Below are 72,089 nucleotides of genomic sequence, written 5' to 3' on the forward strand. Positions count from 1 at the left end.
TACTTGACAGAGGAGTGGCTGATTAGGGAAAGGTTGAAAGGGAATGGCACTGAACATGGAGCCCAGGCACTGGATGCTATACCAGTGAGGGAGAGGGAGCACACACCAGTGAGTGTGGTTGCATAGGCTCATGGCCCTGCTTATGGTTCCTGGACCACTGGTTGTGGTCATGCAGAAAAGCAGAGTCTTTGGTTTGGGTTTCAGAGCAGGGGGGTGAACTGACAGTTGCAGTTGTGGGAGAACAGAGGCCAGCAGTATGTTTCAAGATAGAGGAATAAGAACATTTGCAGCGGCAGCAGTGGTGGTGGAGGGTGGCTTTGGTTGTAGCTCAGAGATGGAGAGGAGCACTTGAGATCTCTCATTATTCAATGCATAAATTGGAGGAGCACAATGATCGATTGATTATATCTGGATTATAATACATTAGATGGATTATAGCACATTAGAAGAACCAAAAAAATCAAAGATGCCCAAAAAAATCAAAGTGCTCTGAAAATACCATCACAAAAAACCTGAAGCTTGTTATCCTTCAGACCCCAGGAGTAGAGCCTACCCTAATGTAAAATTAACAGCCAAGAAATTGACCATTAAAAATGAGTAAACAACCAAAAAAATGAACCTAACCATAGATAGTTATTATGGTAATAGAGAAGATCAGGGTTCAGACATGGAAAATAAGTCGAAACAACAACATGTAAAGTTTAAAAGAAAAATACATAATGGTCACAGGGTCAAAAAGATTGGAAGAGCTTAAAGTGAACTTTAAAAATCAAATAAGTGAGGTAGTAGAAAAACCAGGAAAAGAAAATAGCAATGAAAGAAAATCAAGAAAATTATGAAAAGAAAATCAATTGGAAAAAGAGATCCAAAAATTTACTGAAGAAAATAGCTTCTTAAAAATTAGAAGGAGTAAGGGAAAGCTAATGACTTCATTAGACATCAAGAAATGACAAAACAGGGAGCAGCTGGGTGGCTCAGTGGATTGAGAGCTAGGACTAGAGATGGGAAATCCTAGGTTCAAATCTTGCCTCAGACACTTCCTAGCTGTGTGACCCTGAGCAAAGTCACTTAACCTCCATTGCCTAGCCCTTACCACTCTTCTACCTTGGAGTCAATACACAATACCTTGGAGTATTGACTCTAAGATGAAAGGTAAGGGATTAAAAAAAGAGTTTTAAAAAAAATAAATGATAAAACAGGGGGCAGCTAAGTGTCTCAGTGGATTGAGAGCAAGACCTAGAGATGAGATGTCCTGGATTCAAATCTGGCTTCTGACACTTCCTGGGCATATCACTTAACCTCCATGTCTATTTTTTCTTCTTTTTTTTTTAATTTTATTTTTTAGATTACTTTTTTTTGGTTACATGATTCATGCTCTCTCCCTTCTTCCCCCCCTCCCCCCCCAAGCTGACAAGCAATTCACTGGGTTATATATGTATTATTGCAAAAACCTATTTCTATAGTATTCATATTTGTAATAGAGTGATATTTTAAAACCAGAACTGTCAATCATATTCCCATATAACCAAGTGATAAGTCATATGTTTTTCTTCTGCATTTCTACTCACACAGTTCTTTCTCTGGATGTTTAATCTTCATTTCTTAGCACTTATTACTCTTCTACCTTACAACCAATACTCACTACTGATTCTAAGACAGAAGGAATATGTTTAGAAAAAAAGAAAGAAAAATAAAACAAAATTAAAAGAATGAAAAAGAAGAGAATCTGAAATATCTCACTGGAAAACAGCTTGAGAAGAGATAATTTAAGAATTGTTGGACTACATGAAAATCTTATATGAGTTCTGAAAGAAGAAGTTAGATAGTCAACTGCTAGGGATGCTATAGTGAGGATTCCTGTTGCAATGGAAACCTTTGTGGTCTCTTCTAGCTTTGAAATTCTGAGACTTGGCTCTACAGAAGCTAGAGAGTTGTTCTGTTTCCTATACCCATTCCCATCAAAACCTTTTCTAATTTTATACCTTGTCTCTATTTAGTTACTTACATGTTGTTTCCTTCATTGGAATATATGTTAAGCTTGAGGGAAGGGACTGGATTTTTTTTGTATCCTTAGCATTTAACACATAGGTAAGGGTTTGATAAATGTTTATTGACTACTTGGAATGGTCAGCATCACCTCTTGGGTCTTTCCATCACATTAGCCTTTGCAGAGACTTCCTTCCTTTACTCTTGTTTGTCTTAGATCTTTCCCAGCAAAGGATTGAGCCCCTACTCTTATGTTAGGCTGCAGGCTGTGGCCAGGCTAATAGACATGTTGGTAACTCAGTGCCCTAAGTCAAGGAGGTCACAATGTCCACTCTATGACTGGGTCACAGATATACTTTTTAGCACTAGGGATGCCTGTAAGTCAATCTTTCCCACTCAGAAAAATTACAGAAACTACCAAGTTTCACTCTCTCTTCAATCTCCACTTCAGCTTTGAGCAGAATTCTTTCCTTCTTTTAGGAAATGGGTGGCTAATTCTAGAGTTCTGTGGAGCCTGTAGCTCCCTTCCTTCCTTGGATCTTTGGGGCCTGGTGTCCTGATCCTTGGCAAGGGTTGGAAGTGGGGCAGGAAGGGGGTTAGGGACTAGTTGTAGGGTCTTAGATTCTTCTTATTCCAGTTCCAAATCTATGCTGGACCTATATTATTCAGGAGGCGAGCAACTGCGAGGGGATGAGGAAATGGTACCAGGTCTTAGGGCTGGGGGTAGCATCAGTGTTTTCCCTATGGTTAATACCCTTGAAATTCCAGGATTATCCCCTAGGCTCTTCTAAAGTCTGCAATCTCCCCAGAAGTTCCGAAAGATGCTTGCAGTGTACCCGTCGGTTGAGTACCCCCCCTTAATTTGATCAGCGCTTCGAATTGACCTGGGATCCCCTTCTGGAGCCAGACAGCAAGCTCCCCACTGATATACTGGTATGGTGGATGGTTAGTGATGATCCTAGCCCTTGGGAGCTCCTCAATTTCCATACCCACTTCCTCTGCTAGGCTCATTTATGAATGGAATGACTGTTTTTTCTTGGTACCCAGGGAAGGAATATCATTCTATGGACTGAGATCCTGATTAGTGGGAGGGAGGTTACAGCTGTCTCCATTTCCTTCCCTATCTCCTCTCTTCTGAATGTAGAGGCATAAGAATTTCACCAAGTTCCATCTGGCCAGGGAGGAACTGTTTAGTGTGATCTCCAATCCCCAGCGAGACCAGAGAAGACCTGTGCTATGGTAGGAAACTTGGGAAACCTGAGGGGCTCTAGCTATGGCCACATCATTAATCATTACCACACTATTTTCAGGTTGGGGTTAAAGTTGGGGTTGGGGTGGTGCAAGCCTGAGGTAAGAAGGCAAGTCTTTTTATTCTTCCCTTCTTTGAAAGTATGAATCAGGCCCCTGGCCAGCATTTTGAGAAGAATACAGGGACTGGATCTCAGTACATCAGACGTGCCCAGGACGTGCTCAAGACCTGTTCCCAGAGACCCATTTGCTACTGGTGTCATTTGAAACAGTGGATATGGCGTGGGTTGCCACATCAGTGGTGGAGGGATCCCCTCACACCCAATGGTATGACACATGGGAGTACTCCAGTGCTACTGGCTGATACTTGGGGCTATTTTGGTGGGAGAGGGGTTTGCCTCTAGTCTAGAGGATAGCCAGTCCAGATTACCTAGGAGCAGAGATGCCGACTTAACCATGCCTAAGACCCAATTCTTTGCCCCCAAGATCCACTGGAAGGTTCCCACTCAGCAAAGCAGATAAGGTAAAAACACAGATGGGGACGATAAACTGATGACAGATCCCTTCACTTTGGGCTATTCTCCATTCACTCAAAGAGCCTTTGATCAGGTTTCCCCTCACCTTCTAGAGTTTTATGGCTGACATCCTCCTTTCCTCAGGCTCTGAGGTTAATTCTCTCCTTTTTGCTACAGGTCTTGGTGGACAGCCCCAGGTTCCTCAACTACATTCAGGAGAACTGGCAAAAATAGTATGGCCATTTCTGTTCCAATGAACACATTGCCATCTTCTATGCTTTGTATACATGAGATCAGGTGAGGGGCTACAAGAAATAAGGGGGGACTCTGGCCTTATCCTTCCGGATGGGGAAAGACCTTGACCTGCATGACTCCTCCCACCCCTCCAACACTTTGTCCCTCTCTGGTTCAGGTCTCCTTCTCTGGATTCGGGGCAGGCATCAACAAGTACTGGCACCATTACTGGAAAGAGAAAAGGTTCATCCTCCAGAGAGAAAAGATGCTCATCAAAGGGTTTGGGGCTAAAATTATCCGCCCACTTGAACTCGAAGGGAGAGCTAGAAACCGTAGTAACTTGGCCATCACACCTTGACAAGTCATCTGCAAAAAACTATGTACTAAAAGGGACTGTGTGGAAGAGGCCCTGACAAGAGCCAATAGCTCTGAGGCCTGTAGCAGGGGGCTATACATACCATGAGATATGGGGATAGAAAATACCTAGGGAGAACTCAATAGCAGGGTCAATATTTCGAAGTCATTTGAATAAACATCCCACTAGGACAAATGTACCTTTGATTCTTGAGGAATTACCACTATCTTTTGAGTCACTTGAGGTTTGTAGCTATGGAGGCATCTCGAATCTCTCATTGCTCACTCTCTCTTACATCTCATATTCAATCAGTTGCTAAACCTTGGTGACTCTTACCAGCACCAACATCTTTTACATCCCTCCCCTTCTCTCTCTATTCAGAGGGCCACCACCTGAGTACAGGCCCTCATCACCTCTGCCTTGAACTATGGCAATGGCTTTTTTTCTGATGGTTTTTCTGCTTCAAGTTTCTCCTCTTCACAGCTACCAAAGGGACTTTGCTAAAACAGTTCTGACCATGTCATTCACCCATTCAATCACTTTCAGTGGCTATTACCTGTAGGATCAAATAGAAACTCCTTTGTTTAGCATTTAAAGTCTTTCACAGTCAGCCTCCAATCTACCTTTCCAGATTTATAGTTTCCTTCAAGAAATCAGCTCAAGCAACAACTCTATGCAGCCTTTTCTGATCCCCCCACATCCCAGCTGCTAGTGCTTTCCTCCTCAAATCACTTTTCTATATACCCATATACATGTATATGTCTTTCATCTTAGAAAGTTTATGTTCCACTATAAATATGTATTGTGGTGGTAAAGAACTGGAAATTGAGGGGATGACCATCAAGTGTGGGGCATATGATTATAATGGAATACTATTACATCACAAAAATTGATGAACAGGTTAATATACAAAACAAAACTTAGAAAGACTTTACATGAGATTATGAAAAGTGAAACAAGTAGAACCAAGAGAACATTATATACAGCTACAGAATTAAGTTTGAAAAATAACTTGCGAATGTCCACCTCCAGAGAAAGAATTGATAAACAGAAACCTGAAAGACATAGTTTATATATACATAAATATTTTTGGTGAAGCAATGCTTTTTCTAGTGTGTGGAGAGGGGAGAGAGGGAGGAAGATAAATAACTAAAATTTTAATGTAACCAACAAACAAATAACTTTTTTTTTTTTAAAGAAGTTGTAAAGTTCCTTGAGGGCAGGGAATGTTTTTGCTTTTGCCTGACCTACTGTAGGTACTTAATAAATGTCTTTTGATCTAGCTCTCCTCCTCCCCCTTCCCTCTCCCAATAATGTTGCTTTTCCTCTTAGGCTTCACACTTCATACTTAGTTCTGTAAGGGGGAAAAAGGGTTTTTTGGTCGAATATATTAAAAGATGGTCACCAGAGGACTGAACAATTATCAATCCTCAATTAAGAATAATCTCAAGTCAAAATTGACTTTTATGGAAGTTTATTTACAATTGAGAAGAGAGAGGAAATAAGGAGATAAGAATCTAACACAGTGGATAAATTACTATGATCCTCTAATTAATCCAGGTAGATCTAATTAACCCTTAGCCAAGAGTCAGAGGGCCAGAGGCCCGGAGGTGAATGAAGGAAAGCTTCATTCACAGAGTCTTTTAAAGGGAAGTTCTCCTTAAGAGGAGAAGTTCAGGAAGATTTAGTCTTTAAACTCACCACATGGACTTCTAAAGAAGATATTGAAAGCAGTCTCACCAAGGTCTTAGCGTTCCAGCCAGCACTCCTCCACAAACCAGAAGAGCTCCTTCACTAGCCGCCCTCTTCACCAGACACCACTCAGCTGACTGAGGACCTTCTCCTTTTAAAGGGGTCACTTATGTGTCACTGCTTGTGCCTCCCTCCTAATTTTCATGTCCAACCACAATAGATGCTTCTCATAGGACGGCCTAAGGGGCAGTCAGTTGATTCTGATTCATCACCTACTCTAGCACACGTGGGTTACAGACCTTCCAATATTGGAGGTGCTCTCACCTTTGGTGATTAAAATTAAATAATTAGACTTAATCTAATTATCACAGCCCATACCACTTTTGTGTATCATGCACCATTTTGAATGTAATTATTTGTCTTGCTCTGACGTCTCATTGTGGCATTGATGTGACCCTGGGTTTTCAAAAGCTATGCCATTGGGGTGAAAGTGTCTACAGATTCGGTTATGGGAGAAACACACTCAAGTTTGTAAGAGGGTCTCACCCCAAGAATGGGAGACTCAAACTCTGTTCAATTCAGAAGAAAAGAATTTTGTTTGAAGTGGTTTATGGTGGTATAATAGCCTAATAGCTGGTGGAATAGTCTGGGGGCTAATCAGGTAACCTTAGAACTGATGGACAAGCCTCTATGGAACTGATAGTATGCAATAACTGTAAAGTGACAGCTTCTAAACCCTGTAGATCAGGGTTGATATATTTACTGGGGTCTGGAAACTTGTCCTCTCCCTTTCCAAATTCAGGTGAAGGTATGTTTTGGGGTTTGTTGACATAGGGAATAAGGAGCATACACAACTTTGGGGGATTCTTCTGGAATGCCAGAGACCCCAGGGCGCAGGTTCCACATTCCGTCATTGTCCACCTTGTCATTTGTCAATGTGGGAGAGGTCTCGATGTCCTTCTAAGAATGAGAATAGGATGGGATGTGGTACATTGGAAAACCTTTATAGGTAGTTAATGATGTCTTTCAGTTCTAAGAACAATGAGTAATTAAAACAGATTAGTACGAAGTTGGTGTCCAGTATAGAATATTATGGATCTGGTACACAGAATGGGTAATTGATCAATCTGCAATTCATACTTGAGTAATCTGAAACTACAGGCGTTGCTGTTGATGTTTAACCAGTGCTAGCTAGTGAGAAATGTAAGATTTCAGAGTATGAGGGTCCTTTAGTCTATTACTACCCCCTCACTGCCCACTGTCAGCCCACATCATATGGAAAAGCTCTTGGGTACAGATCTTGCAACTGACTTGATGTGCTGACAAGCTGCTGAGCTAAGTCTGGAGAGGCTTAATAGGTTTGCTATTTAGTAATGGATTCTTTGGCCATCCTCACCATGGAATACAAATACAACATGATCCTCACTCCTGACTTTCTGCTTTTGTAGTGAGGGTGATAAAAGTGATAGGAAAGGGTATATAGGGTGTTAAGACTCAGTTTTTAGATGGTCTTTCCATTAAACATAGCTGTCCAATGTGCGAGATTCTTCTTGTCAAGTGACCAAAGATGGAATACTGAAGGAAGTGAATTTTAATTATAATGATATTTTCATTATAAATGAAATCAGAAAACGAAAGAAAATTGCAGCTATACAGAAGGATGGCTCACTGGGTCTTTTTGGAGTGAAAGTTGATAGAGCTGATACATCCAAAGGCAAAAAGAAACATCATTTCATAGGACATTTGGTCCTCTCATATTACAGTGCTTGTGATCAAAAGATTACCAACAATAAGACAGGCTAGTGCACCAACATCTACTTCAGAGAATGAGAAGGAAGGAAAATCCTGCAGAGCACTAACTCAATAAGAACCTCTGGATTAAATCAACATATTCTCTGACTGTAGGTGATTTCATTGTAAAGGTAGGCTTGGGAAGTCTGGCAAAAAATGTTACCGAATGTTTCAGGAGTAAGAAATGAGGCCAAAGCCTTGTGGACTATGTAGAGGCCTTAAACCTAGGTGAATACTTAGAGAAAAGAATACAAATGTATTGGGGATGGTGAGCACCAAATTTACGTGATCAAAAAAATTAACTGTATTTGTCAGACCACTGATTTGTTAGAGCAAAATCAAACTCGATACCCAACTAGAATTAAAAATAAGAATATAAGGGAACAGCGAGGTGGCTCAGTTGAATTAAGAGCCAGGCCTAGAGACAGGAAGATCCTAGGCTCAAATCTGACCTCAGACACTTCCTAGCTGTGACCTTGAGCAAGATAATTTTACCTCTATTGCCTAGGCCTTACTGTTCTTCAGCCATAGAAAGTGAGGGTTTTAAAAAATAAATAGGTAAAAAATAAAAATGAGGTAAAACATGCAGTTAAAACAATTCTAACCTGATCTATTTAAATAAGCTGTCAATGCTGAAAATTCAGTATTGAACAGAACAACAGCCATAATGAGGAAACAAAAAGAGGCTAGCAACTACCTTAGCCAAAAAATATTTTGATCCTCTTGCTAATCAGATTAATTCATTAAAAAACATTTATTAAGCCCTTGCTATGTTCCAGGCACTGTGCTAAGCACTGGGGATACCAAAAGAACTTTGTCCTCAAGGAGTTTATAAACTAATGGAGGAGTCAACATGCAAACAAATATATACAAAGTAAGGTACATATAGCATAAATAGAAAGTAATTAACAGAGGGAAGGTAGTAGTATTAAGAGAGATTAGGGCATAACATATCAAATAGCTATCTGTCCCAGGGAGTGGAGAGAGGCAGGAAGAAATGTGGAATTCAAAATTTCAAAAACCAAATGTTTAATTTTTTTTATATGTAATTTGGGAACAATATTAAGAAACAGATTGGAGAAATCTTTCAATTAAAGAAGGAATTTTAGTTGGGATTTAAAGGAAGTTGGTAGTCAGAGCAGAGGGAGAGCATTTTAGGTATGGGGGACAGCCAGAGAAAATATCCAGTAGGCCACTATCACTGCAACTGAGTGTGTGGTTGAGGAGTGGGAAATAAAGCTGGAAATATTGGAGGCTAGGTTATGAAGGGCTTTGAATGCCAAACAAACAGAGCAATTTGTATTTGATCCTGAAAGCAAGAGGGAGTCACTAGAGTACATTGAGTTCATTATGACAGTTGGGGGAGGTGGGGATGTGGACGTGACCTGGTTAGTCCTACACTTTAGGAAAATCACTTTAGTGGATAAATACAGGATGGATTCGAGTTGGGGGAGACTTAAGACAGGCAATCAGCAGAGTATGATAATAGTCCTGGCATGAATTGATGAGAGCCTTTATCAGGGTGGTTTCACTGTCAGAAAACAAAGTGTATTCGAGAGAACGAAAAGATGAAATCAACAGGCCTTGGCAATAGATTGGATATGGGAGTGAAAGAGAGTAGTTGCTGACTCCTAGGCTGCAAGTCAGAGGATTTAGGAGGATGAGGTCCTCTCTGGTAACGGGGAAGGGTTTGGAAGAAAAGATAATGAGTTTTTGGATGTGTTGAATTTAAGATGCTAACTAGAGACATCTAGTTCAAGATGTCTGAAAGGCAGTTGTTCGAGATGGGAAACTAGAAGTATGTAGAGAGACTGGAGCAAGTTAGTTTTGAGAATCATCAGTATGGAGATGTGGTAATTAAATTCATGGGACCTGACGAGATTGCCACATGAAGTCGTATAGAAGGAGAAAAGGGTCTTGGACAGTACCCTGAGGAGCAGCTGAGCATGGTCAGAGGGCATGATCTGCAGGGGGATCCAGCAAAGGTGATAGGAGTAGTCAGAAAAGTAGGAGAACCAGGAGAGAGTGACCTCTCCAAATAATTGAGAGATGAGAGTATCAAGGAGAGGGTGCCCGGCAGTGTCAAAGGTTCCAGAGAGATCAAGAATGAGACCTGAGAGAAGGTCTTTGGATTTGGCAACTAAGAGATGGCTGGTAACTTTGGAGAGAGCAGTTTCAGTGGAATGCTAAGGACAGAAGCAGGTTGTTAAGAAGATGGCCTTTTTGAGAAGTTTAGCTACAAAGGGCAGAAGAGATACAGGCCAGCAGCATGGAGGGAAGGCTCAGGTGAGGGTTTTTTCAGGATGGTGAAGACATGGGCCTTATTTAGGCAGTAAGAAATGAGCCAGTAGATGGGGAGAGATTGAAAATAAGTGAAAGAATGGGGATGGTGTAGGAAGCCAATAAGAGAATAGATAAAAATCTGAGACCCCTCTTTTGACCCCTTTTATGATCCATACCATTTCTTATTGGAAAAACATTTATAGACTTATTGAAAAGCTTTAAGTTCCTAGCAAACCTGAAGATACAGAGTTAATAATTTCTCTCCTTGATAATTAAGAAGCCTGAACTCTAAAAAATATATTACTTAGACAATCAAGGCTGGAAAAAGACAAAGCTAGACAAGACTCTGACCAGGTGCAATCCTGTAAATCAAGAGTACAGGACTCAATTTGTTTAGGATCTCTATGAAATATGTTTCTGCTCCCAGAATTAACCTCCTACTAATTAATTGGTGCTTGAAATTTGGCCTTTGACCCTGGACCTATCTTTCTACTTTTTAGACTTTAATGGTGGATTTTTGTATAATTTGTAACCCCATTCATAGCTGTGATTCTTTCTCTGTGCTCTTTGTGTGAAACAGTATATATTAAACTCAAGATTCCATGGCAAGTTGGAACAGTTACGAGCTAAGCATTTAGTCTGACTGTTCTCATTCAATCCGATGCCACTAAACACCACTCTGAACCCCCATAAATATAGAGCTGGCTCTCTATAGGATGACAAAGGGAGATAGGTTGGAGATAGGTTGGAATGGAATCATTTGAATAAATTAGAGGGGGTTAACCTTGGTTGGTAAGGAGTAGGGCCACTTCATCATGTGAAACAAGTGAAGGAGGAGATAATGGTAGAAGGCATATCAGTTGGGGCAGCTAGGTAGCTCTGTGGATTTACTCACACCTAGAGACTGAAAGGTTATATAGACTCAAATCTGGCCTCAGGCACTTCCTCGTTCTATGACCCTGGGCAAGTCACTTAACTCCCTCTGCCTTAAAAAAAAAAGCATATGAGAGGTATGTAATGATGAAGAGGGGAGAGGAGTGAGTTCATGGCATATGCCAATGAGATATATAGCAACTAATGGCAATATCAGCTTATAATACAAACTGTTATAAAACCTTAAAGAGGAGGGTAGAAAATAGATGACAGATAAAAAGGGGAAATATTTTCATAACAAACTTTTCATTGTTATTTTCATTGGGTAGTGTGATAATGAGATTAAATTTATCTTGCCCTTGCTTAGATTTAATCACCAAAGATGTAAACACCACCATTTAATTCACAAGTTGGGAGGTCTGTGACCCACATGTGCTAGAGTGAGTGAGGAATGAGAATTGACTGACAGCCCACTAGGCAGTCCTAAGAAAAGCATTTATTGTGATTGGACACATAAACTAAGAGGAAGGCACAAGAAGTGATGAAAGAAATGGCCTGGATAAATTAAGAGAACTTACAGGGCTTGGCCCCTTTTACCTCTTCTTATTTGTGGCTTGGACTTGGAGGAGCTCTGGCTGGGACCTTGGACTTGGTGAGACTGTTCTTAAATCTTTCCTTTAGAATTCCACGTGGTGAGTGTAAAGGCTGAATCTTTCTGAACTTCTCTTCAGGAACTTCCCTTTCAATAGAGACTCTGGGACTGAAGCTTTTGCTTCATTCGCCTCCCAGCCTCGGGCCCTATGACTTTCCTGCCTTGGGCTCAAGACTGAACCTCCCTCAGCTGGAGGGTTAATTAGTTCTGCCTGGGTCAAACTAGGGGATCAGAGAAAATTACCTAGTGTGTTAGATTACTTGTCTTATCCTCTCTCTCATTTCCTTATTTCTTCTTCCTCTCCACATTTGTAAATAAACTTCCATAAAAGTCATTTTGACTTGAGGTTACTCTTTAATTGGGGATTGATAATTATTCAATTCCCTGGCAACCAAACCTTTTAATATTCACCCAAACAAAACCCCTTTTTACCCCTTACAGTAGTCACATCACATCTTACTCTAATACCACTAGGTGCATGAAAAAATGGAAAGGGCACTGAAGAGGACAACTAGGTGGCATAGTGGATAGAGCTCCAGATCTGGAGTTGGGAAGACCTGGGAAGGAAAGGCCTGGAGAGACCCCCGCCCCCACCCAGAGGGGAGCATATATGGGAGAGGCCTGTCTAAAAGTTGCACAGGATGAAGAAACATGGAGAGGCCCTGATCTGGACCTCAGATCCATTGGTGTGCCTCAACCTCTGCCCCTCAGTTCTTTCTGTTTTCTTTGTTTCTGGATAGACTTCCCAAGTCTGATGAACGAATTGAGTGGCTTCATGGCAGATGGGTGGCACTATTACAGCTAGGTAGGAAGTACTGATTTCCTTGCTGTTCCATAGTAACTGGACTAGCTGGCCTTCTGGTAGAAGGTCTTGAAGGCAGTTCATGGGCAAGATATGGATGCTTTGTACTCTTGCTACCTTTGTGCTACTGGGCTCTGACATCACTGACTCTTCTCAGAATCCTTCCAGTACAGGTGAGGATGTTGATGTTAGATTACATTATTATATAGTAATATACATATTATAGAGGAAATTAGGAAGCACTTTCTTATAGCAACCATCAGTACCACAGTTCAGTAGCAATCACTCTCTGGTGGTTCCATGTATATCAGCCTTGTCTTTTTAAATGGGCTGTGAATTCTCTGAGAGTGAAGTCTAAGGGGTCATATTTCTTTTCCAACTCAGTACCCAGAAAAGGTCTAGGCACATAATAAATTTAGGCCAACTGACTGATGGTTGTATGGGAAGTGGCCAGAGCTGGGCTGGCCTTAGGACTGTTATGAGCTCATCATGTACAAGGTGTTGCTTTCCCCTGCTGACAGAAAAGACAAGAAGACTGATGGAAAACAAAGAAAACTTTATTATAAGAGGTTAGGTGGAATAGATGGATTCAATAAATACTAGACCCCTGGGAGTGCATATCAGTCAGGGCTCATCCCTTCTGTGGGAAGCATTTGCTCAGGGAGGGCATCAAGGGAAGGGGCCACCCTGCCCTCTATGGCTTTGCCCCTCTACCTAAGAGTACTGGTAGACCTGCCTTGGATTCTGGCACTGGACAACTGGCTCTAATATTTCTAGCAAACTTGGGTCTTCACCTTCAGGAAATAATTGCAGGAAGGGGCCTGAGCCCTTCACAGGTATGTCAACTGAGGCTTCTCAAGCTGGCCTGAAACCTTTTCCCATTATGTATCATCAGGTACGGGAGGTAGCCTGGGCTGACCTGGGAGTGCAGCAGAGTGGGGAAGGTGTGGGAGATGTCAGGCTCTGGGTCAGTGATTTATCTAGCTTTCGGGCCTCTGCCTCCAGGATGTTGGCTTCAGGGGCCCGAGCTACGGCCCACAGTGAATTGGAAAGGTTGTGGTGTAGATCTGTTAGCTCTCGGCTTGTCTGCACACATCGGGAGATGTAGTCCTGTTTCTGCTGCCGCTCCAGTGCCAGCTGTGTCTGCAGGGCTGTCACCTGTGGGGATTGAGAGGGATGCTTGCCTGTTTGCCTCTTGTCCTAGGGCTAGGTGGTAATGAGATTCCTCCAAATGCCTCAAACAGGAAGTCCTTGGCTCTCTGAGAAATGAGAGGTGGCCTAGAACCTGATTCTATCTTGGTGATATCCTGACCTCTAGTTGTTTTTTGAGAGCTTTTCTCAATTAGACTAAAAGATCTTGAGGGCAGAGACTATACATTATATTCCCCTCTGTCTCCAATATGCCTAAGAATAGGACTGATAGAATGAGAGCTTAATAAAGATATGCTAATCTCAGCTTCCAGAAAGGATAAAGAAAAAAGGACACTGAAGCTTTAAGCACTCACCTGCCTCTGTAACTCAGCCACATGACTCAATTCTGAGGGATTCTCCTGTTCCCCTTTCTCCTGCTGAGAAAAACATAACACTTCTGCAAGCCACCCACCTCATCCTACTGTCCTGAGAGTCAGGGTCTTTGCCTTCCTTGGCTTCCAAAGTGGAAAAGTATGGATGCCATAGGAAAGGCCTGGCATTCTCATGGCCTCTCCTTGGGGGCTGCCCAGTGCTGCAAAGAGGACCCTGGTGCTCTGGATTCTGGGTACCCTGAGGCTTTAGGAAGGGAGAAACCCTTGGGAGATCAGTGACTCCTTTACCTCCTTTTGCCCTCCCCTGTGGTATGTGAGCACACCTGGTTCTGCTGGTTGGGGAGGACTAGATGAGGATGGCATAGAAACTATATGACTATATATAGGAACTATATAACTATCAGACTAGAGTGAGTGAACCTAGCTAAGGAAAGGTGCCTAAGGCAGCTGTTCTGGGTATAGGCAAGAAGGGTGGAAGGTTACATGGCAGCATCAATGAAAGGGTCCTGAAGCCTAAAGGAGGGAGGATTACAACTGTGTAATACAACAGGGAAGTTGAGGGGTTAGTTAGGCCAGGCTTGGCCTCTTCCTTCCTTGGCACAGAGCTTGGGAGGCTAACAGGAGAACAGGCCCCTAAGGGGTCAGCCTGTTCATCTTGAATTTGGTCCTGAGATGCTCCTGGGTGGGCTGAAGTTACTGACCCACTCTCCAAACTGGGCCCTGTAGAATTCTAGATCATTTTTTTTTTTAGATACCCTAACAAAGGGCCCTTCCTGGCCTAGGAATCAGGGAAAACAAATACCTTCTGGCCTGGTGTGAGGGCTGTGGTTTCCTTAAGCTGGGGAGGTGCAGTATGGGCCATACGGTTAAAATTCCTCTTCAGTTTTCTCCGCTCCCGTTCCACCTGTTGCCAGGTAAGAGACACAGTCAGTCCTGGGTATAGGTGTCAGGAAGAGATTGGGGAGGAGAAAGCCAGGAGGTCAGAAGAAATGGGTTCAGGCAGGCAACCCGCCTGGTTATGAAAAGGGGTCCAATCACTCACCTGCTCTAAGGTGATCCTTAACTGGAAGTTGTGTCGCTGAAGCCGGTTCCTCTCATGCTCTAGACTTGCCATAGCATGCAGCAGGTACTTTAGCCTTTGCTGCCATCGATGTGTCTTCTCAAATTCTGTACAAGACCCATCATCCTCTGGTCCTGTGGCCTGAAGGAAATACCTTCCAGTGAGACATGTACTGTGAAGCCTATCAGCCAAGGTGTGAATAAGAGGAGGGGGCAGAGATCAAACTGCCACTACCCTGGCACAGTATTCAGAGTTCCAATTCCATCAGGATGGGTGCAGGATTCCAGAGACTGGTCACAAAAAAGGACTCCTGCCCCTCCCTCCTACTTAGTCTGCCTTTTCTCTGTCTCTGTCTCTCTTAAAAAACAAAACAAAGCAAAACCCTTAACTTCCGTCTTAGAATCAATACTAAGATTTGGTTCAAAGGCAGAAGAGTGGTAAAGGCTAAGCAACTGAGGTTAAATGACTTACCCAGGATCATATGGCTATGACATGTATGCAGTCACATTTAAATACAAGATGTCCTTGGGGCAGCTGGGTAGCTCAGTGGAGTGAGAGTCAGGTCTAGAGACAGGAGGTCCTGGGTTCAAACCCGACCTCAGCCACTTCCCAGCTGTGTGACCCTGGGCAAGTCACTTGACCCCCATTGCCCACCCTTACCAATCTTCCACCTATGAGACAATACACCGAAGTACAAGGGTTTAAAAAAAAAAATACAAGATGTCCTGTCTCCGGGGCTAGCTATGGCTCTACTGAGTCACCTTTTTTTGTGATCCCCTACTCCCCTTAGCACAACTCACCTTTCCTTGGGATGCACCCTCATCTCCCTGGATCTCTGGCTCTGTCCCCCAAGCTGAGCCCCGGCTGTGGGATTGTTCATCCTCTAGAGCTTGTCTTGTGAACTGCAACTGCTCCTGTGTCATTGTGGGGAGAACAAAGGTGTCACCTCATTTTGGATCATCAAAAAAGCCACATCCTCCTCTCACTTGTGCTCCAGGGCCTTGCCTTCAGCTGAACCCTTATCTGGGTGCTGTCTCCCCAGTTACAATTTCGGCTCTTTGGTAGCATGAGCTGTCCAACTTGTCTAGTGTATTCCCAGAATTTAGCATGGTACTTGACACACAGAGGAAACAGGTAACAATGCTTTTCATTCCATTCATTTCATGGTTTTGTCACTAAGGCTGTAAGCTCCCAGAAACAGACTCATGTCTCTATCATTAAATTCTTTAGAGGATGTGGTAATTGGGCTGGTTATATGCTAAGGACTCAATTTATATTGAGAGTGGGGGGAAGGATGGACCCCCTGGATGGAGAGTCAGTGGGGGCTGTTACCATGAAGGTCAAGTGCTGCCTGGGAAATCTTCCTGAAATGGTCTACTGAACTACTGATGCTTCTTATTCTGAAGTACCAGGCCTGCAGAGATGTGAATCAGCCTGATCAAATGCCAACTCATAGCAGCATCAGGCAATAGCAGGAAATATCTCTTGCAAACAAGCAAGAGGGAATGCTGAGGTAGTGACAAACCAGTGTCATCTTGAGCACATGTCAGAGGTTGCCAACTCCAGAGTTAATATGTTCTTGTCTGGTCCCCCATCAGTGAAGGGAAGTATCCCCCCATTCTGCCCTGTCAGGATTATTTGAAGATATAGATAAGGAAGAGAGGAACAGAGAGCAGAAAAGGAGTTCCTGAGTTCAACTTAAACATATGTGAAGTGTCTGTTATGTACAGAGAATGTTGTGCTAGGTGTATGGAGGTAGGTAAGGAGGATGGGGAGTCAGGGCTAAAGTAACTAAGACCAAGTGTCTGTTCTCATGGATCTCACAGTCCAGGAGGAAAAATATACCACTGCTATAACTACATTAGAAAAGAGTGTGAGGTAAGGTGAATAAAGGAGAAGCAAACAAACTGTTATGTGAAGTCTGAAGGGGCAAGTTGACTGATGGGTTGACCCAAAGACTCAGGCAGTATCTTAGAAGAAAGATGGTCTTAGAGATTGTGTCCTTGTTGCCCAACTTAGGATGGATGGATAGATTCTCTCCTTCCTCCCTTCCTTCTTACAGGAATCTGGCTTTTCTCTGAGGCATACTAAACCCCTGGTAGCGTGGAGTGAGCTAGCTGTCCAGGAGAAGGGAGCTGCTTCTTAGTGAGAAGTCCCAATGCTTTCCTGAGCTCCTGACCCCAGACCTCCCGAGACCCAGAATGCCTGGTAACCCTGGAAAGCACATGGTCCCTGAGCTAGTTTGGTGGGGGCACTTCAGACTGCTCCGGCCAGCCTCCCCCACCCAATAACTGACCTGAAGCTGCAGCTGTTCTGTGTTTTGCTCTGCTGCCTTGGCCTGTAAGAATAGGGCTGCCTCACGTAGGTTACAGATGCTGGCTTCACTCTCAGCCAGAGAGAACGCCAAGGCCTGGGCCTTCTCTTGCCACTCAATTTCCCGGGCCTCTGTTTGCCTCAGGACATTCTTCACTCGCTCAAGCTCTTCCTGCAGCTTGATCTCCTCTATGGACACAGGCGATATCTCACGCAGGGACATCTTCTCCATCGTCCCTGTCCCATAGGCCTCCTCCTCCTCCCCTTCCTCCATTTTCTTTGGGCTGTAGCTTTCATAGTAAGATTCCTGTCCATGCCTCCAGTTGGCCTCCTGCAGCTGGAACTCCTTTCTGGACAAGGTCAGCTGGAGATGCTTGAGATTTTGTCTCAGGACCTTCCTCTCTTCTTCCTCACCTTTGTCTGACTGGTTCAGGGCTGCCTCTTGCTGTTGCCCCTTTTCCTTGAGATGCCTCAGCTCCCCATCCCTCTGGGCCAGAGCCAGCTGCAGTTGCTGGACCATTTCTTGGTGCTGCAGCTGTTGCTCTCTGATCTCTCCCTCTCGCTCCCTCAGGGCCTCCTCCAGGTGCCGGGCCTGAGTCTGACACGAGTCCAAGGCCACCTGCAAAGCAGCTGCACTGCCTTCTAAGCGCTGGCTCAGTTCTGCTTGCTGGAGGAGCTCCTGGTCTTTCTTCTGAAGGGAGGCCTGTGCCACTCTGAGGGCCTCCTTGAGGGCCTGGACCTGACCTGCTGTAGCCTCTTCCCACTGCCTGGCCTCTGTGTGCTGGTGCCAGGCCTGTGCCTCCTGCTCATGTCCTCGCTCTGTACACTGCTGTCGAAGGGTCTCCAGAACCTTCTCTTGCTCCTGAAACTCAGCCCTGAGATCTCCCAGCAGCTCTTCCAAAGCTTGGACCTGCAGCTCTGCAGCTGTTTGTTGTTGCTGCACTTTCCGGTTCTGTTCCTTGTGGGCCTTGATTGCCCCCTCATGCTCCTCCAGGGCTGCCCTGGCCTGTTCCAGGGCTGCTTGCAAAGTGCTCATCTGTTCTTCCTGGCTTTCCTGTTGTAATCGTGTCTTCTGCTGGAGGGCTTCCAGGTCTTGTACTTTGGTCTGCAAGGCCTCCTGCACCCTCTCCAGTTGGTCCTGCAGGGCCCTTTCCCTGGACTCTCCTCTCTCCTGGGCTCTCCTGATATGCTGTTGCTGGGTCTCCAACTCTTGATCTTTCTGAGTTAAGAGCAGCGTCATTTCCCCAATCTTTCTCTGCAGGCCCTGCAGTTGCTCTTCCCGCTGTTCTCCATACTGTTGGAACATGTGAATCCTCTCTCGCTGGTACTCGACCTCCTTCTCCTTGTCCCTCAGGATCAACTTCATATGCTCCAGGCTGCTGCGTTGGGCCTTGGCTTGTCCCTTTTCTTCCTCTTCCCGTTCTATCATGAGCTGTCTTTGAGACTCAATTTCCTGATCTTTTTCCCTCAGGGCCAATTTCATCTGTTCAAGGTCTTCCTCTAATACTCTGTTCTGCAAAATTCTCTGATCTTCTAGGACCAGAATTTTCTCTTCTTGTAGGACCAACTCCTGGTCTTTTTTCTCTAGGTCCCAAGTAAGCTGATCCTTTTGTCTCTTTAACTCTTCCATCTGGTCTCTGTAGGACTTCATCTCCTGGCATCTCTCCTCAAGATTTACTTTCAGGAGAGCATTGTGCTTTTCTAACTCTTTAATCTGTTTGTTCTGAGATTGTATTTCTTGACTCCTCTCCTCCAAGTCCAAAGTGAGATGGGTCAGAGTGACCCTCTGCATTTCTTTCTGATTCTCTAAGTCCTCAATCTTTTTTTTCTGAGACTCTATTTCTTGATGATTCTTTTTCACTTCTAAAATCAGATGTTCCAGAGTGACCAACTGGTTTTCCAGATCTTGAATCTGTTCTCTCTGGGACTCCAATGCTTGTGTTTTCTTCTGTAAATCCAGAGCTTGATGTTCTAGGATGTTTTCCTGAGTTTCTTGCTTCCCCTCAAGCTCTTTAATCTGCTCTCTCTGTGTCCTTATTTGCTTCTTTTTCTCCTCCAGGGCCACAGGCAGATGTTCTAGCCCAGCTTTCTGTTTCTCCAGCTCTTGGATCTGTTCTCGCTGGGATTCCAGCTCTTGACTTCTCTTCTCTAGGTTCATCTCCAGTTCTTGAATTACTCCCTGCAGGGCTTCTAATTCCTTCTCTCTCTTAGAAAGGGTACTGGTCAAGAGATCAACATTTTCCCATAGGGCCTTCCCTTGGGCCAGCTTTTTCCTCAGGGCCTCTGCTCTCTCCCGCTCCCTCTCTGCTTCTTCATTCTTCAGTCTCAGGGCTGAATGTGTTGTTCTCAGTTCTGCTTCCAGGGCCTCCCTGGCATTAGCTTGTGCCTTGGTGGCTGCAACTGATGCTTGAAGGTGTTCCACCTCTGATACCAAATTTTCATTGGCTGCCCACAACGTCTCCCGTTCATTCTGAAAAAAGAAACAGGACCATCTTAAAAAATGGACTATCCACTGTCACTCTCTTCCCTGAAAAGGAGAGGCAAGGCTTGAGCAAATCATTCCCAGTCCACAAAGGTCAATGAGTTACCAAGACTTACATCTGAAGTCATACCACTATAGGTGAAGCCTAGTCTAGAATCTGGCTGCAGAATCCTTGGATTCAAAGGGTCCACAAGAAGAACAATCTCTTGTCTCTGGGCATGTCAGCTTTCCAGCCTCCTAACTTAGTATACTTTTCACCTAATTCTGATATCTTGGAATTTTGGGACTCAAGTGTTTTGAAAATAATGATGCTCCTATCCCAAGGGCCCTGAGAAGAATAACTGATGTAGGTCATTCTGTCCTTTGCCAGTTAGCATTCACTACTGCTTGAAGTGCCATCTCTGGAATTTCATCCTTATAATTTTTATTTGATAAAGTCTTAGGAGAACAACTAGAGAATTAAGGCCAAATTCGTAGCCTCTAAAATTATCCATATAAAATTGGGAGATGATTCTTCTATTTTGGCTGAACAATGAAAACTGTAAAAGACAGGGGCCCAGATTCTCCTGTGTAATAGACACCCTAGTTGACTGAGGCTCTCTTGGTCTCATCCAGTTCCCATTTCTTAGGAAGTCACAAAGTTAATATCCTTCAAAATTCAAGGGCCATTAAAATCAATTTTGAACAAAAAGAAAGAGAACAGGGTCTGTTACAAACTTGCCACAGATTGAAATGTTTGAAAGAATAGTCTATTTTGGGGTAGTACTTAATGAGGTCAATAGTACAGAAGAAGAAACTGAGGCAGACCAGCACAGAAAAGGGGAGGGGAGAGAGTGATAGTTTGAACTATGACTAACATTGCAGGAGTAGCCCTTGTCCCATCTTTTATATTTCACAATGCCCACACAAAATTCTGGATCAGAGGAGTTGGGGAATGAATTAAAGAGAAATAAAATCTTTAATCCAGAGAAAACAATTAAATGAGGATCCTTTGAGATTTTACTAGCAATCTTTAGGACAAAATCCAAGTAAGACAACAAAGGGACAGGGCAGTGAGAGGTCAGAACTAAATTTGGGGCAGGTTACAGCCTTAAGTTGAAGGCTGCTGAGTAGCCAGGGTCCTTGGCTCTTTGGGAACTATTCTAATACAGGTTTAGAAGTAACTTGGCTCTGAACCTGGGAAGGAAACTTAGCTCTGAAGGCAGAATCACCTCACCTGGGCTTCTGTCCTTTGCTGCTCAGAACTCTTCAGACTGCTCTGTAGGGAGGCCACTCTTTCCTGAAATGCAGCCAACTCTGTCTCCAAGGAGCTCTGCTCTCCCTCCCATTTCAGTTTCTCTATGGGAGGAAAGGAAGGGGATGTGGAGAAAAGAAATAGCAAGGGGAAGCATGGAGATGAGAATGAGGAAGGAAGTTAGAAGGGAAAGAAGAAAAAAGGGAGATTACATGATTTTTACAAATCTAAAAATTTGGCAATTCCTTCAATTCTAGATGTATCTCCAGTTTCTCATCTGTACTCTCATTACCAGGCCCCAACAATGCCTCTAGCAGCCATTTCAATTCTTAACCTAGCTTGTTGTTGCTCCAATCTGTGCTTCCTGTTACGTCTGGTATGTCCAACTTTTAAACATGCTGCCCAGAGTAACAATGTTCTCTGATGCATGGATGCACTGCAAAGGGAGCAGATAAGGGGCCTCCTTGGCTTAGAATCTATCCTCTCGGGGGATACTATGCCCCTACTTTTCTTGTTGCTAGCTATCATCCCTTTACAGGCCTATTCAATTTCAGAGTATACTGGCCTCCAACCTTACCTTTTTGATTCTGGGAAAGCAATCTCTGAAGCTCTTGAATTTCCATAGAAAACTTGTTCCGCTCAGCCTCAGCTTGGGACAGACGTTGCTCCAACTTCTCAACCTGACATTTCATATCATCCTACAGGAAGAAACAGGAAAGGCAATCTTGGTTCTCACCAAATATTCTGACCATGATGAAGGCAGAAGGAAGAATTGAAATTTGAAAAAATGGCAACCTCCATATTAGGGCAGGACCAGATGTATAGGTTTCATCTACTCAGATCCAATTTCCTTGAGAAAAGCCAGAGACTATGTCTTTTGCTTATTAGGCCCACAGTATCCACCACAAGGCTTTCTATAAGTCAGTTCCCTCAGCAGTACCTTCTTCTGCAGAAATGGGGAGTAACAGACAGACCATCAATGTCAAATAACATTTGGGAAAAGAACAGAATAATATGGCTACCATGGATGGATGTGCTATAATTCTTTCTTTTTTTTTTTTACTTAAAATTTTTATTTAATTAATTTAGAATATTTTCCTATGGTTACATGATTCATGTTCTTTCTCTCCCCTCCTCTCATCCCCCTCCTGCAGCCAATGAGCAATTCAACTGGGTTTTACATGTGTCATTGATCAAGATCTATTTCCATATTATTAATATTTGGTGTGCTATATTTCTGAGGAGAGCCTGGTTCTTTTCCAATCTCAGAGGTTCAGACTACGACCAGGTCATTCAATGGTTCTAGCCTAGCCCTGAGGTTGTTTCTGTCTTCTTCACCCTTGATGTTTTTCCTACTTATCCTTCAAGGTCCAACTCAAATCTCTTTTCCTTCAGGAAATGTTCTCTAAACATTCTAACTTATATAGTGTATTCTAGTATTCATTATCTATGTCACATTCTGGGTATCAAGTACTACCCTGTGACAATTCCCATACTATTGCCTACTATTGTTAAACACTTATGAAGTCATTTTACTTTTCAATTGTTTATGTTTTGCCTCCTCAACCAGAATCAAGGTCCTGGAGAGCAGAAACCATGCTTATTCTTCTTAGTATCTCTTATAGTGCCTAACATGGGAAGTCAAATATGGAATCACAGCATTGCAGAATGTTAGAGCTAGAAGGGATTAAACAAATCTCATCTCATATTATACATGTGGAAATAGTACAAGGTGCTCAATATGTATTTCTAATTGGCTGGATAACTAATTGGAGGGACCTAGAAATATAGCTTAGTCTGAAGTTCTGGGAACACCATAGGCTTAAACGATGACAATTTCAACTTCTAGGAAGCTCCAGAATCGTTCTAGTCTTTCTGGGATTTTGAAACCAAAAATGATCCAGGTCTTGGCCAAATCACAATAAAAGAGGCGGAATCCTTAATTGATCTCAAGAATGTGAGACTAAATTGTTACATCTACTTCTTTGTCATTCATCAGACAAGACAGAAGAGCTAGGAGGGAGAAGGGTAGGAAGTAGAGATTTCAAAACAAGAAATGAGGACACATACCCGAGTGTGACGAGCCTGCCAGAGGTCTTGCTGGAGCTTGTGAAGTAAAGATGCCACACCCTCAGTAGTAAAGTTTGTTAGAGCAATCTGGTTTTTAAGGAAATTCTCTGCATTCTCTTGTCCTGAAAAAATGAGAAAAGAAGGCTAGGTGTATTACCTCCAGAACTGGATTAAAGGGGAAAAGCTAAGATTCAGTTAGAGATCCCTCTTTAAATATATCTACCTGATTGCTTTCCTTTTGGCCTGGACTCAAAGGCTCTCTTCCCTTCCTCCTTCTCCGGTACAGAAATCTAATTCTTTTTCTTTCTCAGGGTCCCACCCTGGCCTCTGCTTTGGTGCCTATGCTGCCCTTCACCAAATGATCAGTTTCCTAGCAGTTGACCCACCTGGCTCCAAGGTTCTGGGGCTCCAGGAAAGAGGAGAAGCATCACCCGCACCATTCAGCTCTGGCCGACTCTCAATAGCACTTCCAAAGGCTTGTTGCAGAATGGAGTAGAGACCCACTAGCTGTGCCTGTGCCTGATGTCCATGCTGCTGCTCTAATATTAGAGCCCCTACTTGGCTTTCCACACTGCACAGCTGGAGTTGCAGCTGGGCTGCCTTGGCCTCTTGTGCCCACAGTGAGGCCCTTAGCTGCTGCTCTGTCTTCTTCGATGCTCCCAACTTCTCCAAAAGTATTTCTTGATCCAAAAGAGAAGCTTCTTTTTTCTGCATTTCTTCCTTTAAAAACTGTATCTGTCAGGGAAGAAACATGCTCAATGGAGGAAGAGTAGAGAAGAACTCTAGAGGTAGGTTAGATGGAGCAACAGACAGGGCCTGAAATCAGGAAGGCCTGAATTTAAATATGGCTTCAGATACTTTACTAGCTATACACAGATACTTGCCTCAGTTTCCTCAAAAGTGAAGTGGGGATAATAACAGCACCTACTTCTCAGGGATGTTGTGAGGATCAAAAGAGATCATATTTGTAAGTGCTTAGCACAGTGCCTGGCACATAGTAGGTACTGTTTATTCTTATTCCCTTCCCCCATCTTTGAGGAGAGATCTATGATGAAACAATGTAGAGAGAAAATAATACCTTGGATGGCAGAGACAGGATCCAAACAGAACCGAAAAAGTTGGCACACTAGGCCAATAAATTACATTTAATAAGAATAAATGCAAAGGGTGCAGCTGGGAAGCTCAGTGGATTGAGAGTCAGGCTTAGAGACAGGAGGTCCTAGGTTCAAATCCGGCCTCAGACACTTCCCAGCTGTGTGACCCTGGGCAAGTCACTTGACCCCCATTGCCTACCCTTACCACTCGTCCACCTAGGAGCCAATACACAGAAGTTAAGGGTTAAAAAAAAAAAGAATAAATGCAAAAATCATCAGCAAGTATTATCTGCAATGGGGATAAGTTAGGAGCCTTCCCAATAAGATCAGGAATGAAGCAAAGATGCCCATTATCACCACTATTATCTAATACTGTATTAGAAATGTTAGCAGTAGTAATTAGAGAAGTAGAAGGGATTAAAGTAGGCAATGAGGAAACTAAACTATCACTCTTTGCAGATTAAACTGTCCCAACCCTTTGACTTGGAGACCATGGACATTATAAATCTCAAGGACATTAAAGATAGAAAAAACATATATAACAAAACATTGATAGCAACAATTTCTGTGATAGTAAGAAAGTGAGTACCCATTGACTGAGGAATGGCTGAACAAATTGTGGCATATGAATTTAATATTATTGTACCATAATAATTATTGCACCATAAGAAATGACAAATATAAAGAATTAAGAGAAACATGGGAAGATTTCTATAAACTGATAACAGAAGTAGTTAGGTGGTATACTGGATGGAGTCAAGAGACCTGAGTTTGAATCCTGCTTCATTTGATCTTTATTTACTCATTTTAAAAAATGGGAATAAGAGCACCTATTACCTACCTCCCAGGGTTATTGTGAGGAACAAACATTAAAGCATTATATAAATGTAGCTAATATTAGAGTGAGATAAGCTGAACCAGGAAAACAATACATACAATCACAACACTGTAAAAGAAAAAAATACTAAAACAAGGCTGAAAGGGATATCATAATAATGATCAATCCTGTTCCCTAAGAAGAGAGAAGGAAATATCTCTCCCTTTTTTTCTTGTAACAATGGCCTGCTGAGGAATTATGTTGTACACACTGCCTTATGTGGTCATTGTATCATTTGGTTTTGTTTAAATGCTTTCACTATTGCAAGGGAAAGCTTATTTGGTTGTGTTGGGGGGAAGGGAGGCAGGTATATTAAAAAAAACTATAATGTGAAAACAAAAGTCATCAATAAAGAATTTTAAAAGAAAAAATTTAAAAACACTAAGAGGGTCCATTATACTCATGAAGAGAGATTTACTCTATAAATCTTTCTAGAGGACAGAGGCTAAAGAAGGCCTCTACCAGAGGAGCAAGGAGAAAGGCACAGGAGGGACTAAGATACCTGGGCACTGAGCTGCTCCTGTTCTTCCTGGGCCTCCTTCACTTTCTGCCGCAAGGAACTCAGCTCTTGCTGTTGGACTGAATCAGCCTCTTGTAAAATGAGGAGTCTCTGTTCCTTCTCTGCTAGTGACTGAACCAGGCTGCAAAGAAAAGAAAGAAGAAATAGGGACCATTGTTACCTGCTCCACTGTCTGGCCGGTCACTATTCAATAAGAATCTAATGAAACAATGGCATAATGCAGGGCCCCAGATTGAGCCACAGAAGCAGCAGGAACTCAAGCCAGATCACTCTTCTTTGAAGTAAGCAGATACCAATATAACATCCAAAGTCAAGAAAGAATGAGCAAACATCAAAAAAGAACCTGACCATAAAGAACTACTATACTGACAGAGAAACTCAAGATACAAACATAGAAGATAACATTTTGAAACATGAAAGCAAAGCCTTAAAAAAAAAAAAATCAGGTTGGACACAAACCCATCTTGAAAAGATACAAGAAAAATTTAAAAAGCAAAAAAATTTAAAAACAAGATTGGTAAAGGAAAAAAACTGGGAAAAGAAATGAGAGCTAGCCAACAAAATCATGAAAAGAGTTAACAGCTTGGAAAAGGTATAAAACCTCACTGAAGAAAGTAACTTCTTAAAAACAAGAATTAGCCAGATGAAAGCTGACTCCATGAGACATCAAAGTATAATGAAATCAAGTCAAAAGATTTAAAAATAGAAGAAAATATGAAATATCTGAAAGAAAAAAAATTACCTGGAAAATAGATCTAGGAGAAATAATTTAACAATTTTGTTTTACTTAAAAGCCATAAACAAACAAAAAAAAATCCCAGATATTATATTCCAAGAAATTACAAAGGAAAACTGCCTAGATAGCTTAAAACCAGAGGGCAAAGCAGAAATGGAAAGAATCCACTAAAGAAGTTTAAATGAACACTCCAGGAACACTATAACCGAAATTCAAAACTCCCAGATCAAGGTGAAAAATGCTAAAAGAGGACAGAAAGAATTAAAATATAAAACCACAATCAGGATCACACAAGATTTAGCAGCTACCACTAAGGAATGGAAGGATATGATACTTTTGGATTATGAATTTCTGGAAGGCAAAAGACCTAGGTTTACAAACAAGAATACCTACCTACAAAATAAGCATGATATAAGGAGGAAAAAAGGAGACATTTCATGATATAGGGACTTTCATGCATTCCTATTGAAAAGACCAGAGCTGAATAGAAAATTTGGCACTTAAACACAGAACTTAAGAGAAGCATAAAAAGGTAAACAAATGAAAAATCATAAGAGACTAAATAAAATAAAACTTTATATTATTACAGGGGGAGATAATATATGTGGGGTCTTAGAGAGAGTCTAATTCTTCTAACTTAGGTGTAATTCTATTGTGTTCGGATCTCAAAAGAAAAATGGGAGGAAGAAGAAAAAAGAGATGCATTGCAAAGGGGAAATAAAATGACTCATAGTGCTAGACACATGTGATTGGACTCTTCTGCACAACTCTTATAAAGTAGGATCTCAGAATTTCACTCTTTGGCTCCATCAGGGGGCGCTTTTACCCTGGCAGCCTAATTCCTTCTAGCTTAGGGTTTTTTAACTTGGGATCCATTAGCTCCAGAGAGAGATTTGAGAGGGGAAGGAGCTATAAAATTAGATGGGAAAAAACTATCTTTGTTTTCATTAGCCTCTAAGTGAAATTTAGCATATCCATTGTGAATATAGGTAACAAACTACAGAAGTATTAGCAGTACCTGGCTTTGTCACCAACAGAAATCAAAGATATCTTCATATTACTTTATGAAATATTTCATTACATTATGAAATATTCAAATATTTCAGGGTGCCAGTTATGCTCATTACTACCTCAAAAGTACTATAGTTATTAGACCTGTTGCTAAACTGCACTTGATTGTAATCCTGCTGTATACAGACACTATTTTAATGTAATTGGTTTTCTTTATAATTCTCTTTATTTTATTTTATGCATTTAAAAGCATTATTTTGTGGAGTCCTTAAGCTTCACCATATGGTCAAAGGAGTCCAGGACACAAAGGTTATATCTGGTCTACACATACTCTCATATTACCCTTCTATTACCACAGAGTATGGAGTCAATCAGAGATCAAGACTGGTACTTAAAAATATTAATAGTGCTGAAAAGGCCAGAAGCAAGATAAGTCTCTAGATGTCAAATACAGTCTCACTTTTACAGATTAAAAGAGACAGGGGCCTAGGACTGGGAAAGCAAGAACTAAAATCAAGTAGGCCCAATAGGAAAAACATGTTAAAGGTAAAGAAGCAGCCGAGAGAGCAAAAAAGCTGTAACTAAATGTGGACCTCAAAAAATAAGAAAGAAGAAATAAATTCCCAGAGAGAGCTTTCTTTTTAGATGTTCCTTCTCTTTCCCCATCCCCACCTCCTCCTCCTCCTCTACTTGTCTAAATCCAACCTATCCTTTAAGATCCAGATTAAGTTATCATTCATTCATTCAACATTTGCTGAATGTTTCCTATAGATAAGGATTTGTCTAAGTACTAGGGTTATAAAAAGATATATAAAAAGAGACTTACAACTTAAATGGAAAGAAAGGACATACACATTAAAAAAAACATATCAATACAAGGTGGTATAAATTAAGTGCCAAACAAGTGGTACAGACCACTAAAACTATGGGGATTCATTCTGGGACAAAATCACTGAGGGCAGAGGCGAATAGTGAAGATTGATCCAGGAACTTAGAACTAGAAGGGACTTAAGAGGCCATTTGTTCCAACTCTTACCTAAAACAATTAATTCCCTCTATAACATCTCTAGAAGATGCTTAACCAACCTCTTTTTGAGCACTTCCAAAGTTGGGTAACTTAAGACTTTGCTCAGCCCATTCCATTTCCAGGCATCTCTAATAGTTAGAAATTTCTTATATTGAGCTGAAATCTTCCCTTGCCCCCTTTCTGGGTAACTTCCATTTACTGATCCTAACTCTGCCCTATGACATCAAACAGATCAAATCTAATCCCTCTTCCAATGACATCAAGTTCTTTATTTTATAGGCTAACTATCCCCAATCCCTCTAACTGATAATTGTATAACATGGTTTCAAGGCCTGCTTACCAGATCCTGATTGAGACCTCCTCCGGAGCCCTTCTTCCTAAAACTAACTACAATAACTGAAGGTACAACCATCCAGATGTGGTTTAGTACAGAAGAACTACTTCCTTTACATTATTTTTGGGATCATTAACTGATCTTTATCTATTTGTTTGCTGGTATAGCAGAAAGAACACTGTGGGATTTGGAATCAGAGAACTTGAGTCTGAATCTTGTTACACTACTTACTATCTATCTTGGGCTCATGCTCCTCTTCTGTAAAATGAAGGGTTTGGCCTCTATTCAGTTGTTGTTCAGCCACATCTGACTCCTTGTGACCCCCGCCCTGGAGATTTTCTTGGCAAAGATAAAGGAATGGTTTACCATTTCCCTTTTCTAGCTCATCTGACAGATGAAGGAACTGAGGCAAACAGAGTTAAGTGACTTACCCAGGGTCACATAGCTATTAAGTGTCTGAGGCAAGATTTGAACTCAGGAAGGTGAGTCTTCCTGACTCTAGGCCTAGCACTCTATCCACTGTGCCACCAGCCTATCTAAAGCATTCATAATCTGTAGTCCACTTATTTCTAAATTATGTGCCAGGCACCTAGTGAATAGCTGTTGATTGGTTATTTACTAATGTATAATACTCTTTTGTTTTGACAATGAGATAAGCTCCTAGGTCAGGGATTATGACTATCATATCTCCTGTAGCCCTGACATGACACCCTCACAGTAACTGGTACCTGAGAAGGTAACAGGTGTGTTTACTTATTGGCTGACTGATAGATTTGAGCCACCTTATGATGTGAACAGTAATCAGATATCTCCCTGTAAAGTGTGGCTGATACCACTGCTGGGTTTGTACCCCAAAGAGATAATAAGGAAAAATACTTGTACAAAAATATTTACAGTCATGCTCTTTGTGGTGGCAAAAAATTGGAAAATGAAGGGGTGTCTATGGATTGGGGAATGGTTGAACAAATTGTGGTATCTGTTGGTGATGGAATACTATTGTGCTGAAAGGAATAATGAACTGGAGGAATTCCATGTGAACTGGAACGACCTCCAGGAATTGATGCAGAGAAAAAGGAACAGAACCAGGAGAACGTTATACACAGAGACAGATATGAATCAAATATAATAGACTTTTCTACTAGTAGCAACTCAGGACAATTCTGAGGAACTTATGAGAAAGAACACTATCCATATCCAGAGAAATAACTGTGGGAATAGAAAAACAGAAAAGTCATGTGGTTTGATGAGAATATGATTGCGGTTTTGATGTCAAAAGATCACTCTATTGCAAATATGAATAATATGGAAATAGGTTTTGAACAATGATGCATGTATAACCCAAATCATGAATCATGTAACCATGGAAAATATTCAACAAACAAATAAATAAATAAGCAAGCAAGCAAACAAACAAACAAACAAATTAATAAATAGAGTGTGGTTAGATGGCTCTAGCTCCCTACCTGGCCTTTTCCTGCTCCCTCTCCTCCCGGACACGAGTACACTGCTGGACCTCTTGTAGCTGCTTCTGGGCCTCATGCTCTGCCAGCCTACATGAATCTTCACTTGTGACTAGTTGGGCCTTCAAGTCTTGCACCTGGAAAAGTGAAAGCAATTGTTCAGGGGGTTTGAGGGTTCTTTAGTTTTGTTGCTATTATTTGTTGTATTACAAGTACACATGCAATTTCTAGGAAGTCAGTGACTTTTGACCAGTTCCTCTCCTCTATCCCCTCATCTCCATTTGGCTTTCAATTACATGGCTTTCACTGAGGCATCTATGTCCCCTGTTGCACACATCATGTTGGGGAGGGAGAAGAGAGAAGGGAGAATCTCTGCTACTCCAAAGTCGCATAGCGGGCAGATGATCTTGGATAAATGTAACTAAATCCATAGGAAAAGGTTATAAGCAAAGAGCAGGGGTTAGAGGAAAGGGATTCCCACTGAAGGGAGGAAACTATCCCAATAATGTGGGTAAAACATGCTCTAGCCTAGAGGATCCCTCAATCCCCAATCTGCTCTGACAGGAAGAATAGATGATGTTTACTTGGGACTTGCACTTCCCCTACTCTAAAAAGAAAACCCCACACCACACATAACAGTTCAGGAAGCAGCTTTACACTTCTCTTCCCACACTGCATTGGGCGGGGCAGGGTTTTTAGATAACCTGCTGCTGCAGGTTCTCTCTTTGCTGCAGCACGATGCTTTTTTCTTCCTCAAAGGCAGCAAGGTCATCATGATGCTTTCTTCTTGTCTCCATCAGTGTCTTCTGAGCCTCTTGCAGTTGGGCCCAAAGGTCCTCCATATTCTTCTGAGAAGAAGAAAAAACAAGGTAAGTGGAAAGCAGTGACAACTCATTTGTCTGGAGGGGCTTAATCCCTCAAACCTTGTCCCAAATGACTCCTGGCCCACCTGTCCCTTTGGTTTGAGTAGACAATTTTCAATTCCTCCACTGTAACTATGTCTTCCTCAACTAAACGTACCCTCATTTTCTTTTCATCTCTTTATTGACCTGCTCAGCTATCTCAAGTTCTCTACCTCATATCTTCTTCCTGCTCAGTTCCCTTAGCTGAAGGTAGTTTTTACTCCTATCATCAACAGGGCCAAGCTCCCTACCTGTTCCTTTAACTTCTGGGCCTTTATGTCCTGCCTCAGCTGCTCCAGTTGCTGGCCAGCATCAGCTAGTTCATTCTGGGTCTTCAAGAGTGTCTCCAGTAGTGACATCCTTTCCTTTTCCATCTCTAGCTGCATCTACAGAGACAAGGGAGATGTACATTAAAGCAGAGGTATCTGACAGGATTTCTACACCCTTGCAGTCATTAGGTCACAGCTGCTATAAGAGCATCTGGTTTAAACACTGAGAACAGGGTTTAATGCTAAAAATCAGGAAATGTCTTAACTTATCTGACAGTGAGAACCAGGAAGTCCTGAAAGTACTTAGTGTTTGTGGCAATAACCCATGGAAGAAATATATCAATTTTTCCAGAGCATCAATTCACTATGTTCTTAGGTCTGTGACCAATGCAGCCCATATAATAAATTTATCAGAGAGGAAGAGAATGGGCAAAAGTTGGAGATAATACAGAATCAGAAGTATCTTTAGTCTTATTCCCTACCTGACATCTGTTGCTCTCAGCCTGGGCATGATCCTTTATTCTCTGTGCCTGGACAGCTTCCAACTCCTCCTGCAGTTCCCTTAGTTTCTTCTCACAAGTCTCCTCCAGGTCCACTTTCTCTCTTTTCATTCGTTCTAATATGGCCTCCAATTCCTGCCTGTGCTTGACTTGATCCATCTCCTTGCCACATGGAGAAAACTGCATCAGCAAGATGGGTAACACAGGGCAGGAAATTCTAGCTCCTTAACTTTATTTATTGGTCCCAGTGAGAAAGAAGAACTCCAACTCAGTCAACTTAATGTCTCCCCATGATTCCCTTTGCCTGGGCATACTCCCCATCTACCTATCTATGCCAGAGCTGTGTGGGCCTCCACATGTAGCTTTCTCAACTTCTCACAGATCCCTATTCTATACACTCCTTTGCTTCTTCTAATTCTTGTTTGTGCTGGGAGCAATCTGTTCCCTAGATTTATGGAAGAAACTATGCAGAATGTACCACAAGCATATTGTAGTTACAAAATGCAAGGACAACTCAAATCACTATAATAATAATGATAATGATTTGAGTTAACATTTATATAGTGCATTTCAGCAGCCCAAAACTTAGAGACCTAATTTCAAATGGGCTAACAAAAGGAACCTTCGTCTAAGCCTAGAATAATAGGATGGATGATACAGAACTTGGGATCAAGAAGGATAGCTGTGGTAGAAGATCAGAATGCACAAGAGAACAATCCCCACCTGCTATACACCAGGGACTTCATAGAACCTGTTCATAAAGGTCAGTGTGATTATTTAAATAAGGGGAGAAGGAAAAAATGAGGATACTAAGTCTCTCTGTGTCCTATTCATGACTTCTGATAACCAGCCTGACCAAAGTATCTAGTTCAAAAAGGATTACTAGTCAAAGCCTGGAGAGGGCTGTGGTGAGCAGTTGAGGCCAATTCTTACAAATCTGTTCACATTTTCTTTTTCTTGAGATACTGGTATTGATTTTGTGGTATGTACATTTCCCTACTGGAGAACTTAGTTTTAGGAATATGTTGGTAAATGAGAATATTTCCCATCATCCTAATCTGGCTCCAGGCTCTGATAAGTGACTCCACCATAAGTATCTAATAGACACAGTTCTCTTCCTCTGAAGGGACAAGTTCTCTTTGTCTACCTAAAGAGGGCCTAACTTCTAGTTAATCTAAATCCCAAGGGATCTTTTTCCTAACTTACCTTAATTATCCATAAGGCTAGATAAAGTTCTCCATTTCTTTGGCTAGGACAGGCCTCTTTCTAGCATAAGTGGGAAGGCGGAGGGGCCTCCTGGGGGCACCCTTGTCAGACCAGACAAGGATTTGCCCCTCCCACCCTGTCAATCACCTTACCCTCTCCTCCTGCAGCAGGCGAAGTTCTTCATAGGTAGCCTGTTGCTGCTGTAGAGCTGCTTGACTCTCCTGCTCTATCTGGTCTCGATGTTTGGTTGCTGTGTCCCGCTCCTGTTTTGCCTGCTGTCGCTCTGCTTCCAGTTCCATCTGAAGGCACTTTACTTCCCCTGAAGAAGGGGGCAGAGTTTAGGTCTGACCTCATTGGCAAGGCCCATCCCATGCCTCCAAAAAGGGAATGTGATAGACCCTTCGCCAGGTTGGAGATCTGTCTGAGGGCAGGCCTCCTCCCCCCAGCTTCTCTGAATGGGAAGGGGGCCCAGGTTGGCCTGGCCCTCACCTTGGATCACCTCCTTGGCTTGTGTGACTGTTTGAATCTGCATCACCAGTTGTTCCTTGGTAATTTCCATCAGAGAGCCCTGCTGCTGAGCCTCAAACAAGTTGGTTTCTAACAGTTCCTTGGCTGAGCTGTGAGATCCAGAGGTCAGAGAAGACTCTCCCTATGGCCCTGCCCACCCTCCCCAGGCCCAACAGCCCATATGAGCATCCAGAGCAGCCTTAGCTGGGAATGAAGCCTACAGGCCCCAGCACATAGGCTTGCCAACTAATAGCAAATAGAAGAAGGGCAAGGTACATCTAGTTCTAGGTTCCCAACTTCTTCTCCTTCTTTTTAAAAAATCCTTGCATTCTGTCTTAGAATCAATACTGTGTATTGGTTTCAAGGCAGAAGAGTGATAAGAGCTAAGCAATGGAGGATGAGGGACTTGCCCAGGGTCACACCGTTAGAAACTATTTGAAGCCACATTTGAACCCAGAATGTCCAGTCTCTAGTCCTGGCTTTCTATCCATTGAGCCACCTCCCTGTCCTTGTTCCCAACTTAATCTTAACTTTCCTAGATGTAATTATGTTAGGAGAAACTAGTCAATCTACACAGCCAACCTGCCCCCATGTCCATGCATGGGCTAGAAATCAATCAGCAACATTTAATAAGCATCAACTAAGCAGCAGTCATGGTGTTAAGTGCTACTATAACAAAGAAAAAAAATGAAAGCTTAAATTCTACTAGAAGAGACAAGTATTACTAGAAGTATGTGTAAAATATAGACAAAATATTACTCAATAATATGAAGGACGGAGGCCCAAATGGTTGGGGGGAGGGGGACAATGAGGGAAAGTTGGATTTGGAAGGCAGAGTTTGTGCTAAACCTGAAAGATCCAGTAGTTAGGGGGGAGCATATTCCAGGCAAGGATTTGAATGGAAGATGAAGTTTCATGTGAGAGAAATAGGAAAAAAGGCAATTTGACCAGATTCTAATCTGTACAGTGGCTGAAAGGGAGTAATGCAGAATACATCCAAGAAGGTATGTTGGAGGATGGTTTGAAGACTTTAAAATCATTAAGCAGAAGCATCTGTATTTGATAGTAAAAGTATTAGGGGGTCAGCTAGGTAGCACAGTGGATAGAGTAATCTGGAGTCGGGAGGACCTTGGTTCAAATTTAGCTTCAGACACTTTCCTAGCTGTGTGATCCTGGGCAAGTCCCAAAACCTCAATTGTCTAGCCCATACCACTCTTCTGTCTTAGAATTGATACCTAGTATTGATTGTAAGATAGAAAGTAAGGGTTAAAAACAAAAAGGTAATTGGTTGGGGGTAGGGTGGAGTGAAGCTGGGTGGCTCAGTGTTTATCGAGTCAAGCTTGGAGATAAGAGGTCCTGAGTTCAAATGTGGCCTCAGACATTTCCTAACTGTATGACTGGAAAAGTCTCTTAATCCCAGTTGCCTAGTCCATACCACTTTTCTGCCTTGTAATACAATATTGATTCTAAGATGGAAGGGAAGGGTTTAAAAAAAAAAAAAGTAATAGGGAGCCTCTGGGAGAGAGGTCAAACATGGGCTTTTGGACTATCCTTTGGTAGTCCAAGAATGGATTGGGAGGGTAGGGGTGGTGGTGGTAGTGATGGTAAGACAACAGCATTAACAATGTGACAGAGGTCTGACCTGAGTTCCAGTAGCTGCTCAGAAAGATCCTGCTGGTCCCGCTCCAAAGCCTTCAGGTGCACCTCCAGGGCAGCTTTGTCTCGGATCAAGACCTCCTTCTCCTGGATCACCTTGTCTCTCAAGAGTTCTTGTCGAGTTGTCTCCTGGTGCAGCTGTTCCAATTCTGTAGTGGCTACCTCCAACTGGCGTTGTGCCTGAGAAGAGCAAAGAACTAAAATGGAATTTAAGAGAAGTGTAAGGGAAAGGAATTAGGAAGAAGGGATCATTCCACATCCCCCTTGGGATTCCTCCAGTTTTGGCAGATGAAAGAGCACAGAACACTGAAAGAGTCTACTATCAAGTGGGGCTTCTCGGCTTCTGTGTGTCTGAGTTTAGAATAAAAACAGGAGAAATCAGAACTGTCAGGCAGGCTAATGAGATTCTTTCCAGTAACAATGCTACAAGTCTCTTAAAGAACCTAGCTTGTCCTTGTGAAACTACTCTAGTTCTTCACCAACAGGCTTCTTCTTTCCCTTGAGATGATGCTAGTTAGGAACTGATATAAGGGTTCTGGAAAATGGGACAAGAAGAACCATGAAAAATTAGCAGTTGGCTTTTTAGGGAGTTTAAAGGCAGGGAAGCAGTGCAGCATGGTTGAAGTTAGGAGACCACCACATTCACGGTTTCCCCCTCAGAGCCTCAGGCTCTTCAACTATAAAACAGACATAACAATAATGGCACCACTTTAAGTCTCATGGAACTGCAGTAAGGAAATATGAGTTATTATGAAGTTCAAATTTCCAGAACTCTAAAGAGTAAGAAGCTACAAAGTCAAACGAGAGAGCCTAAGCTTTCTCCCTGTGGCAGTTTTTATGATTGTTGGGGAAATGAGAGCCAAAGGACTTCAAAGAGCTGTTTTGTTTTGTTTTGAAATCCTTACCTTCATCTTATAGTCAATACTGTGTATTGGTTACAAGGCAAAAAAAGGTAAGGGTAAGGCAATTGGGGTTAACAGTCTTGCCCAGGGTCACAAAGCTAGGACATATCTGAATCCAGATTTGAACCCAGATCCCCCTATCTCCAGGCCTGCAAAAAGTTGTTTGGTGGTGGCAACAAGGGTGTTTTTCTTTTTTTGAGGGCTAATATGGTCCTCAAGACTCCCAAGAGCCCTCGAGAAGGCTCTTGATGATTGAACTACTCTAGTTCAAGCTATAGCATTGAAATGTTAGAAAGTTATTGCATTAAGATCATAGGCTTGGAGGCAGCTGGGTGGCTCAGTGGATTGAGAGCCAGGTCTAGAGATGGGAGGTCCTAGGTTCAAATCTGGCCTCAGACACTTCTCAGCTGTGTGACCCTGGGCAAGTCACTTGCCTATTAAAAAAAAAAAAAAAAAGATCATAGGCACATAGACTTTAGAAGAGAACCTTCATCCAACCCCTTCATTTTAGAGATGTGAGACTGAAAGCCAGAGAGGATGAGTAACTTGTCCAAAGTAATACAGGGGCTAAATGACAGCACTGCAATGTGAATCTAAGCCCATGGCACCCAACTTCGGTACACATTCTAATGGCCTATCTGTGATCTCTGTCTGCTGGTACATGCTGTGTTCTCTTACCTCTTTCAATTTCTCCTGGGTTTCGATCTTCTCTTCTCTTTCCCTGCTTAGGTCCCCCTGAAGCTCTGCCTCAGCATCTTTAGATTTCTGCAGCTGAATTTCAAGGTAAGCTTTCTCCTCTGAGAGGGCCTCCTTTCTCCTTTCAGATTCATCCAGTTCCATCTGCACAGCACTTCGGGCTTTCTCTGATGCCTCTACTTTACCACAGACAGACTGATTTTCCTGCTCCAACTACAGCCCCACAAAAAGAAAAGCATTAGAGAGAGAGAGGGGTCAAGAAGCATATGTCATTAATACCCACATGTGGTTTAAGGGGCAGATGCTGAGCTTAGAAGGAGTGGGATCCCACCTGCTCACCTGCAAGAGCTGTTGGTTCAGCCCCACTTTATCTAGGGCCAAGGCTTCATTCAGTGCACTCAGCTTAGCAGCTGCATCCCGAAGATCAGCTACTTCTGCCTTGAGGGATCTCTCTGTTCCTGTCAGTTCAGCAATTGACTGTTCTGCCTAGACAGAAAAAGAAATAAAGATTCTCCCTTTGTGGCCCTCTTCTGCCTTCCTAAATAACTCTCATTTCCCACCCCAATTGCCTTTTTTTTCATACAGAAAAGCTGATTCCAAGATCCTTTTCCTGTTTAAAATTCTGGGCAACTTCCCTCTGAAGCTACTTTTCTGTTTGTTTTTTTGTTTTGTTTTGTTTTGTTTTGTTTTGTTTTGTTTTGTTTTGTTTTGTTTTGTTTTGAAGCCCTTATCTTCTTTCTTAGAATCAATATTAAGTATCAATTCCAAGGCAGAAAAGCAGTTAGGGCTAGGCAACTGGAGTTAAGTGACTTGGTAAGGGTCACATAACACTGAACCACCTAGCTGCCCCTACCTTTCTAGTTAAAGAAATGCCCTCTCTCCAGAGATACATCTTTCTGCTCATGGTAGATGAAGGCTAAAGTTGGTCTACCTTGGCCAGAGCTCTTGCCATCTCTGTTCTCTCTTGATTCAGCAGCTCTCCTTCAAGATGGCTCTTCTCTAGTGCCTCCTTCAAGGAGATCAGCTCGCTCAGTGATGAAGACTGTCTGGCTTCTAGGCCCTTCAAAGTCTCTTGACTGCAGGAAGAAGGAATGAGACAGGGGACTCCACACCATACACACCTTGAGGTCTCCTAAGCCACTTGGAATTCTATGTTAAACATCTAGGACAATTATGTATGTGCATATTCTTCTTCCTAGATTGTAAGATCCTTTATAGAAGGAACTGGTACCAGGGAAATAGCATCAAATTTAGTCAGGGTCTAGGTTTGAATCTTGGCTTTGCCACTTACTACTTGTGATTTTGTCTTAAGCAAGTGACTTTACCCATCCCATTCTTTGTCTTTAAAATGAGAGAGGTGTAGCAATGCAATAATTGGGACAATTCTGAAGGACTTATATAGTGAATGCTATCCACCTCCGGAGAAAGAACTGTTGGAGTCAGATGGATATGGATGTCTTTCACATCAGTTTACTTATGGTTTTATTTTGGGGTTTTGATTTTATATAAGTATTCCCTTACAATGACCAATAAGGAAGTTGTTTTGCATGATAATACATATATGGCCTAGATCAAATTGCTTACCATGTCTGAGATGGGAGAGGGAAGGGAGGGAGGGAAACAGTTTAGGTCTTATAATTTTGGAAAACATAGGTTGAAAATTATTATTACATGTAAATGGTAAAATAAAATATCTTTGATTTAAAAAAATAAAATAAAATGAGAGAAGGGCAGCTAGGTAGCTCAGTGGATTGAGAGCCAGACCTAGAGAAGGGAGGTTCTAGGTTCAAATCTGGCCTCAGACACTTCCCAGCTGTGTGACCCTGGGCAAGTCACTTGACCCCCATTGCCTACCCTTACCACTCTTCAGTATTGACTCCAAGATGGAAGGTAAGGGTTTTAATAAAAAATTAAAATAAAATAAAATAAAATAAAATGAGAGGTGAAGGGTTTGGACTAGATAACCTTTAAGGTCCTTTTCTAGCTTTCAATCAATGATCCTATGGTCTTATATGATCTTCTGGGGAAACAACCATTAAAATATTTTTTTTAACATAAGCTTCATCAAAGTCTACTGATTGAAAAAATCCAAACTTGAGACCTAATCTTTGACCTTTCAGTCCAGATTTCCCTTTCTTGTCGCGTCTTGGGGCTCTTTTCCTCACAAAACAGTCACTTAATTGGCCCCAATTTTAAAAAGGCTTCTTATTGATCCATTCTCCAAAGAAGCGGATGTTGGTGGCTAGGAAGTGACAAAAGGGCCGAAGCTTCAAGGGGCATTTTAGTCAGGTGCCAAAGGAAAAACAGATGGGGCAATACTTACAGGCAATCTCTCTCTCGAACAGCTTGCTGCAGCTCCTCTTCCTGCTCCACCTTCTCTCCCTGAGCCAAATCCCCCTGGAGCTGAAGCTCTGTGTTGAGCCGGCGGAGGCGCCAGGCCTCTTGTTCCAGAACCTCCAGCTGCTGCTGGAGCTCCTCCCTAGCTTTTTCCAGGTGCCCTCGATCTCTGGGAGGAGAAGAGGGGTGACCACAGACTCTGGGACCAAAAGTCTTTACTTATGCCAGACATCAGCAGGTGCTTCCCCTAATTTCCCACCTTTGTTATTGAGGCCAAAGACTCTTTCCTTGGACCAGAAGGGTTCAGTGTTAGTGAAACAGACAGCAATGAAGGTTCAAAGAAGCATGAGGTTTCAAGAAAATATCATGTAGGATGGGACAGACAAGTCCCAGAGTAAGGTTCTTCCTTCTCAAGAGTAAAAGAAAACAGGGGCAAAAGGGCTCAGTGACCTTTTAGGTCTGTTTACCTGTTGAGAGAGTCCACCTCCCCTTGGAGGCCCTGGGTCTGTCCTGCCAGGACATCCCGTTCCCCAGTGAGCTTCTGGAGTCGCTGCCTCAGGGCTTCACCCTCTTCCTCCCACTGGGTATGCTGATGCTGCCAGAAGCTCACAGCCTCTTGACAGGTTGAAAGCTGCTGCTTCAGGCCCTGGCAGGAAGTATAACAGGAATAAGGCAGCAGAGCAAATGGTGATTATGGGAAGGATGCAGGAGACTCACAGGTGGGACTAGGTATAATGAGCCAGGGCCAAACCAACCTCAGAAATGGGATGTCATTATATCTGGGCTGTTAAGGTCTGTAGGATGCCACCAGTTCTATGGAATGATCTTTTTAAAATTTAAGAGTCAGAAAAATAAGGAGGAAAGTCTTGGAGTTTTATGATGAGATACACAGGTGAAACAGCAGCAGAGAAACCTGGGCCTGGGAGAGAGGGACAGGAAACCAGGACACTGAGGCAAAGGTTCTGAACTTCAGAATGGCTGAAATTTCTGAAACTTCCTCCATTATAATTATACCCCAGTTGTAATTCTCAAACTGTGCTCTGTGAGGAAGGCCTTTGCCATTTTACACAAGCATGGTACAGACAGACAGACACACACACACACACACACACACACACACTCACACACAAGTGAGCAAGCATATATCAGATTAGGAAGTGAATGGGTATTAGGAAAACATGCTTAAGAGAATTAAAGTTCTTCAAAGTAAAAGCATCAGTCAAGACTAAGGAAGAATGTGGGGTGTGGACAGCATCTTCTTACCTGCACTGCGTGGTGCTTCTTAGCCAGAATGGAGCGCACCAGTGTGACAGCCTTGTCTGGATCTTCAGAACGGAGCTGGCAGAAAATGCTGGACTCCATCTCTAGGGAGCTCTCCAGTCCAAAACTTTGATTTTCACTATCTTCATCATCTACCACTACCTGAAATAAATGTGCAAGTGTTATTTCCAGCTAACACTACATGTCCAAAGAAGAACCATGTCTAGGAAAAATTTTCTCTTCTCCAGAGAGTTCTGTAAATAAAGCTTTATCAATCTATATTTTTGAAATCATAAAAATTTAGATTTGAAAGGATCCTAAAGGGTCTCTTCCTCCAAGCTTCTGTTTAATGCCTGAACCCTTTCTAAAATATTCCCAGAATCACAAATAATCACATTTGAGAGCTAAAAGGGACTTTGTTGTTGTTTGATCATTTCAGCTATGTCTGACTTTGTGACCCTATTTGGTGTTTTCCTGGCAAAAATTCTGGAGTGGTTTGCCATTTCTTTCTCTAGCTCAGTGAGGGGTAAACTTTTTAAAGAAGGGGCCAAAGGAAAGGAAATGCTCATCTGTCAGTCTGTTTCTAAGGCAACTCTTTCGAAATTTCATTGTATTGTATCCTACACATTGTATTCATCAGATTAGGAATAATGTCAGAGCCAGATAGAACATTTCAGGGGGCCGCTTCTGGCCCGAGGGCCGTAGTTTGCCCATCACTGATCTAGCTCATTATATAGCTTAGGGAAACTAAGGCCAATAGGATGAAATAACTTGCCCATGGTCCACAGCTTGTCCACAATCTGAGAAGGAATTTGAACTCATGAAAGGAAGGGACTAGAGTGGCCACCTAGTCCAACCCATCCACAATAGGAACCATAATATCCAATAAGTGATTGTCTAGTCTCTGCTCAAAAACATCCAAGGAGGGGCAACCCATAACCTCTTGAAGAGGCCCATTTAAATTTTGGACTCTGTTGCTAGGAAATTTTTTCCTAACATCTAATCTAAATTGCCATCTTTGTAACCTATAAGCATGATTACTGGTTTTGCCCTGTCCTCTGGGACCAATTAAAATAAGTCTAACCTGCTTCTACATGAGACCTTTCGAATTCATGTAGATAGCTATCATGTCCAGCTTCATTTTTCTCTTCTCCAAACTAAACACATCCAATTCTTTCAACCAGGCTTCATATGATATGGCTCAAAGCCCTTCACCATCCTTACACATCTACTCTAATTTTTGCCTGAACATCTCCATTAATGGAGAATATGTCTCACAGCATAGCTCATTAGAGCTCATTAATGTCAACAGAGAATGAACCATTACAAGATTATTTTTTCTAGGGCAGTGATGGTGAACCTATGGCATGGGTGCCAGAGATGGTATGCAGAATGTTCTCTGTGGGCACGTGCCAGAGTTCGTTTCTAGAAAGGCAGAGGGATTCAAGTGAAGCTGCTCCCCTCCCTATCTCCACCATGCCTGATGACATATTTTCACATCCTCCACCCTTCTGCCCAGCAACCAATAGGAGTATACAGTGGGTAAAGTGGGCAGCTCATAGGCAGCAGAGCTGGAGGAGAGCAGAGCACTCGAGCCACTTCCCTTCTCCTGTCTACACTCACTGAAGACATTCTTTACCTGCCCCTTCACCTAGCAGCCCAATGGGAGTGCTTTCTTCCTTTCCTGTGTTGGGTAAGGGGAGGATGGTGGGACACAGAACTCGGTCTGGGGATAGGGATAGGATATGGCACTCCATCTCCAAAAGGTTTGCCATCACTGTTCTAGGGAGCTGAAATTTGGTTCCCTCTAATTTCTAACTGCTAGCCTTAAATTTCATCTCTTGAATTACTTAGAACAAGTCAAATTAATGCCCCTTGCAGCTCTTTACTTTTGAAGACAATTATCATGTCTCCCCTTAGTCTTCTCTTTTACAGGCGAAACATCTTCAGTTACTTCAATATAGGCTTATATATACTATTTTTTGTTCATCTCTTCTGGACAAACTTTAGTTTTTTAATGTCCTTCCTGAAATATGTTAACTAGAACTAGATACAAAGATATAATTCAGATATGGTTGGACTTCTGCATTCCAGAGTATGATGGGAATAGTGCTTCCCTTCTAGATATTATTTCACTAATGCAGTCTATGACAGAATAACACTTTTTGGCTGCTGTGGCACATTACTGATCTTTTTTAAAAAAACAACTGTTACCTTCTATCCTACCTATTCTAAGGTAGAAGAGTGGTAAGAGCTAAGCAATTGGGGTTAAGTAACTTGCCCATGGTCTCAAAGCTAAGACATATTGAGGTCAGATTTCAATACAGGTCCTCCTGACTTCAGGCCTGGTGCTCTATTCAATTGTGTCACCTAGCTCCCTGACATTATTGACTTTTAATGAAATTGCAATTGATTTGAAAAAATGTATCAATCAGGCCCTTTTCATGTTAATTGTTGTTTAAAGAGGTCTTTCCCCATTCTAATCTTTTGCCCTTGACTTTTGGGGCCTAACTATAAGATCATATGTTTATTTCTGCTGAATTTCATTGTTAGATTCAATTCATCTTTTTAATGTGTTGAGATTTTGAAGGGAAGGGGATATAATTCCATTATGAAATGTATTAGTGATCCCTTATCCTAAAAGACAGGGTAAGATAAGATTCCATCATTTTCTCCCTAAACCTACCACCAACCTAAAATCCAAAGTATCAAAGGGATACATATTGATGAATCATCAATGAAAAGCTCCCTGTAGACAATAAAGGAAAAGTGAACAACATGACTTTCCCTTACATAGTAACCTAATCTGACCCCAAACATACAACCAGTGAAGGAGGAGAAAGGGAGACCTCATTGGATAGGCACCACCTTCACCTTTTCTTGTTCCTTAAAATGACCACTAATGCTTAGTTATTCCTTTCACGTTTCTATCTCATAGTCTTTCATTTGCCCATTAAGTCCTAAGCTTAAACTGATGAATTTCTTTGGAGTATGAGAAGAAAGCCAGGAATAGGAGAGAAATGCCTGGGGAGGTAGATGATAGTTAGTCTTTGTTACCCAAAGGAGGTATCTCTGGCTTCCCCATACCTGGGTTATGTCCTTGATCACTTGCTGTAGAGACAACTTCTCTTTCTGAGCATTTCTGGAGAGAGATGCCTCATGTTCCATTAATTCTGATCGATTTGTCTCCTAAATAGGGAATGGAGTATAGACATGAGCTGAGGACTTGCAAACTGAGGATATATTCCTAGCCACAAATTGATTTTAAATAAGTCTTATTGCCTTTAAATAGCCAGTATGTACATAGTATTTTAAACTTGGCAAAGTGCTCTACAAACTATCTCACTTGACCCCCACAAAAATTCTATGAGGTAAATACTTCAAATATTTTTAAAATAGTTTTTGTTGATTTTTTAAATACAATCATATTTTTCACTAGTATACCTCACCCTCTCACTTCCAAAGTGCTATCTTATATAAGTGATATTTTTTAAAGGCAAAAAAAGAAGAAAAAAATTGGTATAAGTGATCAATACACTGAAAAAGTCTGAGAATATGTACCGTACTTATAGATTTCTTACCTAACCTTGATTTGTCGATCTCTAACTACTATGCTACCTTTATTTTTTCTTTTTTTCTTCCTTTTTTTATTTAGAATATTTTCCCATGGTTACATGATTCATGATTCCCCTCCCGACCCTTTCCTCCCCGCTCCCACAGCTGACAAGCAGTTCCACTGGGTTATATATGTATCATTGTTCAAAACTTATTTCCATGTTATTCACATTTGCAATAAAGTGATCTTTTAATGTCAAAACCCTAATCATATCCCTATCAAACTACATGATCCATCATATGTTTTTCTTCTGCATTTCTGTTCCCACAGTCCTTTCTCTAGATGTGGATAGCATTCTTTCTCATAAGTTCCTCAAGATTGTCCTGGATCATTGCATTGCTGCTAGTAGAAAAATCTATTACATTTGATTGTGCCACGGTGTATCATTCTCTGTGTACAATGTTCCCCTGGTTCTGCTCCTTTCTCTCTGCATCAAATCCTGGAGGTCGTTCCAGTTCACATGGAATTCCTCCAGTTTATTATTCCTTTTAGCACAATAGTATTCCATCACCACTATAAATATTTTTGTACAGGTCTTTTTCCTTACTATCTCTTTGGGGTACAAACCCAGCAGTGGTACAGCTGGATCAAAGGGCAGGCAATCTTTTAAAGTCCTTTGGGCATAATTCTAAATTACCTTCCAGAATGGTTGGACCAATTCACAACTCCACCAGCAGTGTATTAGTGTCCCAATTTTGCCACATCCCCTCCAATATTTATCACTTTCCTTTTCTGCCATATTGGCCAGTCTGCTAGGTGTATGGTGGTACCACAGAGTTGTTTTAATTTGCGTTTCTCTCATCAGGAGGGATTTAGAACACTTTTCACGTGCTTTTTGATAGTTTTGATTTCATCATACCTATTCATGTCCCTTGACCATTTGTCGATTGGGGAATGGCTTGATTTTTTTGTAAATTTGACTTAGTTCCTTATGTATTTGGGGAATTAAACCTTTGTCAGAGAGTTTTGTTATAAAAATGCTCTCCCAGTTTGTTGTTTTTCTTACCTTTATATTTAACTTTAAAGCTATTTACCTAATCTCACCTCCACCCTGGTCACCAACAGTGCCTAAATGGGCCCAGACAAGAGACAAGAACTGTCCTAGAGCAGTAAACTGGTGCTTGAGATCAATTATTGAGCCAAAAAATCTTGAGGTTAGAGAAAACACTTAAAAAGAGATTTCTCCTCTTGTTCCTTCACTTGTGTCAATGCTAATGAGTACTTAAAGATCCAAGAGGATCAAAATAGGTCTAGTTCCTCGAAAGCTATAGCATAATCAGAGGAAAGACTGATTAGGGGGTTAAAGTTCTGCTTGGAAGCATTAAGTCTTAAAGTCAAAAGGGATTTAGTGGTCAAGTAATCTAATTTCTCATCTCTATAGAAATCTCCAATAAATCAGGCCTCATAGAAGTCATCTAGTCTCTAAAATACCTAGTGATGGGAAAATCATTACCAGTCCATTCTATTACTAGAAAGCTCTGTCAAAAAGTACTCAGAGTGGGGGGCAGCTGGGTAGCTCAGTGGGTTGAGAGCCAAGCCTAGAGACCAGAGGTCCTAGGTTCAAATCTGGCCTCAGACACTTCCCAGCTGTGTGACCCTGGGCAAGTCACTTGACCCCCATTGCCTACCCTTACCACTCTTCCACCTATAAGTCAATACACAGAAGTTAAGGGTTTAAAATAAAAAAAAAAAAAGTAAAAAAAAAAAAAGTACTCAGAGTAAGCCAGATTTTTCTATGCTTTGATCTGTTCCCTGGAACACAAAATAAACCTTTTCCTATCAAGTGACAGTCCTTCAGATACTTAAAGCCAGCTATCTCATCCCTCCTCAAGTGTTTTTTATCCAGGCAATACATTCTACTTTCTACAACTGTTTTTCATGTGACATAATTTCCAGACCATTCAATATCCCAGCTACCTTTTTCTTTAGTTGATTTTCCTTTGAAAATGTAAGTTGGCCTCATTCTGCCAAGGGAACACACTAAATGTGTTTTATCAGAGTTGTGCTGAGGATCTTCAGGTTTCGGCGAATTTGATTCTTCGTCTAAACTGAGGGATTTCACTAAATCCTTCAACTGGGTACTTACTGATATTTACTACATTGGCTTGGTTACACAAAAGGGGAACCAGAGCCCTTCACCTCCAACTTCTTCCAGAAAAAATGACTACATACCAGGATATCCATGGTGTCCTTCAGAGCCTTCAGCATCTTCTCCTGCTCCTCATTTTGTTTTTTACTCTGAGCCAGCAAGGCAGAGAGTTCAGTCACCCTGCGGGGAAGGGCACAGCATTACTGTAGAATGGTCAGCACACTGCTGAGAAGAGAACACCCAAAAGCACTCTCCCACTACATATCTCTGGTGCTCCCAGAACCCTCTCTCTCTGTGCTCCTTCAGGATCACACAATGCTAATGCCTAGAACTGGGTTGAAACCAAAAGCAATTCAGAACACATGCACAAATTTACCACAACTCAAGGCTGGAACACTTGCTTTGGGGCTTGAAAGGTGGAAGGAAAGCTCTGGCTGGGAGCTCTCCAGGCCCAGGTTAATCTTGATGTCAAGTACCCTGGAGCCAATAAGAACATTAGAATTGCCACAATAGGACAGTTTCATGATCCCTATAGCCTAAAATTTTGTCTCTAACAAGGCCACCTATTATCATATAGTTTATGGTTATTGTGTCAACTTTAAAGTTAGAGACATCCTCAAGTATTTTTGTTTTTCTGATCCTCCCATTATAAATTTACTGTTAATGAGTTTATCCTTTTTGAAGTCATTTGTATTTTTAGCCTGTATCATTTTAAAGGTTCAACCACCTATTTTATAAAATAAAACTTCCTTTTATTACTCCTCAATTCAGTCATCAGTTTTTCCTATAGCTCTGGCACACTGAAAGCCCTTCTCTGGGTTTACCCTTTCTGTTCCTATCATTACTTTTGAAACTTTGATCATACATACATTTCCCATTCTATCTTTTCAGATCTTTTTAGTCTGTCCTCAATTAGCAACTTTCTCATCTTTTTTATTTCAGTTGGCTTTCTGTGGATTCTCTTCAGCTTCCCAATGTATTAAAAGTGTGATGATGAGAATCTAATATTTCCAATGTGGATACATCATAGTTTTGTGTTGTTTCTAATGCCTTTCTAGATGATATTCTAGTTAAGATTTTTGACTGTGCCAGCACAATGGGCCAATAACTTCAGAAAATAGTCCGGGAAGACTCATAGGCCCTTTCCTGGGTTGAATATGACACCTTAGAATCCTAAATGGTTCCATTTGTTTTCTCCTTTAATACCCATACTGAAAGACCATCTGCCCTTTTTCTCTCCAGGGAATTTTCAACTGTTAAGTCAACAGCTGGTATGTTTTTATCTCTGACAGGGAGATGTTGTTACATATGCAACAAAGAAGAAAGGGACCAAAGAATCAGTGTAGGAAGGTTTATCATAGCCTTTGCCTGTCATTCTTCTGACTTATGACACTGAAATGCTCTAATGGCACATCTCATAAGAATCTGTCAAAGCCATAACTTTTACTAACTCTGTGACCCCTTCAAGATTCCATGGGATTTTCAAATACCCTATTACTATTCCAACAGCTAATCTAGAAGAGCTAAGTTGCCAGGAAGGAAATCTAAAATGGGGAAAAAATCCTTAGAAAGAAACAAAGATATGCCACAACTATAATTTTCAATGGCACCTTCTAACTGGTATCTCACAACCTCTTGATATTTCTTAACTTCCTTTATTCTAATCTCTAATGAAGATGTGTCCCTTATCTGCTACAGGTACCCTTGGTCTCTTCCCTTCCCATCTTCTCTAGCAAATCCTTCCCAATATACTGACTATAAACAGCAATACCCTTCTGTCTATAAACATATCTAAGTCTCCCCACAATCCTTAAAAAAAAAAAATTTCTCTAGGTTTTACCATTCCATCTTTTCAAATTATTTGCCTATATTTTCCCTCCTGTTCTCAGCCAAATTTCCTAGAAACAGCTGCCTATTATACTCATTACCTTCACTTTTTCTATTCTCAATTATTTGTAATCTGGCTTCATCATTCAACTGAAAGACACTGGTTGGGTACAGCTGGGTGGCTCAGTGGATTGAGAGCCAGGCCTAGAGATGGGAGGTCCTAGGTTCAAATCTGAGCTCAGACACTTCCTAGCTGGGTGACCCTGGCCAAGTCACTTAACCTTCATTGCTTAGCCCTTACCACCCTTCTGCCTCTGAATCAATACGCAGTATTGATTCTAAGATGGAAGGTAAGGGTTAAAAAAAAAAAAAGTAATTGGTCTAAAATTACCAATAATATGATCTTTCCTTCCCCAACTCCATCCCATTCTTTTTTTTTGACCTCTCTGTAGCATTTGACACTGTAGACCATCTCTTCTCTTGGATACTCTTTTGTCATGTGTTTTTTTTAAACAATGCCCTCTCCTTGTTCTCCTCCCTGTGTGACTGACTGCTCCTTAGTCTCCTTTGCTAGATCTTCATTCATGTCCTAACCATTAATTGCAAATATCCCTGAGGCTCTGCCCTGGGCCCTATTTCTCTATATATACTATCTTACTGATCTTATTAAAACTTCAATGGATTCAATCATCATCTCTCTGCAGATGACATCTACATCTAAACGTCTAGCTGTAGTTTTTCCCTAAGTTCTGAATCCATATCACCAAATGCCTACTGGGCATTTCAAACTGGATGTCATGTAGGCATCTCCAACTCAACAGGTTCAAAAGAGAACTCATAAACTTTTTCCCTAACCCTGCTCCTTTTTCAAACCTATTTCTGTCAAGTGCACCACCATCCTTCCAATCACCCCAAGTAGTTCCCAATCTTGTCCCTCTTTCTCCATTCATAAAATCATCACCCTACTTCAGAACCTCATTACCTCTCTTTCACCTGGACTATTGCAATATCTTCCTAAGTGGGTTCCCTGTCTCAAGTATTTCCCTACTTCAATCTGTCCTTCACACAGCTACAAAGTGATTTTTCTAAAGCAAAGGTCATACATACTACATTACTACCCTGCTCAATGAAGTTCCAATGGCTTCTATTTCCCTAGGATCAAATATATTTGTTTTGCCCTTTGTTTGGCATTTAAAACCTGACATGACCTGGCCCTCAACTACCAATCCAGTCTTATCACACATTACTCTCTTCATACACACTATAGTTTAGACAAGCTGGCTTTCTCAATGTTCCTCATATGTGACATTGCATTTTTTCTATTGTGTGTTTTTAAGCTCAATTGGTGTCTCCTTTGCCTGGAATATACTCCTTCCCCACCTCTGCCTTTTTCCCTTTAAGGCTTAGCTCAAGTGTCACCTTTTACATGAAGCCTTTCACGATCTCTCCAGTTGCTAGTACCTTCTTCCGGAAATTAGCTGATTTCTCTTTTATATATACTTATCTATATGTGTACATGCCTCCTCTGGTAGACAGGTCTTCAAGGGTAGGGTGTGTCACCTTTGCATCCCCTACATCTAGCACAGTGGCTGGCATATAGTAGGTGTTTAATAAATGCTTACTGATTAACTTCCTTTCCTCCAATGAAGACAGGAAGACTCTGAGTTATCCTCCACCTAATTGGCATCAACATCCAAATCCTTGGAGAGTTGCTTGCTTTGCCTTTAATAAGATCCCTATTATCTCACCTATCCTGAAGTTCTGTCTTCTCCATGTTCCCCCTGGCCTTCAGGAGTATAAGTTCTTCGCTTCTTTTGTGTATTTCCTTCTCCAACTCCTGGGTTTTGGCTACTAGTTGTAGATGCACCTGCTCATTGCCAGCCAGTCTCCCTGACCCCTGAGCTTCCTGGGACTGTAATTTTAAGCTCAGGTGCAGGCAGCTGGTCAGGAGGGAACCAGAAATCTTCACTTGTTCAGCCTTTAGCTCAGCCAGATCCCTAAGGAAACACAAAAGACTTTAGAAGGGACTGGTAAAAGGTGTGATATAAGAAAGCCCATCTAACTCTGAGGATCCTGTCTCCAGAGGGAATCATCTGGAGCAGGGCTCGGCAACATATGGCTCTTTCTGCAGGAGCCATAAAGTCCATTTTTTTTTCAGGTGCTGTTACAGGAGCGCGCACTGTGAGCACTGTACGGCTCTCACGAAATTACATTTTAAAAAATGTGGCGTTTATGGCTCTCATGGCCAAAAAGGTTGCCAACCCCTAATCTGGAGGATCAATTTCCCCAACATATTTCCAACATTATTCCCCAGCATATCCCCTCTGCTCTGGTCAGACAGTTCTCCTCAATGTCTCATTGCTATACACAGCCCCATGCATATTATCTGACCTCCTTTTTTACTTTCCCCACTCACTTCTGTGCTTCAAACCCCATCCTAATGGAGATTAGGAGGGAAGAAGAGAATAAACTCCTGTTCATTCCCAGTTAAAGTTTCAGGTTCTCCCATTCCCCTCTCCTCACTGACCTGTCAGTGGCTGTCTTCATTTCCAGGAAGTGGCGTCGGAAGGTCACCACCTCCCGCCACAGGCTGAGAAGGCGGCCATGTTCCCCTTTCAGGTAGCCCTTGAAGAACTGAATGTTTGGAAACTAAGGTCAACCTAAAGGTCAGAGATCACCACTGCCAGTCCAGGAAGTAGAGAACCTGTTTCGACTCACTTTCCTCTACCTCATCATCCAGGCTAATGGTGTCAGAAAACTTCCAGTCCCAATAAGGCCCCCCAGAGGTAGGCAAAACCCATGGAGGAATCACTTGGTGTTACACCATTTACCAATGAGTTTCTAGTCTGAATAAGTCATCCTGATAGAGAACTGAGTTGATGCCCCAAGGAGGCACTTAGCACTGACAACCCAGTTCTCAGATGAATCCCCAAAGTTAACCCTTTCTAGCCCTGTCTCTGGACCAGGAATCCTCCTATAAGGATATGAAACTCCTTGTCCTTAAATGGCTGGGCTGCCCAGGCTCCCTGCACACCCTACCTCCCTCTCCATTTGCCAGTCACTCTGCCGTCTTGCCAGCTCATCCTGAGCTTGGCTCCAGTCCACTGTTAACTTCCCCACATCCTCCTGAAGGGCCTTGTTCACAACATCAGCTTCCTCCAGGTGTTCCTGAAGCTCCGTGTTCATTTTCACCAAACCTTCAGACCTGATTCAGGGTAAGGATAAAAATAGAAAAAATAAAGTGTGGTCCAATTCTCTACCCCCTTATGGTAGATACTGGTTCTGTCTTGTCAGGAATCTGAGATATGGTAGCTAAATCCAAAGGCCCCTGGCTTATTGAGAATAACCTTATCTATTTGGCCACCTAATGTCCACACTGAGGAACTTGGGATCATCACCTCTGATGCTCTTCCTCCAGCCGGATCAGCAGCTGCTCCAGTCTGGGCTCCTCAGTACTTGCCCACCTCTTTGGCATAGGTCCCTTAACCAGACACACACACAAAAAAGTATTTACCTCTAATCAGATCATCACAGTCAGGCCAAACCCTCTACTTCCCACTGATTTCTTCCCTATATCTGCCAGTTTCTTTTTATAGATCATAATCTTAACCCTAATATCCTTATTGTCCAGAAAGATTCACAGACCTCTTTATTCCTTAGTGAGGTTCACTCTATAAAGATATTTTTTCCGTAAGACACAGGAACATCCCTCACAGGTCCCATGAAAGCCAACTCTCACACATGTGACAGGTGCCCTTAGGCACAAACATGTTATCCTGTCCTCATTGCTAGCACATGAAATTCATGAGAAGTGCTCATAAACACACACACATACATAAACCCACAGTGCTCAGCCAGCACTGGCACCTGTGGGAGAACAAATTCATTCCTTCACTACTGTTTCACAGGTTTCTGCTTGGCAGGCAGAGAGGAAAGCAATCTCCATGGGCTACAGGTGCTAGAAGTCCTATGGTTGGAGGTAGCTGATGTGGGGGGTGGTGGGGAGAGTGTCCCATGAAGAGACCTATGTGATCGTGGTCCAAGAGGTAAAAGGAGGAGGGATTGATGCTGATCATTTCCTCATCAAAGGCCAGAATCCAGGCAGAAAATAAGGGCCAGCACAGAATTGGGGACCAGTGGGGTGGTTAGCAGCAAAGGAATGAGTGTACTCAGGCACAGGTATGGCCTCCCCATATTTCAGGTAACATCAATTCACTGAATGTCCAGGGAAAAGATAGCATGGATACTCAGAGATCATGTCCACTTACCCCCATGTCCTCCAGTCTCTTCTCCAGCTCCTGACACCAGTTCCGGTACTGTAGTACCTAGGGAAAGAGTCCCAGGCCACAATTATTGGACACTGTTGGCACTAAATGTGACTCCCCAGCAAACCTTTAGAAGACTATGTGACCTATTGTTATTAGAGTGGATTAAGACAATATTAGGTTAGAGTATCTGTCTAGATCCTTAAGAGATATTTTTGATATTCAGAAACAGAGCAGAGTTCTTATTCTGCAGATGAAAGAAACATAGGCTCACATTTCTAAATATTTTTTCATCTCATCAGACAATCCTACTTGAAGCTACTGGCCGCCTATCACCCTCAATCCCTCAGGTATCTCTCTTCCTCCTCACTTCTCCCCCAATCCTCCACAGAATAGCTACTTTACTTTGGCTTGCAGCTTTCTCACAAGTACTGCTTGTCTCTGCTGGGCCTCCTGGGAGATCTTCAGCTTGTGCCAGGAAGCAGCCTGGTTCTCGGCCATCTGCTGCTGCAGTGCCAGGATCTGCTTCTCCAGCACCATATTCAGAGGCTGGGGCTTCATGTTGTGCCCTTGGTCTCTTGCCTCCATTTGAGGACTGGATACCAGGCCAGAGAGTCTTGTCTTTCTGTAGCAGGAAGCACATGTCTATTCTGCTTACTCTTTGGCAGGTTTTATCATCATGAGTACATTGCTCTGATTTCTTCTTGGGCTGTGGGACAGGAGCACAGGAAGAAGGCAGTCAAACCTACCCAGACTCTTGGCAGAGGCCAAAAGGGAGTGAAAAATAAGTGGGGCAGCTCAGTCTCCTAGGAAAATAGCTATGCCAAAGGAGGGCCATGTAGAGCCAAATGTAGGCTATGGGCCTCAGTCTCATCAGTCATGGGCCCAATAGAGAAGGCAGTAAAGTTTAAAAGAGCCCTGAAATGGGAGCCAAGAGATCTGGAGTAGAGTTCTGGCTTTGCCACAGCTTAATGTGTGAACAAGTCAATTCTCTTTTAGTTTCCTCCTTAAATTGAGAGGCTTCACTTGCATTAATTTTAAGATCTCTTTTAGTAGTTTGGAAATTCACTAGTTTTGTGACCATATAATCTATCTGAACTTCTGTTTCCTCATCTATGTTATATTAATAATCTCTACCCTTCCCTACCTTGGGAAGAAATTCTCTTAAATCTTAAATGTAGGACTATAGAAATGTGAGTTAGGGTGAAGATGATTATAGGAACAGGAAATTTAAAATATATGAGAGGAGGGATGACTACTGGAATAAGGTACTAGAAGAAGTGAATTCTACAACTAGATAAGTAATCTAAGAGGAACAATGAGTGGAAGTTATAGGGAAAAATTCTACAACTAGATAAGTAATCTAAGAGGAACAATGAGTGGAAGTTATAGGGAAAAATATGAGGATGGCAGGATCAAGAAAGCATTCCTTTTATAGACTCTGTGAGTGGAGTTTGCTCTATTCACCTCAGGGCCTCAGGCCTTTTAAACCTTGGCTGAGGGTTAAGATCTATCTGGACTTATCAGTGAGATAGATTCTTATTTTCTTCCTCTCTCTCTTATCTCATGTAAATAAATTTACATAAAAGTCAATTTTGATTTGAGATTATTCTTAATTGAGGATTGATAATAGTTCAATCCTCTGGCAACCACCTTTAATATATTGAACCCATAAAACCCCTTTTTCTCCCTTACAAAATGGCTGAACAAATTGTGGTATACATTGGTGATAGGATACTGTTGTTCTATAAAAAATGATTAATAGGGTGATTTTAGAAAAAGCTAGAAAGATCTGCATTAACTGATGCAGAGTAAAATAAGCAGAACCAGGAGAACATCAAACCCAGAAACAGCAATATTATGGAATGATGGACTGTGAAAGACTTAGCTACTCTCAGTAATACAATGTTCCAGAACAATTCATGACAAAGAATGCTATCCACCAAAACCATTGGACAGAAAGCCAATCAGAGCATACTATCTTCTACACTCATTTATTTACAGTTTTATTTTGGGGTTTAGGTTTTATATGAGTATTCCCTTACAACAGTGATTCCCAAAGTGGGTGCTACCGCCCCCTGGTGGGTGCTGCAGCAATCCAGGAGAGCGGTGATAGCCACAGGTGCATTTATCTTTCCTATTAATTGCTATTAAAATTAAAAAAAAAAAATTTCCAGGGGGCTAAGTAATATTTTTTTCTGGAAAGGGGGCGGTAGGCCAAAAAGCTTGGGAACCACTGCCTTACAACAATAACCAATATGGAAGTATGTTTTGCATTATAATATATATAATCCTAATCAACTTTATTATCATCTCTAAAAAGGGGAAGGGAAGGAAAGTGGAGAGACAATTTGGATCTTACAATTTTGGAAAATGTGGAAAATTATTACATATAATTGGGAAAATAAAATATATTTGAATAAAAAAAAGAGGAAGCAAATAATAAATATCAATTTATCCTTTCTCTTCCTTCCCTCTGGTGACAGAAGAGGTATCTTTTTTTCCTCCATTAAGATAAATCACTTTGTGTACAGCTTTCCTTGACCCCAATTCTTCCCACTTCTTCTAGTACCTTATTCCAGTAGTCATCCCTCCTCTCATATATTTTAAATTTCTCACTTCCCATTTACCTAGAAATATGCTCAGTTACTCCAATACAAAAAAAAAAAAAAAGCCTTTCTTTGATCCCATGAGCTAGTTTATCTAGTTCCCATCCTATCTCTTTTCACCTTCACTGCTAGACTTGAAATAGTTGTCAATACTTTATATCTGCTCAGCAACTTGAAATATGATTTCTGTCTCCTACCATTCTACTAAAACTCTAGTCACCAATGACTTATTTAGCAAATTCAATGGCATTCTGACCTTTATAGTTTTTGACCCTGTTTCCTCCTGAATGTTCCTCCCTCTGTTTCAGAGACAAGTTATCTTTTTGTCTATCTGCTTCTTTTCTATCCTTAATTCCAAATGTTTAGATAATTTAATGATGTTCCTCAGCAGTTTATCCTTAGCCCTCTTTTCTTGCTCTCTGTGTGTCTCTCTGCAATCTCATTAATTCTTAAAGCTTCACCTCTTACTTTAAGCATAGGACTCCCGCACTTATATCTCCACTCAGTCAATTGATAAGCATTTACTAATCACCTAATGAACCAAACACTAAGCTAAGCAAAGGGAATAAAAGACAAAAGACAGCCCATACCCTAGGGCCTAGAGCCATGTTAGGGACCTAAGGTATGAGTGTCTGAGCATGCTGGAGGGGGAGGCTCCCTTCTCCCTCCCCACTCTCACCTGAGGACATTTCTCACACAACCTGCCCCTCTGCCCAGTAGCCCAATGGGAGCACTTCCTCTCTCCCTTATCTGAGATAAGGGAGGTGGCTCACATGCAGCATGAGGGTTGCAGTTTGAGCATTCAGTCTTTAAGGTCTCTAAAAGGTTTGCCATTACTGCCTTAGAAGAACTCATAATTTAATGAGAGCAAAAATATGCAAATAACTATGAGTAAACTTCTCTATAAAAGATAAATAGGAAATAATCAATAGAAGGAAGGTACTAAAATTAAGAGGCCTCAGGAAAAATTTAGGATTCCTGTAGCATATGACATTTTAGTGGGTACCTGAAGGAAGTGAGGGAAGCTAGGAGGCAAATATGAGGAAGGCATGGAGGTCAGCTAGAAAAAATGCCCTGAGATGCACTGTTTGATGAACAGCAAAGTGGCTATGTCACTGAATTGAAAAGTAGGTGTGTTTGTAAAAGGGTGGTAGAGGTGGTATGTGTAGGGGGGTAGGTTATAAAGGACTGAATGTCAGAGGATTTTGTTTTTGATCCTAGAGACACATGGCCATTGGAGTTTACTGAGTAGCAGGAAGACATGATCAGCCCTGTGCTTTAACAAAGCTACTTTGGCAGCTGAATGGAGGATGGACTGGAGTAGGGAGAGACTTGTGTCTGGCAGACAAACTAGGAGACTACTGCAATAGTACAGGGATGAAGAGACAAGAACCTTCACCAGGATGGTATCAGTGGCAGAGCAGGAAAGGGGGCATGTATAAAAGAAGTTACAAAAGTTAAGTCAAAAGGCCTTGATGATTGACTGGTTATGGTAGAATGAGCAATAGAGAGAAGTCAAGAATGATACCTGGGCTGTGAACTTGGGGAACTGGGAGGATGGTGGTGTCCCTGACAGGAATAGGTAAGTCTGGAAAGGGGGCAAAGTTTTAAGGAAAAAATGAGTTCAGTTTTGGACATATTGAGTTTAAAATGTCAACTGGACATTGTTTGAGATGGTTAATAGGTAGTTGGGGATACAAGACACAGTCATCAGAAAGGTCAGGAGTAGATAAGTAGATTTAAGAATCATCAGCATAGAGATAACTGAATTCATGGAAACTGATGATATCACCAAATGACATAGTAGAGAGAGACAGAAGAAAAAAGGCCAGAACCCCGGGGGGACACTCAGTCTAAATGAACATTCAGCAGAGGAGAACAATGAGGGTTCAGATAAGTAGGAAGAGAACTAGGATAGAGCAGTGCCCTGAAAAACTAAAAGGATGAAAATATCCAGAAGAGAGTCATTTATAGCCAAAGGCTACAAAGGTCAGGAAGAATGAGAACTGAAAAAAAGGAGATTACTGCCACTGTGGAGAGCAATTTTATTTGGATGAAGTTGTAAGTTTGATCATACAAAGTTGAGTGAAAGGAGAGTGAATGGAAGCATCTGTTGTATATGGTCTCAAGGAATTTAGCTACAAAAGGCAGAAGAGATAGATATGGGATAATAAGAAAGATGGACAGATCAAGAGAAGATTTTGTAAGAAAGGGGGAGACAGGAGGCAGCTGGGTAGCTCAGTGGATTGAGAGTCAGGCCTAGAGATGGGAGGTCCTAGGTTCAAATCTGGCCTCAGACACTTCCCAGCTGTGTGACCCTAGGCAAGTCACTTGATCCCCATTGTCCACTCTTACCACTCTTCCACCTAGGAGCCAATACACAGAAGTTAAGGGTTTAAAAAAAAAAGAAAGGGGGAGACACAGGCATGTTTATAGGCAGAAGGGAAGTAGTTAATAGGGAATGACTGATAATAAATGTGAGAATGGAGAAGATAAAGGGGCAAGGATAGAAATGAAGAAGACAAGATAGAATGGGACCATTAGTGCAGAGAAAGGGGAAAAACTGTCAAATCTGCCCAGACTTGGCAGATTCCAAAAAAGAAAGGAAAATAAGTACCATCTCAAGTGGGGCAACTTACTGTCCTAGAAGGTCTAACTTCTCTTCTGAGCTCCAAAAAAATCACCACATGAAATGTCCTACCAGTACCTCCAATTCAACGTGTACACAGCTGAGCTCTATCTTTTCATCTATTTTACTCTTCCTTAGAATACCACTAGTTCCAGGGGCAGCTGGGTAGCTCAGTGGATTGAGAGCCAGGCCTAGAGACAGGAGGTCCAAGTTCAAATCTGGCCTCAGACACTTCCCAGCTGTGTGACCCTGGGCAAGTCACTTGGCCTCCATTGCCCACCCTTCCACCAAGGAGTCAATACACAGAAGTTAAGGGTTAAAAAAAAAAAAGAATACCACTAGTTCTGTCTCTGGCACCCCCCATTTACCCTTTTGATAAAATCCAGATTATCTTTAACTCTTCTCCCTCCCTCATTCATATCTCATATTCAGTTACAAAGTCATGTTGATTCCCCCTGTCATCTCTCACATCAGTCCTTTCCTTCTCTATTCCATTGCCATTAGCTAGTACCAGCTCTCATTATCACTCAGTCTGTGGCAAGAACCTCTTAAGAGATCTTTTTGCCTCACTCATTCACCTACCATACATTTATTAACCATTTAATGTTGCAGGGAACTGTGTCCTGCAAAAGTTTGGACATGACTCATGCCCTCAATTAATCAGACAGGGAAAGTTACAAAGAAATCTAAAATAAGGAATTAGAACTAAATTATCTCTAACATCAATTCTAAATGCTATTATTCTTTAATACATAATAATATGCAAGTGTACAATAAAGTTGAAAAATGCTGTTTGAGGTTCCAGGGGTAAGGTCATTAAAGATGAGGGTGAGCTGGGAAAATTTCATGAATGAGCTTGCATTTGCATTAGCCTTGAAAGAATGGGTAGCAAGGCATCAGGAATAACCTGAGCAAAAGAAGCAGAAATACAGACTGTGTTGGGGAAGGTAATCTAGTTTGATTGGAACATAAAATGTACTGAGAGAAATAATATAAGTCTGGAAAAGTAGGGTAGTACCAGATTGTAGAGACCCTTAAATGTCAGGTCTGAACTTTACCCAGACTAAATATTAAGACTATTACAATGCTCTAGGCAGCTGAAGAGTCTACAGGGTTTTTCTCAAAGCAGCCCTAGGATTTAAGTAGTAAATATTATCATCACCATTTTATAGAGGAGGAAACTGAAGCTTAAATTTGCCATTGTTCACAGGGTTGGTTACAGCCAGAGCCAGGTCTACAAACAGGACTCCTGACTCCCAAATCTAGTGCACTTTTCCCTTAATACTCCTAGCCCCACATCTCAAATAAGGATCTACAGCATGACTTTTTCTATAATCAGCTCTGAGGAATATGGTGGACAATAACTTTCCAGCCAGTTTTATCAAAACCAAAACACAAATCTGCTAAGACAAGATCCTGCAGTTCAACATTCTTATGTGAATTAAGGAAAATAAAGCCTGGGCAGGAGAAAGGAGTGGCGTAAAGAATAGGACTCTAAATTTGGAGTCAGGAATAATGATAGCTAGTATTTATTTAGCCTTTGAAGGTTCATCAAGTACTTTACTGATATTTTATCTTCACAACACCACCCTCTTATCATCCCCATTTTACTGATGAGGAAACTGAGGCTAGAGGCTAGGTTACATTAACTTGTCTAGGGTCGAATGGCTAGTAAATGTCTGAGGCAGGATCTTAAGTCTAATTTTCCTGATTCCAAGTTCAGTGGCCCTGTCCTGCACCACTTAGGTTCCAAGCCCAGCAGTGCATTACTGAGTGGGTCTGTAAAATCTGTGCAGGTGTAAAATTTGTCACACCTGGGCTACGTTTTCCCAGCATCCTTTTAAGTAAGTCCTCACTTGACATAAAGAGACTTAGGAGATAAACGTGGCTGAGACCCACACTGCGGGGCTTTTTTTGGGCTTTATTTTGGTTAAAGTGTGGGTCTCTGGCTCTGTGCTCTGCTCGAATCTCTTTCCCTCTCATTTTTGTTATAATTAAATCCTTTAACATAAAATATCAGGAATATTTATTCATTTTTACTACTACACATCTTTGGGCCTCCATTCCCTCCCTCTGTAAATCGAGGGTAAGGAGGGCAGATGCTCATTACAATCCTTAGCAAGTTGCAATCCATGAACCATGACCCTTGACCTCGGGGCCCGCAAGGCGGGGCGGGCATAGTTTACACCAGTCCCTCGCAGCCCCCAGGGGCTCTACGGGTATCCTGGCCTGAGGACGCCGCCTACCTACTCGGCTACCTCTCATGCAGTCCAGACCGTTAATCACGGCTCCGCCCCACCCTGCCCAGCCCTGCCCTGTCCTACCTCAACCCGCGCCCGTGCCCGTGCCCGTGCCCGCTCCCAGCAGCCTCAGCGGCGGATCCACGCGGCGGCTGTGCCCTCCTGCAGGCAGATTCTGCTCACCTCAGGGCCTCGGGGATAGGGGCCCATCCGGGGAGGGCCGGAGATGGAACTGGACCAGGCCCCGCCCCTCTCAATGTCTCCCCTCCTCTCTACCCCATTCCCGCCCTTTTGCCTCCTTGCGCCTCAGCTGGCGGAACTGGGATCCCTAACCCCTGACCTCCGCCCCTTGCCCTAGCTGACCCGTCGAACTGCGCAGGCTTAGCCTGAATGGCGAGTATGTTACGGGGCCTGGCAAGGAATAGATTCCTAGTCTATACAGTGAGAGCTGGAAGTGGAAGTCATTTTGGGGACAGGCATTTTGGCAGTCCCTCTCATTTTACAGATAACGATGTTGAAACTTAAGAAGACGATTAATTGGGGAAGGTTAGAAGAGCAGGGGAAAACTGCATCCCTGACGAATGTTCTCCAGGCCGAGTCCAGCATAAGCTACTGCGCTTGCGTCTCGTGGCTGACTCCTCCCCCGCCCCCGCAGTCTCTGTTTAGGGAGCTTTGTGTCCTGGGTAGCTTGGAGACTCCCCTCGTACCCTCTCCCTCAGCTCTCCCTGCTACCGGTGCCCTTGAGTCCTCGGATCTTCTACTCCACCGGCGATCCGCGAGCGCAGGAGATGCTCGTCCAGCCCACCCTTCCGGACCCCTCAGAGTACTTAACCAACTGAGCTTCTCTCTCTTAGGGTGGTTCTCTGCGCTCTGGGGTCGCCTCCCCCTCCCAGCCCAGCTTTCTGTCATGGAAATAGTCCAGAAATTGGGGTAGGAAAACCTGGATGCATTCCTGTGACTGCTACGTAGTTGGGCAAGCCACTTCGTCTCCTTGGAAGCCTGAGCCTCAACATTTTTCTGTGTTCTGTTGTATTTAAATATTTTGCTAAATGTTTTCTTTATATTTTAATAATAATTGTTTTAAAATTTTGAGCTCCCTCTCTTCAAACCTCCCCCTATCCACTGAGAAGGCACACAATATTGTACCAGTTATACATATGGAGTCATGTAAAACATTTCCTGATTAGCCAGTGTTGCCAAAAAGGAAAAAAAGGCAAGAAAAGTAAAGTGGAAAAAAAAATTCCTTCAGTTTGCACTCAGAATCCATCAGTTCTCTCTTTGAGGTAGTGGCATTTTTCATCATGAATTTTTTAGAATTATTCCTTAATATCTTAGACTATAAAATCAGAACCAGAATCCTTGCCCCATTGAGTGGTTCAAATTCAGTACCAACCTTTTTTCATGGGTCCTTGCTAAAGTCCTCAAATGGCCAGAGGTGATCCAACCTTCCAGCCCAAGCTCTTGCTGTTCTTAGGTTTCCAGTAATCCAGGGTTAATAACCCAGGATCATCTAGAAGATCTTACCAAAAGCCTGGCTGTCCACTTACTGACCAGGCCCTGGAGGTTTTAATTCTTTCATCTCCAAAATATATGCCATTTCTCCTAGACCAATATTTAAGGAAGGCCCAAAGGCCATGCTTCACCCCATTCCCTTTTCTCCAGACAAATTCTTGACTGCCTCCCTAGCCAATTTGCCTAGGCATATGGTCTTTCCATAATCCCACCCCCACCCTCCTCCAATTCTGTATCCCTGATTAAATCAACTCTGCCATTATTACTGAAGGGGGCTGTCAGTCTACTCATTGTCTTTCCTCATCATCCTGGTCCCTCCTGCCTTGTCTACTTTTCTCTTTGAGTCCTCAGTGCTTAGGACAGTGCTTGACTTACAGTAAATACTTAATTTGTTTTTTCATTCATTCAAATTCTAGCCTAGCAACTGTCCAAATTGCTCACCAGAAGGTTTGCTTTCAGCTTTACCCATAGTAGCTCACAAAGGCTATGCTGTGTATGTATCTAGGAATACATAATGATCTCTGAAGTACACTGTGTTAAGAAAGGCTAATACAAAGATGAAAACTGAGACAATCAGCTTTACAGAGGAAGAAGGCAAAAAAAGACTTCTTGGCTGAATGCCTAGGAGGTCGATGGTGGTACCAAGAAAGTTGAGAATAGGGACAAGTGTAAGGAAAAAAATGGCTTCAGTTTGTACCACATCGAATTTGAGGTGCCATTCAGGTGGAGACATGAAACTCAGGTTCAGAAAATAGATAAGAGCAAGGTAACAGAGATCTGAGATGTCCATGTAGAGATGATAAATGAACCCATGGGAATTTTCAAGAATTCACTGAAAGCAGCAGCTAGTGTTAGGGTCCATAGGAAGCTCAGTGGAGAGAGAGCTGGTTGTGGAGATGGTAGGTTCCGAGTTGTGTGACCCTGGGATCCAGCTGTGTGACCCTGGGAAAATCACTTAACCCCAAATATCTAACCTGTACCACTTTTTTATCTTGGAACCAATATTTAGTATTGATTGTAAGATGGAAGATAAGGTGTTTTTTTTTTTTTTTTTTAATTCACTGAAAGGGGAATAGGACCTGGGATAGAGGTTTGGAGGATACCCACATTTAAAATAGTTTTCATGATATTTCCCACTGCTCTCAAAATTTACCTTCCATTTTATTCAGATTGGTTCTACTTTTTCCCAACACCAGGTCTTTGTACATATTGTCACCTGACATCTAAAATATCACAAAATCTCAGAAATGATCTCAGAAGTCATTTCGTCCAAGCATAAACAGGAATACCTTTTATAATAATCGTATCAAAGCTACAATAAACATGAGGCCATTAATCTGTACATAAGGGTCCCTATGGGCTGCATATTGATTTAGTTTTAAGACATAATACTATTTTTATTTATTTTGTTAAATATTTTCCAATGACATTTTAATCTGGATTGAGCTGCACTTATATGTGGCCTGATATCAGCTCATTTGACACCTCTGATCTACAATATTTTGGACCAGTGATTTTCCATCCTTCTCCCTTCTGTAAGTTCTTTCTGGCAACCTCTATTTTGGGGACAAGCCCAGCAGGCCATGCTTCATTTTCCTCCTTGCTGTTCTTATTCTCTTGGACTTTGACACTAGGAGTACCTCACCTTCTTGTGAAGTTATTTACATCCAATTACAAGGCTTTAAATTTATGCCTACTAAGTTTCATTTGACTATATTTAAACAAATATTCTAGTCTAGCCCAACAGGGATCTTTTTGGATACTGATTCTGTCCCTACAAGTTTTGTATCATCTGTGAATTTGATGAGCATATATGATTTCTGCCTTTGTCCATATCAGTGCTAACAATGTTATACGACACAAGGCCAAAAACAAGTCACTAGTGCACTCTGCTGGTGACCCTTGTCTAAACTGAGATAGGCACATTCATGACCACTTTTTAGGTTCAGTTAAATCTTTTAAAAAACAAAACAAAACATTACCATATGTCTTAGAATTAATACTAAGCATCAGTTCCGAGGCAAAAGAGTGGTAAGGACTAGGCAATTCAGGTTAAGTGACTTGCCCAAGGTCACACAGCTAGGAAGACTCTGATACCATATTTGAACCAGGACCCTTTCTCCTCCCCCCCCCCCCCCATCTTTAGATCTGGCTCTCATTCCACTGAGCCTTTCACACTGAAAGGTGTGCTTTCTTTACTGAAGTCCTATGCTATGTCTGTGGCATTCTCCTGACAGCCTAGCAATCCCATAAAGCAACAGACTTGTCCTTGTAAGAGCCTATAGCTCATCATTACTTGATTATTTAATGTCATTAAGGGCATCTGGATATTCTCTTGCCACCTGTTCATCTAGCTTGTATTTCAATTTCTTAGAAACCATTTTTGTTCCTTCATTCCCAGTCAACAGATCATTCTCCTTGGCAGAGAAAGCAGAAGCAAACTGAGTTGAGTAGCTCAACTATATATTTTTTAATTTTAAAATATTTTTCCATGTTTACATGATTGATTTTCTTTCCCTTCCCTCTTCCCTCCACACTCCCAGAGTGGACAAACAATTCCACTGGGTTGTACAAATTCAACTATCTCTTGATAAATCAGCATCTAGGAGAGTGTCTTGTACACATTAAGTGTTTCTTTTTCTTTTCTTTTTTTTTGCATTTTGTTGAATTGAATCTTTTATCATCCTAACCATCTTAAGAAAAATTCTCATCCCTTCTTTGATGCTCTCTATGCTCCCAGCATAGCTAAAGCTGAAAGCCCCCCTTTTTTTAATCTTCACCTTCTGTCTTAGAATCAATACTAAATATTGGTTCGGAGACAGAAGAGGTAAGGGTTAGGCACTGGGTATTAAGTGACTTGCCCAAGGTCATATAGCCAAAGAGTGTCTGAGATCATATTTGAACCCAGGACTTCCCATCTCTGGGCCTAACTCTCAATCCACTGAGCCACTTAGCTGCCCCCAGATTTAGTGTTCTTGGATGCTACTTTTATAGGATTCTGCCATTCTTTTTTTTTCAACAACATATTCAAAATTAGGAATGTTAGCCGCAGTAGTCCAGGCATATATTAATCCTGATAATATTTTAGGGGTACTCAAAAAGCTGACTCTTATGATATTTCTTATGATTGGTTTCTGTAACCTTGAGTTAATTGAACCTTAACCCCGTCAAATTCCTAGCCCTTCTCTGAGGCTACACTCTGGAAGACTGGCCAGTTATCTCTGCCCACTTGTTTTGCCAATAACAATTAACAACTAAGCTTAGATGCCTTTTAGGCCCTATGAACTGGAGATCTGGGCTTTAGCTATACCTATTGTCTTTGGATCCGTCAGTTTGTATCTTGTGATGATTACCCCATAATGTTAACGTATCAGATCATTTCTTTGATTACCATTCTCCCTTCCCCTTTTCTGTGGTTACCCCAATAAAAACATTGTATGTCTAAGAGAGAAGCTCTTCATCACCAGAGCTCCAATTCCAGTTAAACTCTATTCCTCCAGAACTAACTCACTGCTTGACTACTTCATGTTGGAACTTTCTTTGTTTCGGTGTCTTTCTTCTCGCCTTATGCTCTCCTTCCCTTAGACTTTAACCTGTCACCCATTTTTCTCTCAGGCCCTGGTCCCCCTTTCTGAGTGTTCTACCCACCAGGAACCTTTGTGAAGTCGGTGGATGGTTTCATTAGTACCAAATGAACATGGAAAAAATTTACAGGTCAATTTGGTACCAAGCATTTTTAAAGCACTTACTGTGTGCCAGGCACTGTGTTAAGTGCCAGGGATACAAAGGAAAAAAAAAAGTCCATGCCCTTGGGGGCAGCTGGGTGGCTCATTGGATAGAACTCCATGCCTGGAGTCCAGTGGTCTTGGGTTCAAATTTGACCTCAGACACTTCCCAGCTATGTGACCCTGGAGAACTCCAATTGCTTAGCCCTTAATTCTCTTCTTCCTTGGAACCAATACTTCTTACCTTAGAGTCCAAAGGATTCTAAGACAGAAGGTAAGGGTTTAAAAAAACAGTTCCTAAAAAAAAAAGTCTATGCCCTCAGATAAAATGTGAGTACATTCTAATGGAGATGAAAAACATGAAAATATTTATGTACAAGATATCTACAGAATAGATGGAAGTTAATTTCAGAGAGGAAGGCACTAGTAGCCTCATTTGGTAGTTTGATATGGCTTTGAATAAATACATTAAATTAGGTAGTATCTTCACTTTATTATATTGGCGCGGTTTATCTGCAAGCAATTAATATTCTCCAAATACTTAGATCTTTATTTGTGTAAAGAGTATTTTGTTACTGTGTTCACATAGTAGCTCTATGTGGCTTGGCAAATGCACTTTAAGTATTTTATATTTTCTGTGTTCATTTTAAATGGAGTTTCTCTTCCTATCTCTTCCTGCTAAATTTTATTGCTAACACACATAAATGCTAGTGATCTGTGTCAGTTTATTTCATGTCCTGCAACTTTACTAAAGTTGTTAACTATTTCAATTAGTTTTTAATTGACTCTAGGATTCCCTAAATAAATTATTATATCGTCTGCAAGAAACAATACTTTTGTTTCTTTTTTTGCCTATCAACTTCTTTTTCACATCTTATTGCCATGGAAAGGGTCTCTAACATTATATATGTGCCAGCTAGTTGTATAAACAAAAACCAATGAAGCTAAAATTATAATAGAAGTAGGTAAATGGGGGAAAACATTTTTGTAGTATGTTTATCTGATAAAGGTCTTATTTCCAAGATATATATAGGGAACTTATTCAAATTTATAAGAATTAGGGCCATTTTCCAATGATAAATGGTCAAAGGGATATGAATTGGCAGTTTCAGAGGAAGAAATCCAAACTATAAATAGTCATATGGAAAAATGCTCTAAATCACTAGTAAATAGAAAAATGTAAATTAAAACTTCTCTGAGATTCCACCTCATACTTGTCAGTTTGCTAAAGATGACAAAAAAAAGGAAAATGACAAATGGTTGAAGTGCTATGGGAAAAAAGACACATTAATTCACTGTTGGTAGAGCTGTGAACTGGTCCAGCCATTCTGGAAAGTATTTTGGAACTATGTTCCCAAAGCTATTAAACTGTGCATACCTTTTGACTCAGAAATACCATGACTACATCTATATCCTAAAGAGATCAAAGAAAGAGGAAAAAGACCCATATGTACAAAAATATTTATAGTAGCTCTCTTTGCAGTGGCAGCAAACTGCGGGTTTTCCCATCAATTGGGAAATGACTGACCAAATTATAGTATGTGAATGTGATGGAATACATTTGTGGTATAAAAAAAGGCATAGGGGATGGTTTTAGAGAAACCTGGGAAGACATATGAACTAATGGAAAGTGAAGTTGGCATGGGCATGGAAGGGAGATGGCATGGGTATGGTAGGGAGATGCCATGGATATTTGTACCCCTTAACTCAGGCAAACTATAAGCAGAGAAATTCCTTAGCTCCCTTCCATCCTTGTGACTCCACCCAAGAACATCTGATAGCTATTATAAGACCCTGAGATTACTATCATCCTTGTCCTTTAGATTGAGATGGACAAAGAGATACACTTCCAGGCTATACCTTGATACCATCGGGCTGTATCTCAGGCATCCATCTATTCCCTAAACCATGAGGGTCTCAGGCAGACCCCACACCCCACCCAATACCTGAGTGCTTAGAGCCACATCCACACTATGATATAACCTCACATACTCATTGTTGTAAAGGGTATAATAAAAACCCCTGACCTGAGGCATTCTGGGAGCAACCCCCAGGGTTGTTCCATTCATGCCCTCTTGCTGGCCATTAATTCTATCTTACTAATAAATCTTTCTTTTTACTTTTAAGCTAAGTTTCAGAGAACCCAGGGGTTCACCATTGTACCCCATAACGTCCATTGTAACCCCATAACATTTGGCGCCCAACGTGAATGTTTTGGCTCTCCTGGAAGATGCTCCTGCACCCAGATTGCTCATGAGGATATAGCATAGGGGTAGGCAATGTATGGCTCTCGAGCCATATCTGGCTCTTTTGAGGGCCAAATATGGCTCTTTCTGCAGGAGCCATAAAGTCCATTTTTTTCAGGCACTGTTACAGGAGTGCATACTGTGAGCACTGTACGGCTCTTACGAAATTACATTTTAAAAAATGTGGCGTTTATGGCTCTCACAGCCAAAAAGGTTGCTGACCCCTGATATAGCAAAACCAAGAGGACAATTAACACGATAACAACAATATTATTAAGGCGATGAACTTTAAAAATCTTAGAAACTCTGAACAACCATAATTTTAGAGGAGTGATGATAAAACAGGATATTTACAATTGACTCAGAGTAGATGAGAAACTTTTTTGGACATGGATAATAAAGGATTATTTTGTTTGACTACACATATTTATAATGGGATTTTGTTTTTCTTTCAGGAGGGGTAGGGTGAAGTAGGAGAGGGAGGAGGTGAATATTTATTTGAAAATAAAATTTTTAATTAAAAAAAACTCTTTGGAGGGGGCAGCTCAGTGACTCAGTGGTTTAGAGAGGCAGGTCTAGAGAGAGAAGATCCTGAATTCAAATCTGGCTGCAGACACTCCCTACCTATGTGACCATGGGCAAGTCACTTAACCCCAATTGCCTAGCTCTTACAGCTCTATTGATTCAAAGACAGAAGATAAGGGTTTAAAACAACAAGAAAACTCTTTGGCAGCTGTGTGAAGGGAATTGGAATAGAGAGATACATGAAGTAAGGAGAGAAATTAGAAACCTGTTTCACTTAGTTGCTAAATAACTGTCATGCCTGTTTAGATGACTGTTAGAACTGTTTATCCAGCCCTAACCTCTATTCTGACCTCCAGTGTCTCATCTACAATTGCTTAATTGATATCTCAAACTAGATATTTCACGGATACCTTAAACTCAACATGTCCAAAACTGAACTCATTATCTTTCCTCCCAAGCCTTCCCTTCTTCCTAAATTCCCTATTATTATCAAGGTTATCACTATCCTTCTAGTTACCCAAACTCACAACCTAGGAATATTCTAGACTACTTAGTCTCTTACTCCCTGCCCCTCCATCTCCAGACATTTGCCAGGTCCCATCCTTTCTATGTTCATAATATCTCTTGATTACACACACCCTTCTCTCCTCTGGTACTTTTACTAACCTACTGCAAGCCTTCCCTCCTTGACTAGAATTATGGCTTTGTCATTGGTTTCTTTGCTTCAAGTCCCTCCTCAGCACTCCAGTTTGTCCTTTGGTCAGCTATCAAACTGATACTCCTAAAGCAAAGTTCTAACCATGTCATACACACACCAACACACACACACACACCATTCAATAAATTCCATTGACTCCCTATTGAACCAAGCATTGGTTTTTAAAGCCTTTATAACCTGATCTGTTCCTACCTTTCCATCTTACACCTTACTCTCCATATGTTTACATTGTATTCTGTGATCCAGTGGCATTGTTATTCCTCATAATACTCTATCTCTTGATTCCAGTCATTTTCCCCTGGATATCCCTCATGCCTAGAAATCTCTTCTTCCTCATCTCTATCCTGATTTCCTTCAGGTCTCAGGTAAAGTCCCATCTTCTTTAAGAAGTCATCTTTCCCTATCCTCCCTGACCTCCTCCTTCTCTTCCTCCTCCTCCTTCTTCTTTCTTTTATTGTGGGCACAAAAATATGGTATTATTTGTCATGGGTTACATCTAGTAGAGAAATTTAGAAGGGGGAGAGGTGAGGTGGAAGAGGACATAAGCAAAGGGTTATGGAGTGGGGGATACAGAAGGTATCTGTAGGTCTAGTTCACTGGGTTTTTATAATGAGAAGGTTCATGTCCTGTCTCATTGAGGAGACAGGTATGGATAAGGGTCACAGTTGGCAGAGGGGCAGTGATCTTCAAAGTAGCCCTTTTCCTGACCAACCATCCTGGGAATGTGAATGTGAACTCATTGATGTTGGATGTCTCCTTGAAGTTTGTCAGGTGATAGGCATTGTCCAGACCTCTTTTGGAATCATTGGCTTAGATATATCCCTGTCCTTCTTAATCTTAGTGCCTTGCTTATTGATTTTCTCCAATTTATCCTATATATAGCTTGTTTTTACATAGTCTTCATGTTGTCTACTCCATTAGACTGTAAGTTCCTGGAGAGCAGAGACTGTTTTTTGCTTATTTATGTGTCTCTAGCACTTAGCATAGTGCCTGGCACATAGGAGGCATTTAATTAGTGCTTGTTATTGTTGTTGTAATTAGGCAGCAAGGTGGCACAGTGCATAGAATGCCAGGCCTGGAGTCAGGAAGACCTGAGTTCAAATCCAGTCTTAGACACTTATTAGATGTGTAATCCTGTGCAAGCCATTTAACTCTATTTGCCTCAGTTTCCTCATTTGTCAAATGAACTAGAGAAGGAAATGGCAAACTATTCCAGTATCTATGCCAAGAAAACTCCAAATGGGGTCATGAAGAATCAGACATGATTGAAAATTACTAAACAACAACAACAACAACAATCACAATAGTCTAGGTAAAAGATAATTAGAAATTGAAGTCAGGTAGTGCCTGTGTAAGTGGGGAGAAATGGAAATATATGAAGACTGTCATGAAAATAAAATGACAAGATCTGGCAACAGATTACCTCTGTGGGAAGAGTGAGAATGAGGATTACACCAAGACTATGGGACTTGGGAGTCTGGGAAGATGGGGGTTCTCTTAATAGTAATGGGGAAGTTCATCAGATGGGAGGGCTTAGGTGGAAAGATAATGAGAATCATATTGTTTAATTTCCAATTGGTTTTTGATTTGCCTGTCCAGGTGCCCTTACTAATTATTATTTTTATTGCATTATGATCTGAGTAGGTTACATTTATTATATCTGCTCTTTTGTATTTGTTTGCAATGATTCTATGCCCTATTACATGGTCAATCTTTGTAAATGTACCATGTGCAGCTGAAAAGCATGTGTATTCCTTTTTGTCCCTATTTTTCTCCACATATCAATTAAATCTAATTTTTCTAGGACTTCATTCACCTCTCTTACCTCTTTCTTATTTATTTTTTGGTTTGATTTATCTAGATCTGAAAGAGGAATATTTAGATCTCCCACTATTATGGTTTTATTATCTATTTCCTTCTTGAGCTCTGCCAGTTTCTCCTTTATGAATTTGGATGCTATACAACTTGATGCATACATATTGAGCAGTGTTATTTCCTCATTGTTTATACTGCCTTTAATCAGGATGTAATAACCTTCCCTGTCTTTTTTAATCATATCTATTTTTACTTTGGCTTTGTCAGAGATCATAATAGCCACTCCTGCCTTCTTTTTCTCATTTGACGCCCAAAAGATTTTGCTCATGCCCTTAACCTTGAACTTGTGTGTGTCTACCCACCTCATATGTGTTTCTTGTAGACAGCATATGGTAGGATTTTGGTTTCTGATCCACTCTGCTATTTGCTTCCATTTTATGAGCGAGTTCATCCCATTCACATTCAGAGTTACAATTGTTAGTTGTGCATTCACTGACATTTTTGTATCCTCCCCTAGACCCACCCCCTTCTTCTTACACTATTTTCTTTTAAACCAGTGGTTTGCTTTGAGCCAGTATCTCTTATCCCCTCCCTTGATTGACTTCCCTTTCTGCCCCCTCTCTTGTTATTCCCCTCTTTTTGTTTTTTAAAGGCCTAATGAATTCCCTCCCCCTTCTTCTCCCCTCCCTTTTTTGACCTCTCCACTCCCCTGCTCCCTTTGGTTTATCCCTTCTGACTTTCTCAGTAGGGTTAGATAGAGTTTTTTATCCGAATGGATAATAAAGCTACTCTTCCCTCTCCGGGTTGATTACACTGAGAGTAAGGTTTGATTATTACCTCTTAATGCTCTCTTCCTCTTCGTCTTATGATAGTATTTATCCCCTCCCTTTCCCATGCCCTCTTTGTGTGTAATAGAATATCCTATTTTTCTTATTCACTCAAGTTTCTCTTGGTGTCTCCTGCTATTCCCCCCCCTCTTTCCCACTCCCCATGTCATCTTAGACCATTTAGAATCCTGTCCTCTCACTATGAATTATTCTTCTGGTTGCTATAATAGTGAATATTATAATAGTGAATAGAGTTCACTACAGAGAATTGTACATAGCATTTCTCCACCTAGTAATACAGATAATTAGATCTTATTTAAGCCCTTAAAGAGTCAAGTTTAAAAGATTATGAGTTTTCTTTCTTTTCCCTCTGTTTCTTATTTACCTTTTCATGTTTCTCTTGATTTTTGTGGTTGGGTATCAAACTTTCCATTTAGTCCTGGTCTCTTTTGTGCAAAAACTTGGAAATCTTCAATTTTGTTGAATGCCCATACTTTCCCCTGGAAGTATATAGTCAGTTTCCATGGGTAGTTGATTCGTGGCTGAAGGCCCAGCTCTCTTGCTTTTCTGAATATCGTATTCCAAGCCGCATTGCGGTCTTTTAGCGTGGAGGCTGCCAGATCCTGTGTGATCCTTATTGGTGCTCCTTGATATTTGAATTGTCTCTTTCTGGCTTCTTGTAAGATTTTTTCTTTTACTTGAAAGCTCTTGAATTTGGCTATTATATTCCTTGGTGTTGACTTTTCTGTGTCCAGTGTAGAGGGTGATCTATGGATCCTTTCAATGTCTATATCAACCTCTTGTTGTAGAACTTCAGGGCAATTTTGCTGAATAATTTCTTTAAGTATGGAGTCCAAGTTTCTATTAATTTCTGCCTTTTCTGGAAGACCAATGATTCTCAAATTGTCTCTTCTAGACCGGTTTTCTTGGTCTGTCACTTTCTCATTGAGATATTTCATGTTTCCTTCTATTTTATCAGTCTTTTGACTTTGTTTTATTTGTTCTTGTTGTCTTGAGAGATCATTGGCTTCTAATTGTT

At 41.6% G+C, this 72,089-nt stretch overlaps 1 protein-coding gene across 1 annotated transcript; it reads right to left on the reverse strand.

Moving 5' to 3' along the window:
- Positions 1-12,972: 12,972 nt before the first annotated feature.
- On the reverse strand, positions 12,973-52,792 carry CEP250 (centrosomal protein 250). Its single transcript, XM_044664363.1, has 32 exons — positions 52,610-52,792; positions 52,208-52,264; positions 51,338-51,420; positions 50,979-51,144; positions 50,467-50,573; positions 49,688-49,936; positions 46,196-46,292; positions 43,495-43,596; positions 40,411-40,569; positions 39,615-39,793; positions 39,134-39,316; positions 37,742-37,886; positions 37,150-37,296; positions 36,793-37,023; positions 35,199-35,392; positions 33,539-33,666; positions 33,202-33,368; positions 31,826-32,005; positions 31,326-31,460; positions 30,877-31,020; positions 30,176-30,309; positions 25,587-25,725; positions 23,500-23,848; positions 23,114-23,235; positions 21,621-21,741; positions 21,026-21,147; positions 17,311-19,797; positions 15,796-15,928; positions 14,997-15,148; positions 14,757-14,858; positions 13,937-13,993; positions 12,973-13,589 (listed from the first exon to the last, which is right to left on the reverse strand). Exons 1-32 carry the CDS (start codon positions 52,790-52,792, stop codon positions 13,323-13,325), a joined length of 7,221 nt encoding a protein of 2,406 aa, XP_044520298.1. The 3' UTR covers positions 12,973-13,322.
- Between the last annotated feature and the right edge of the window lie 19,297 nt (positions 52,793-72,089).

The sequence above is a fragment of the Gracilinanus agilis genome, chromosome 2, assembly GCF_016433145.1.
Source record: "Gracilinanus agilis isolate LMUSP501 chromosome 2, AgileGrace, whole genome shotgun sequence".
NCBI lineage: Eukaryota > Metazoa > Chordata > Mammalia > Didelphimorphia > Didelphidae > Gracilinanus > Gracilinanus agilis.

Coding starts and splice junctions, on each gene's coding strand:
- CEP250 (XM_044664363.1), bottom strand. CDS start 52,792: ATGGAGGCAAGAGACCAAGGGCACAACATGAAGCCCCAGCCTCTGAAT. Junction 49,937..50,466: donor ATGAAGACAGCCACTGACAG/GTCAGTGAGGAG, acceptor GTGTTTCCTTAG/GGATCTGGCTGAGCTAAAGG. Junction 33,369..33,538: donor AGCCAAGGAGGTGATCCAAG/GTGAGGGCCAGG, acceptor CCCCTTCTTCAG/GGGAAGTAAAGTGCCTTCAG.